The 71,135-nt window shown below is 33.1% G+C and overlaps 8 protein-coding genes across 23 annotated transcripts; 2 read left to right on the top strand and 6 right to left on the bottom strand.

Annotated features, from left to right (window-relative positions):
• The first annotated feature begins 13,713 nt into the window (after positions 1-13,713).
• On the top strand, positions 13,714-14,413 carry LOC126722666 (nuclear pore complex protein NUP85-like). Its single transcript, XM_050425819.1, has 3 exons — positions 13,714-14,046; positions 14,149-14,205; positions 14,333-14,413. The coding sequence occupies exons 1-3, from the start codon at positions 13,927-13,929 to the stop codon at positions 14,387-14,389; spliced, it is 234 nt and encodes a 77-aa protein (XP_050281776.1). The 5' UTR covers positions 13,714-13,926; the 3' UTR covers positions 14,390-14,413.
• Positions 14,414-16,105: 1,692 nt separating this feature from the next.
• LOC126722665 (protein SUPPRESSOR OF K(+) TRANSPORT GROWTH DEFECT 1-like) lies at positions 16,106-25,460 on the top strand. 15 transcript variants are annotated; one of them, XM_050425807.1, is made up of 8 exons: positions 16,106-16,294; positions 16,621-17,381; positions 18,512-18,617; positions 22,698-22,896; positions 23,947-24,015; positions 24,269-24,367; positions 24,456-24,611; positions 25,064-25,460. In XM_050425807.1, the coding sequence occupies exons 2-7, from the start codon at positions 16,910-16,912 to the stop codon at positions 24,567-24,569; spliced, it is 1,059 nt and encodes a 352-aa protein (XP_050281764.1). In that variant the 5' UTR covers positions 16,106-16,294; positions 16,621-16,909; the 3' UTR covers positions 24,570-24,611; positions 25,064-25,460. The 15 variants fall into 15 exon arrangements, 9 of the variants coding, with proteins under 9 accessions (XP_050281764.1, XP_050281769.1, XP_050281768.1 ...); XR_007654017.1 differs by lacking the exon at positions 25,064-25,460 and having other exon boundaries at positions 24,105-24,367; positions 24,456-24,505; XR_007654022.1 differs by lacking the exons at positions 24,456-24,611; positions 25,064-25,460 and adding an exon at positions 24,105-24,158 and having other exon boundaries at positions 22,831-22,896; positions 24,269-24,447.
• Positions 25,461-33,283: 7,823 nt separating this feature from the next.
• Positions 33,284-40,709, bottom strand: LOC126722659 (organelle RRM domain-containing protein 1, chloroplastic-like). Its single transcript, XM_050425802.1, has 9 exons — positions 40,222-40,709; positions 40,026-40,123; positions 39,638-39,878; positions 39,400-39,497; positions 39,251-39,316; positions 35,574-35,663; positions 35,163-35,231; positions 34,974-35,080; positions 33,284-33,786 (listed from the first exon to the last, which is right to left on the bottom strand). Exons 1-9 carry the CDS (start codon positions 40,560-40,562, stop codon positions 33,709-33,711), a joined length of 1,188 nt encoding a protein of 395 aa, XP_050281759.1. The 5' UTR covers positions 40,563-40,709; the 3' UTR covers positions 33,284-33,708.
• Positions 40,710-41,077: 368 nt separating this feature from the next.
• LOC126722090 (uncharacterized) lies at positions 41,078-41,644 on the bottom strand. Its single transcript, XM_050425240.1, has one exon. The coding sequence runs from the start codon at positions 41,642-41,644 to the stop codon at positions 41,078-41,080; it is 567 nt and encodes a 188-aa protein (XP_050281197.1).
• Positions 41,645-43,887: 2,243 nt separating this feature from the next.
• Positions 43,888-45,099, bottom strand: LOC126722089 (uncharacterized). Its single transcript, XM_050425239.1, has one exon. It carries the CDS (start codon positions 45,097-45,099, stop codon positions 43,888-43,890), a length of 1,212 nt encoding a protein of 403 aa, XP_050281196.1.
• A 623-nt stretch (positions 45,100-45,722) lies between these two features.
• LOC126722088 (uncharacterized) lies at positions 45,723-46,343 on the bottom strand. Its single transcript, XM_050425237.1, has one exon. The coding sequence runs from the start codon at positions 46,341-46,343 to the stop codon at positions 45,723-45,725; it is 621 nt and encodes a 206-aa protein (XP_050281194.1).
• Positions 46,344-47,399: 1,056 nt separating this feature from the next.
• On the bottom strand, positions 47,400-56,122 carry LOC126722657 (uncharacterized). Its single transcript, XM_050425800.1, has 14 exons — positions 55,623-56,122; positions 52,737-52,848; positions 51,722-51,834; positions 51,524-51,646; positions 51,252-51,424; positions 51,014-51,089; positions 50,036-50,122; positions 49,345-49,425; positions 49,228-49,260; positions 48,898-48,951; positions 48,748-48,789; positions 47,946-48,024; positions 47,791-47,861; positions 47,400-47,691 (listed from the first exon to the last, which is right to left on the bottom strand). The coding sequence occupies exons 1-14, from the start codon at positions 55,848-55,850 to the stop codon at positions 47,593-47,595; spliced, it is 1,371 nt and encodes a 456-aa protein (XP_050281757.1). The 5' UTR covers positions 55,851-56,122; the 3' UTR covers positions 47,400-47,592.
• A 3,703-nt stretch (positions 56,123-59,825) lies between these two features.
• LOC126722655 (uncharacterized) lies at positions 59,826-69,347 on the bottom strand. Of its 2 annotated transcripts, none has more exons than XM_050425797.1 (14): positions 69,060-69,347; positions 65,498-65,537; positions 64,544-64,656; positions 64,347-64,469; positions 64,077-64,249; positions 63,833-63,908; positions 62,796-62,882; positions 62,081-62,161; positions 61,962-61,994; positions 61,378-61,431; positions 61,228-61,269; positions 60,493-60,571; positions 60,336-60,406; positions 59,826-60,252 (listed from the first exon to the last, which is right to left on the bottom strand). In XM_050425797.1, the coding sequence occupies exons 1-14, from the start codon at positions 69,285-69,287 to the stop codon at positions 60,148-60,150; spliced, it is 1,305 nt and encodes a 434-aa protein (XP_050281754.1). In that variant the 5' UTR covers positions 69,288-69,347; the 3' UTR covers positions 59,826-60,147. The 2 variants fall into 2 exon arrangements, with proteins under 2 accessions (XP_050281754.1, XP_050281753.1); XM_050425796.1 differs by having other exon boundaries at positions 65,426-65,537; positions 69,060-69,340.
• Positions 69,348-71,135: the final 1,788 nt, after the last annotated feature.

The raw sequence follows: 71,135 nt of genomic DNA, 5'->3' as shown, positions 1-71,135 counted from the left end.
ATTTTAAAAATATAAATTCAAGGATAAGTTATTGATTGGCGTAACATTTTCTAGAGTTATATCAAGTGTAACTTGAACCAAACCCTATATTTCTTAATTCGATGTGAATTTTGACAAATCTACCGTTAGATTACATTATCATCATATATTATTTATGCTTACAAAATTTCAAGATGATCAAAGATTAATGGTCATGTCATTAATCAATTGTTTAAATTCAACTTTTTGTAATTTAAAATAACGCATAAAAGATGAGTTTAAAGATCAAATGGTAAATTACATCCGATTGACATGAAAATTGGCATGTATGTTAAGAACATATAGAAAATGTGATCCAAAGGTTGGATTTTCAAAATATGAATTCCAGAATAAGTTATTAGTCGGCGTAACATTTTTTAAAGTTACATTAAGTATAACTTGAACCCAATCCTATATTTCTTAATTTGATATGAATTTTGACAAATCTACCGTTAGATTACATTATTTTCATATAATTTTCATGCTTAAAAAATTTCAAGATGATCAAAGATTAATAGCCATGTCATCAATCAATTGTTTAAATTAAAGTTTTTGTAATTTAAAATAACGCATAAAAGATGAGTTTAAAGATCAAATGGTAAATTACATCTGATTAGCATGAAAATTGGCATGCATGTTAAGAACATATAGAAAATGTGATCCAACGGTTAGATTTTCAAAATATGAATTCAAGAATAAGTTATTAGTCAGCGTAACATTTTCTAGAGTTACATCAAGTGTAACTTGAACCCAACCCTATATTTCTTAATTCGATGTGAATTTTTACAAATCTACCACTAAATTACATTATCTACATAAAATTTTCACGCTTATAAAATTTCAAGATGATCAAAGATTAATAGCCATGCCATCAATCAATTGTTTAAATTCAAGTTTTTGTAATTTAGAATAACGCATAAAAGATGAGTTTCAAATCAAACGGTAAATTAAATTCGATTGGTATGAAAATTGGCATGCACGTTAAGAGAATATAAAAAAGATGATCCAACAGTTGGATTTTCAAAATATGAAATTAAGAAAAAGTTATTGATTGGCGTAACATTTTCTACAGTTACATCAAGTGTAACCTGAAACCAACCCTAAATTTCTTAATTCGATGTGAATTTTGACAAATCTACCGTTAGATTACATTATCTTCATATATTTTTCATACTTACAAAATTTCAAGGTGATCAAAGACTAATACTCATGTCATCAATCAATTGTTTAAATTCAAGTTTTTGTAGTTTAAAATAACGCATAAAAGATGAGTTTTAAGATCATATGGTAAATTAAATCTGATTGGCATGAAAATTGTCATACATGTTAAGAACATATAGAAAATGAGATCCAACAGTTAGATTTTCAAAATATGAACAGAAGAATAAGTTATTGGCTGGTCTAACATTTTTTAGAGTTACATCAAGTGTAACTTGAACCCAACCCTATATTTCTTAATTCGATGTGAATTTTGACAAATCTACCACTATATTACATTATCTTCATATAATTTTCACGTATATAAAATTTAAAGATGATCTAAGATTAATAGTCATGTCATCAATCAATTATTTAAATTCAAGTTTTTGTAATTTAAAATAGCGCATAAAAGATGAGTTTAAAGATCAAATGGTAAATTATATCCGATTGACATAAAAATTGGCATACATGATAAGAACATATAGAAAATGTGATCAAACGGTTAGATTTTCAAAATATGAATTCAAGAATAAGTTATTGGTTGGCGTAACATTTTCTAGAGTTACATCAAGTGTAACTTGAACCCAACCCTATATTTCTTAACTCGATGTGAAATTTGACAAATCTACCGTTAGATTACATTATCTTCATATATTTTTCATGCTTACAAAATTTCAAGATGATCAAAGATTAATAGCCATGTCATCAATCAATTGTTTAAATTCAAGTTTTTGTAATTTAGAATAACGCATAAAAGATGAGTTTAAAGATAAAATGGTAAATTACATCCGATTGACATGAAAATTGGCATACATGGTAAGAACATATAAAAAATGTGACCCAACGATTGGATTTTCAAAATATGAATTTAAGAATAAGTTATTGGTTGGCGTAATAGTTTCAAGAGTTACATCAAGTGTAACTTGAACCCAACCCTATATTTCTTAATTCGATGAAAATTTTGACAAATCTACCACTAGATTACATTATCTTCATATAATTTTCAACCTTGGAAATTTCAAGATGATCAAAGATTAATAGTCATGTCATCAATCAATTGTTTAAATTCAAATTTTTGTAGTTTAAAATAACGCATAAAAGATGAGTTTAAAGATCAAATGATAAATTACATCTGATTGGCATGAAAATTGGCATGCATGTTAAGAACATATAGAAAATGTGATCCGACGGTTAGATTTTCAAAAATATGAACTCAAGAATAAGTTATTGTTTGGTGTAACATTTTTTAGAGTTACATCGAGTGTAACTTGAACCCAACCCTATATTTCTTATTTCGATGTGAATTTTGACAAATGTACCATTAGATTACATTATCTACATCTATTTTTTATACATACAAAATTTCAAGGTGATCAAAGATTAATAGCCATGTCATCAATCAATTGTTTAAATTCAAGTTTTTGTATTCTAAAATAAATAAAAGATGAGTTTAAAGATGAAATAGATGAAATAGTAAACTATATCCGATTGGCATGAAAATTGGCATGCATGTTAATAACATATAAAAAATGTGATCCAACAGCTGGATTTTCAAAATATGAATTCAAGAATAAGTTATCGATTGGCGTAACATTTTCAAGAGTTACATCAAGTGTAACTTGAACCCAAACTTATATTTCTTAATTCGATGTGAATTTTGACAAATCTACCATCAGATTACATTATCTTCTAATATTTTTTATACTTACAAAATTTCAAGATGATCAAAGATTAATGGCCATGTGATTAATCAATTGTTTAAATTAAAGTTTTTGTAATTTAAAATGACGCATAAAAGATGAGTTTAAAGATCAAATGGTAAATTACATCTGATTAGCATGAAAATTGGCATGCATGTTAAGAACATATAGAAAATGTGATCCAACGGTTAGATTTTCAAAATATGAATTCAAGAAATAGTTATTAGTTAGCGTAACATTTTCTAGAGTTACATCAAGTGTAACTTGAACCCAACCCTGTATTTCTTAATTCGATGTGAATTTTGACAAATCTACCACTAGATTACATTATCTACATAAACTTTTCACGCTTATAAAATTTCAAGATGATCAAAGATTAATAGTCATGCCATCAATCAATTGTTTAAATTCAATTTTTTGTAATTTAGAATAACGCATAAAAGATGAGTTTCAAATGGAATGGTAAATTAAATTCGATTGGCATGAAAATTGGCATGCATGTTAAGAGAATATAAAAAATGTGATCCAACAGTTGGATTTTCAAAATATGAAATTAAGAAAAAGTTATTGATTGGCGTAACATTTTCTACAGTTACATCAAGTGTGACTTGAAACCAACCCTAAATTTCTTAATTCGAAGTGAATTTTGACAAATCTACCGTTAGATTACATTATCTTCATATATTTTTCATACTTACAAAATTTCAAGGTGATCAAAGACTAATACTCATGTCATCAATCAATTGATTAAATTCAAGTTTTTGTAGTTTAAAATAACGCATAAAAAATGAGTTTAAAGATCATATGGTAAATTAAATCTAATTGACATGAAAATTGTCATACATGTTAAGAACATATAGAAAATGAGATCCAACAGTTAGATTTTCAAAATATGAACAGAAGAATAAGTTGTTGGCTGGTCTAACATTTTTTAGAGTTACATCAAGTGTAACTTGAACCCAACCCTATATTTCTTAATTCGATGTGAATTTTGACAAATCTACCACTATATTACGTTATCTTCATATAATTTTCACGCTTATAAAATTTAAGGATGATCGAAAATTAATAGCCATGTCATTAATCAATTATTTAAATTCAAGTTTTTGTAATTTAAAATAACGCATAAAAGATGAGTTTAAAGATCAAATGGTAACTTATATCCGATTGACATAAAAATTGGCATACATGGTAAGAACATATAGAAAATGTGATCAAACGGTTAGATTTTCAGAATATGAATTCAAGAATAAGTTATTGGTTGGCGAAATATTTTATAGAGTTACATCAAGTGTAACTTGAACCCAACCCTATATTTCTTAACTCGATGTGAAATTTGACAAATCTACCGTTAGATTACATTATTTTCATATATTTTTCATGCTTACAAAATTTCAAGATGATCAAAGATTAATAATCATGTCATCAATCAATTGTTTAAATTCAAGTTTTTGTAATTTAGAATAACGCATAAAAGATGAGTCTAAAGATAAAATGGTAAATTACATCCAATTGACATGAAAATTGGCATGCATGGTAAGAACATATAGAAAATGTGATCCAACGGTTGGATTTTCAAAATATGAATTTAAGAATAAGTTATTGGTTGGCGTAACAGTTTCTAGAGTTACATCAAGTGTAACTTGAACCCAACCCTATATTTCTTAATTCAATGAAAATTTTGACAAATCTACCACTAGATTACATTATCTTCATATAATTTTCAACCTTAGAAATTTCAAGATGATCAAAGATTAATAGTCATGTCATCAATCAATTGTTTAAATTCAATTTTTTGTAGTTTAAAATAACGCGTAAAAGTTGAGTTTAAAGATCAAATGATAAATTACATTTGATTGGCATGAAAATCGGCATGTATGTTAAGAACATATAGAAAATGTGATCCAATGGTTAGATTTTCAAAATATGAACTCCAGAATAAATTATTGTTTGGTGTAACATTTTTTAGAGTTACATCGAGTGTAACTTGAACCCAACCCTATATTTAATACTTTGATGTGAATTTTGATAAATGTACCATTAGATTACATTATCTACATCTATTTTTTATACATACAAAATTTCAAGGTGATTAAAGATTAATAGCCATGTCATCAATCAATTGTTTAAATTCAAGTTTTTGTATTCTAAAATAACGCATAAAAGATGAGTTTAAAGATGAAATAGTAAACTATATCCGATTGGCATGAAAATTGGCATGCATGTTAAGAACATATAGAAAATGTGATCAAATGGTTAGATTTTCAAAATATGAATTCAAGAATAAGTTATTGGTTGGCGAAACATTTTCTCGAGTTACATCAAGTGTAACTTGAACCCAATCCTATATTTCTTAACTCGATGTGAAATTTGACAAATCTACCGTTAGATTACATTATTTTCATATAATTTTCATGCTTACAAAATTTCAAGATGATCAAAGATTAATAGCCATGTCATCAATGAATTGTTAAAATTCAAGTTTTTGTAATTTAGAATAACGCATAAAAGATGAGTTTAAAGATAAAACGGTAAATTACATCCGATTGACATGAAAATTGGCATGCATGGTAAGAACATATAGAAAATGTGATTCAACGGTTCGATTTTCAAAATATGAATTTAAGAATAAGTTATTGGTTTGCGTAACATTTTCTAGAGTTACATCAAGTGTAACTTGAACCCAACCCTATATTTTTTAATTCGATGTGAATTTTGACAAATCTACCACTAGATTACATTATCTCTATATAATTTTCACGCGTATAAAATTTCAAGATGATCAAAGATTAATAGTCATGGCATCAATCAATTGTTTAAATTCAAGTTTTTGTAATTTAGAATAACGCATAAAAGATGAGTTTAAAGATCAAATGGTAAATTACATCCGATTGGTATGAAAATTGGCATGCATGTTAAGAAAATATAAAAAATGTGATGCAACGGTTGGAATTTCAAAATATGACATCAAGGATAAGTTATTCATTGGAGTAACATTTTCTACATTTACATCAAGTGTAACTTGAAACCAACCCTAAATTTCTTACTTCGACGTGAATTTTGACAAATCTACCTTTAGATTACATTATCTTCATATATTTTTCATGCTTACAGAATTTCAAGGTCATCAAAGATTAATAGTCATGTCATCAATCAATTGTTTAAATTCAGGTTTTTGTAGTTTAAAATAACGCATAAAAGATCAGTTTAAAGATAATATGGTAAATTACATCTGATTGGCATTAAAACAGGCATACATGTTAAGAACATATAGAAAATGTGAGCCAACAGTTAGATTTTCAAAATATGAACTCAAGAAAAAGTTATTGGTTGGTGTAACATTTTTTAGAGTTACACCAAGGGTAACTTGAATCCATCCTTATATTTCTCAATTCGATGTCAATTTTGACAAATTTACCGTTAGATTACATTATTTTCATCTATTTTTTATACTTACAAAAGTTCAAAGTGATCAAAGATTAATAGCCATGTCATCAATCAATTGTTCAAATTCAAGTTTTTGTAAGTTAAAATAACGCATAAAAGATGGGTTTAAAGATCAAATGGTAAATTACATCTGATTGGCATGAAAATTGGCATGCATGTTAAGAAAATATATAAAATGTGATCCAACAGTCAGATTTTCAAAACATGAAGTCAAGAATAAGTTATTGATTGGAGTAACATTTTCTACAGTTACATCAAGTGTAACTTGAAACCAACCCTAAATTTCTTAATTCGATGTGAATTTTGACAAATGTACCGTTCGATTACATTATCTTCATATATTTATCTTGCTTACAAAATTTCAAGGTGATCAAAGACTAATAGTCACGTCATCAATCAATTGTTTAAATTCAAATTTTTGTAATTTAAAATAACGCATAAAAGATGAGTTTAAAGATCAAATGGTAAATCACCTCTCATTGGCATGAAAATTGACATACATGTTAAGAACATATAGAAAATGTGATCCAACAGTTAGATTTTTAAAATACGTATTCAAGAATAAGTTATTGGTTGGTGTAACATTTTTTGGAGTTACATTAGGTGTAACTTGAACCCAACCCTATATTTCTTAATTCGCCGTGAATTTTTACAAATCTACCATTAGATTACATTATTTTCATTCATTTTTTATACTTACAAAATTTCAAGGTGATCAAAGTTTAATAGCCATGTCATCAATCAAATGTTTAAATTCAAGTTTTTATAATTTAAAATAACGCATAAAAAATGAGTTTAAAGATCATATAGTAAATTATATCTGATTGGCATGAAAATTGGCATGCATGTTAAAAACGTATAGAAAATGTGATCCAACGGTTGCATTTTCAAAATATAAATTCAAGAATAAGTTATTGGCTAGCGTAACATTTTCTAGAGTTACATCAAGTGTGACTTGAACCCAACACTATATTTCTTAATTCGATATGAATTTTGACAAATCTACCACTATATTACATTATCTTTATATAATTTTCACGCTTATAAAATTTCAAGACGATCAAAGATTAATAGCCATGTCATCAATCAATTGTTTAAATTGAAGTTTTTGAAATTTAAAATAACGCATAATAGATGAGTTTAAAGATCAAATGGTAAATTATATCCAATTGGCATGTATGGTAAGAACGTATAGAAAATTTGATCCAATGGTTGGATTTTCAAAATATGAATTCAAGAATAATTTATTGGTTGATGTAACATTTTCTAGAGTTACATCAAGTTTAATTTGAACCCAACCCCATATTTCTTAATTCGATGTGAAATTTGGCAAATCTACCGTTAAATTACGTTATCTTCATATATTTTTCATGCTTATGAAATTTCAAAATAATCAAAAATTAATAGCCATGTGATCAATCAATTGTTTAAATTCAAGTTTTTTGTAATTTGGAATAACGCATAAAAGATGAGTTTAAGATCAAATGGTAAATTACATCCAATTGGCATGAAAATTGGCATACATGGTAAGAACATATAGAAAATGTGATCCAACGGTTGGATTTTCAAAATATGAATTTAAGAATAAGTTTTGGTTGGCGTAACAGTTTCTAGAGTTACATGATGTGTAACTTGAACCCGATCCTATATCTCTTAATTCGATGTGAATTTTGACAAATCTACCACTAGATTACATTATCTTCATATAATTTTCACGCTTAAAAAATTTCAAAATTATCAAAGATTAATAGTCATGTCATCAATTAATTTTTTGAATTCAAGTTTTTGTAATTTAAAATAACGCATAAAAGATGAATTTAAAGATCAAATGGTAAATTATTTCTGATTGGCATGAAAATCGGCATATATGTTAAGAACATATAGAAATGTGATCCAACGGTTAGATTGTCAGAATATGAACTTAAGAATAAGTTATTTGTTGGTGTAACATTTTTTAGAGTTATATCAAGTGTAACTTGAACTCAACCCTATATTTCTTAATTCGATGTGAATATTGACAAATCTACCGTTAGATTACATTTTTCCATATATTTTTCATGCTTACAAAATTTCAAGATGATCAAAAATTAATGGTCATGTCATTAATCAATTGTTTAAATTCAAGCTTTTGTAATTTAAAATAACGCATAAAAGATGAGTTTGAAGATCAAAATGTAAATTACATCCGATTGCCATGAAAATTGGCATGCATGTTAAGAACAAATAGAAAATGTGTCCAACGGTTGGATTTTCAAAATATGAATTCAAGAATAAGTTATTGTTTAGTGTAACATTTTCTAGAGTTACATCAATTATAACTGGAACCCAATCCCATATTTCTTAATTCGATGTGAATTTTGACAAATCTACCACTAGATTACATTATCTTCATATAATTTTCACGCTTATAAAATTTCAAGATGATCAAAGATTAATAGCCATGTCATCAATCAATTGTTTAAATTCAAGTTTTTGTATTTTAAAATAACGTATAAAAGATGAGTTTAAAGATGAAATAGTAAATTATATTCGATTGGCATGCATGTTAAGAAAATATAGAAAATGTGATCCAACGGTTGGATTTTCAAAATATGGATTCAAGAATAAGTTATTGGTTGGCGTATCATTTTCTAGAGTTACATCAAGTGTAACTTGAACCCAACCCTAAATTTCTTAATTCGATGTGAATTTTGACAAATCTATCGTTTGATTACATTATCTTTATATAGTTTTCATGCTTACAAAATTTCAAGATGATCAAAGATTATTGGTCATGTCGTTAATCAATTGTTTAAATTCAAGTTTTTGTAATTTAAAATAACGCATAAAAGATGAGTTTAAAGATCAAAAGGTAAATTACATCCGATTGGCTTGAAAATTGGCATGCATGTTAAGAATATATAGAAAATGTGATCCAACAATTGGATTTTGAAAATATGAATTCAAGAATAAGTTATTGGTTGGCGTATCATTTTCTAGAGTTACATCAATTGTAACTGGAACCCAACCCTATATTTCTTAATTCGATGTGAATTTTGACAAATCTACCACTAGATTACATTATCTTCATATAATTTTCACGCTTATAAAGTTTCAAGATGATTAAAGATTAATAACCATGTCATCAATCAATTATTTAAATTAAAGTTTTTGTAATTTAAAATTACGCATAAAAGATGAGTTTAAATATCAAATGGTAAATTATATCTGATTGTCATGAAAATTGGTATGCATGTTAAAAACATATAGAAAATGTGATCTAATGGTTAGATTTTCAAAATATGAATTCAAGAATAAGTTATTGGTTGGCGTAACATTTTCTAGAGTTACATCAAGTGTAACTAGAACGCAACCCTATATTTCTTAATTTGATGTGAATTTTGACAAATCTACCACTAGATTACATTATCTTTATATAATTTTCACGCTTATAAAATTTCAAGATGATCAAAGATTAATAACAATGTCATCAATCAATTGTTTAAATTCAAGTTTTTGTAATTTAGAATAACGCATAAAAGATGAGTTTTAAGATCAAATGATAAATTATATCCGATTGGGATGAAAATTGGCAGGCATGATAAGAACATATAGAAAATGTGATCCAACTATTGGATTTTCAAAATAAGAATTCAATAATAAGTTATTGGTTGGCGTAACATTTTCTAGAGTTACATCAAGTGTAATTTGAACCTAACCCTATATTTCTTAATTCGATGTGAAATTTGATAAATCTACCGTTAGCTTACAAAATTTCAAGATGATCAAAGATTTATAACCATGTCATCAATCAATTGTTTAAATTCAAGTTTTTGTAATTTAGAATAAAGCATAAATGATGAGTTTAAAGATCAAATGGTAAATTACATCCGATTGGCATGAAAATTAGCATGCATGGTAAAAACATATAGAAAATGTGATCCAGTGGTTATATTTTCAAAATATGAATTCAAGAATAAGTTATTGGTTGGCGTAACATTTTCTAGAGTTACATCAAGTGTAACTTGAACTCAACTCTATATTTCTTAATTCGATGTGAATTTTGACAAATTTACCTCTAGATTACATTATCTTCATATAATTTTCACGCTTATAAAATTTCAAGATGATCAAATATTAATAGTCATGTCATCAATCAATTTTTGAAATTGAAATTTTTGTAATTTAGAATAACGCATAAAAGATGAGTTTAAAGATGAAATGGTAAATTATATCCGATTGGCATGAAAATTGACATTCATGTTAAGAAAATAAAAAAAAACGTGATCCAACGGTTGGATTTTCAAAATATGAAATCAAGAATAAGTTATTGATTGGCGTATCATTTTCTGCAGTTACATCAAGTGTAACTTGAAATCAACCCTAAATTTCTTAATTCGATGTGAATTTTGACAAATCTATCGTTAGATTACATTATCTTCATATATTTTTTCTTGCTTACAAAATTTTAAGGTGATCAAAGATTAATAGTCATGTTATCAATCAATTGTTTAAATTCAAATTTTTGTAATTTAAAATAATGCATAAAAGATGAGTTTAAATATCAAATGGTAAATTAGATCTGATTGGCATTTAAATTTTCATACATGTTAAGAACATATAGAAAATGTGATCCAAATGTTAGATTTTCAAAATATGAACTCAAGAATAATTTATTGGTTGGTGTAACATTTTTTAGAGTTACATCAATTGTAACTTGAACCCAATCTTATATCTCTTAATTCATTTTGAATTTTGACAAATCTACCGTTAGATTACATTATCTTCATTTATTTTTTATACTTACAAAATTTCATGGTGATAAAAGATTAATAGCCATGTCATCAATCAATTGTTTAAATTCAAGTTTTTGTATTTTAAAATAACGCATAAAAGATGGGTTTAAAGATGAAATGGTAAATTATATCCGATTGGCGTAAAAATTGGCATGCATGTTAAGAAAATATATAAAATGTGATCCAACGGTTGGATTTTCAAAATATAAATTCAAGAATAAATTATTGGTTGGCGTAACATTTTCTAGAGTTACATCAAATGTAACTTGAACCCAACCCTATATTTCTTAATTCGATGTGAATTTTGACAAATCTACCGTTAGATTACATTATCTTCATATATTTTTTCTGCTTAAAAAATTTCAAGATGATCAATGATTAATGGCCATGTCATTAATCAATTGTTTAAATTCAAGTTTTTGTAATTTAAAATAACGCATGAAAGATGAGTTTAAAGATCAAATGGTAAATTACATCTGATTGACATGAAAATTGGCATGCATGTTAAAAACATATAGAAAATGTGATCCAATGGTTGGATTTTCAAAATATGAATTCGAGAATAAGTTATTGGTTGGCGTAACATTTTCTAGAGTTACATCAAGTGTAACTTGAACCCAACCCTGTATTTCTTAATTCGATGTGAATTTTGTCAAATCTACTACTAAATTACATTATCTTCATATAATTTTCACGCTTATAAAATTTCAAGATGATCAAAGATTAATAGTCATGTCATCAATCAATTATTTAAATTCAAATTTCTGTAATTTAGAATAACGCATTAAAGATGAGTTGAAATATCAAATGGTAAATTACATCCGATTGACATGAAAATTGGCATGCATGTTAAGAAAATATAAAAAATGTGATCTAACGGTTGGATTTTCAAAATATGAAATCAGTAATAAGTTATTGATTGGCGAAATATTTTCTACAGTTACATCAAGTGTAACTTGAATCTAACTCTAAATTGCTTAATTCGATGTGAATTTTGACAAATCTACCGTTAGATTACATTATCTTCATATATTTTTCATGCTTAAAAAATTTCAAGATGATCAAAGCTTAATGGCCATGTTATCAATCAATTGTTTAAATTCAAGTTTTTGTAATTTAAAATAACGCAGAAAAGATGAGTTTAAAGATGAAATGGTAAATTACATCCGATTGTCATGAAAATTGGCATGCATGTTAAGAACATATAGAAAATGTGATCGAATGGTTGGATTTTCAAAATATGAATTCAGGAATAAGTTATTGGTTGGCGTAAGATTTTCTGGAGTTACATCAAATGTAACTTGAACCCAACTCTATATTTCTGAATTCAAGAATAAATTGCTTATTTTCCGCTATTTGGTTGCAACTCTAAGAAATACTAAATGCAGTTAATATAAATTTTGTAACATTTTCGGATTTTTTTGATAGTCTCCAATGAAAAGGAAATATTTTTTCAATTTTTGTTATAGCTAAATTTGTATTGGCAATTATATAATTATGTATAATCAAAAAAATTATTAAGAGTCTTTTTCTTTTCTACTAGAGATTGGTAATACTTTGGAAACATTTTCCGGCATTTTCTTCATATGGAAAATCAACTTAAAAACTATTTTTAAGAAGAGATACATACATAAGGCATAACCAAGGAATTTGTAGATCTCAATATATCTTGGTTACTTAAGAAAGAAAAATAATCAAGAAACGTATAGCAAAATAAAAATATTAAGAGACACCTAAAGAAAAAATGACAGAGATATCTGGGAAAAAATGTGAGGCGGCTTAGAGAGGGGGGTTAGGCAAAATTGGAGATTGAGGGGTGGGAAGGAGTACACAAGACCATCTTTGAGGGACTTTTTTCCCCCCTCCTCGGATGACTTATCTTGACTCTTTGATTGCTTTTCCGTGGTCAACCAAAATGTTTTCAAGGTGACTAATACTGTTAAGCACACCAAACGCATGAAAGTGGAACATTTTGTGCAAAAAGTTTATGCTGAAACAAACAGGGCCTGTAAGTGGAGGGTTCCTGAGGCTGACTTGGGATTAAGATTTGTGAATAGTGTTATCATGCTTCATCCATTGCCAAGAGCAAATGCATCTGAATACGTGCTTAGTATCTACAATTTATTAATTATTTTTTGATTCAGTTGCTCAAAGTGATGGAACTGAATGCTACTAAATGGCACACACTAGATATTTAAATCTCTGTTCTATATATCCCCATGGACTTCAACCGCATTATTGCTTAATTTGCCTATTGAATTGCATCATAACATAATTTGTAACCATCATTGCCTTTGTGCTACCCAGTGTTCAGTAGTTTCAATAAATTTTTAGTGCCATCTCTAAGGGTCACTTTCTTATTCTAGACTGTGCCTTGTAAAATATGAAGTTCTTTTTCTTTTTGTGTGCATATGAACTGTTGGAAGTTGACTTGTGCCTAGCTATTAATCAACAGGTCTATCAGTATCTCTACTTAGGCACTTTTTGATATTTGAACCAATGTGTTTTTCTCATCTCAAGTAATGCTCATAAAGTTTCATGCTCCTATATGCTTATGTCAAGTAATCCTCACTAACATATTCTAGATTGCACCTTGTAAAATATCATATCATTTTAGTTTTTGCACGCATGTGTGTGTATCAACTGTAAAAGTTGACTTGTGGTTGGCTATTAATCAACATGTCTATCAGTATCTCTTCTTAGGTGCTTTTTTTTGTTTTTTATTTTTTTATTTTTTTATTTGAACTAGTGTATGTGCTCATCTCAAGTAATCCTCATATAGTTTGATGCTCCTATGTCTTCAGATAGCTCCAATTTATTTGGCATCATGCATAAAGCAGGGAATGGGTTTGCTAGAGATTTTATTGAGCAAGCAACCTGTTCAAAATAATCAAGTACTACTTAAGGTAATTGATTCACCTTTCAATGTAAGGTTTTTTGGATTTTAGTGTCCTATAATTTGATGGAGATATTTGTGAGTGATTCAATTCACTTATATTTTTATGCAGATTATAGAGATATGCCGTCTGTATGAACTTGACAGTGTTAGTTCAAACATTATGAAGGTACATATTTTTGGTGTAGCATGCTTGTACATATACATGTGTGTGAGTGTGTTTCAGTGTTTGTTATTGAATTGAGAGGTTTATGGAAATGAAGTTGAAAATTTGAGTTCCTAAACTGTAATTACAGGTTTCGATTACAATGAATAGTGCTTCAAAGGAGAAAACACAAGTAAGGATCTCTTAGTTATATCCATAAATTTGATTGCTAAGCTGGTTTTATGTTACAAAATTGTAGCTTTGTGAATAACGTTGCAAACTTGGTTATAAATGTAATACTTATTTGTGCTTTGCAATTCACTGATTTGTAAAAATCTTACATAAATAGGCTCACATTAGGAGTCAACTGGTGGTGGAGTAAATTGATTTTTCACAGAAGTTATTTTACTCTTTTTTAGTTAGTTTTGAGTTTTGACCATAAACGGTTGGGTGAAATGTGGCCAAACAATTTTCATGTATTATACTTGGATACCACAATTTTTTTAGCCTTCACAATGAATTTTTCTAGTTTAACAACACATAAAATGACCATATATCCCAAACATATTTGTCAAATTTGCAAACGTCTATCCTAAAACTTGGTCCAAAATACAATTCTCCAATCAATACCAACAATAATAATATAAAGAAAAAAAAACCTCTTAAAAAGGAAAAACATGAACACGATGATAATAATAAGCCACAATAATCTTTGATTTGCAACAAAACACAAACATAAAACAATTAATAATTGGTTGAGAACACAAACAAATAGAGAAAATTTTGATCTCCCACAAAAGTCACTCTTTTCCTCTCTTAGATTGAGAGAGAGATTGCAGGAGCAAATTTCGTAAGCAAGCAAAATAATGGAAAAGAAACAAAAGGACTGACTTGAGCACTAAAATATTTTAAGAATAAAAATCACATAAGCAAAGCTTAAAACTAAAATATTTTGAAAATAAAATAATTTTTTTTACAAATTTTTTTTATTAGAAAAAAAATTTCACTCTTGAAATATGGTACAAGTTTTATTTTTATTTCCTAATACACACATATATTATGTTCTATTTTCATACTTGAAAAATGCCACTTTTCGTCAATGTTTCTAAAGAAATACATATTAAAAGACTACTTCAATTATAAAATAATAAAGATATAAAAGAAATTAAAATACTACTCTAATTTTTTTTTTCCCGTTTGGCAACCTATTTTGAGCAATCTTTTAAACATTTCAAACACACTTATACACTTTTTCATACACTTTTCCACCCACACATATATCAAAAAACACTCCAACTCTTCTACCAAACACCTTAAAACTTAAAAGTGGAGGTAATGTGCAAAACAGCAATGCAAAAGAATTGTATATAGTTAGTTAGGCAACGTTTGAAACAATAAAGGAAAGTAGCATCTCGAGTTTTAGAAACTCGAGATCCATATTAGAAAAAGGTCACATAGATCTCGAGTCTTTAAGACTCGAGTTTCATGTGAAAAAAATTTCACCTATAGTGGTGTTTTTAAGCCTTTCAGTGACGTTTTAAATCCCTATAGCGGCGTTTTCCTGGAAATTTTTTTTTCTTAAGTACAGATTTATGGAGTCCTATAGTGGCATTTTCAAGCCCTATAGTGACATTTTATAGACCTATAGCGGTGTTTTTATTCAATTTATGGAAATCGAGTCTTTAAAACTCGATTTTCAGCTTAATTTTTTCCCACTTTAAACTAATCCACTTACAAATCGAGATTTAAAAACTCGATTTTTATCTTGGAACTCGAGTTTTAGACACTCGAGATGCTAGTTTTCAACATTGTTTTGAAACGTGACAATTAACTAAATTTTTTAATATTTATTGTTATTTAGAAAAAAAATTCCTTAAAAGTGTCTAAAATTTAATCTTTTCCAATCATTTGTAATTAAAACATGAAAAGACTTGAGAGCCGACGTAATTATGATCTAAGTTGTGCAATTTCTATGATTAAAGGCTCTGTCTCTTCATGTGAAGAAGACCGGACTTGAATTGCACCTATTGGTTGGTTCTCTCTTTGTTTCCAAAGTTTCATTTTCATTATCAAAACGCAAAGCACCAGAGAGAAAATAAAGCTTGAATTTCAGGTTTGTAACCGAAATTTTCTGTTCAGAGTCTTCTATTCGGACCTGTGAAGCTTACCTGTTATGGCTTCTTGAACAACATCACTATCATCATAGAAACAAATTCTGAGAATTGGGTTTTTCATTTCTGTACTTTTTGAACTAGATTTCAGGGTTTGATTGCAAATTCACTTTTTTTTTTTTTTTTAATATATATATATAAAAAATCTTGAATTGTAAATGGCTTATCATAAATATATGATGCAATGAAATTTGAGTACTGGGCAGTTTTATTTTCTTTTCTTTTTGATTGATTTCAAGTTGAATGGTTTATTTCATTTTACTTTCAGGTTTGGTTATATTTTGAAGCATCAGAAATATTAGTAGAAAATCTGAGGTGTTACTGAGTATTGGGTTTTTGGTTGCAAGTTCTAAGGGTGTGGATAAGTTGCTTATCTGAGAATTCAAGTTTTAGAATTGTGATAAGAGTGTGTATAATATCATTACCAAAAAGAAATCATTGGAGAGTCGAACTCAGTATTGGATTTTGGGTTCTAGGGGGAAGGAGTGGTGGTTTGAAACTAGTTTGAGTGTCATTTTTTGTGGCTTTGATTTCTATGCATTTATTGTAAGTAAAAGATGTATAGCAATTTTAAGGAGCACGCAATAGAGTATGTGAAGCAGGCAGTTCAGGAGGATGATGTTGGAAACTATAGCAAAGCATTTCCGCTCTATATGAATGCGTTAGAGTACTTTAGGACTCATTTGAAGTATGAGAAGAATCCAAAGATTAAGGAAGCGATTACTCAAAAATGTATGGAATATTTGAAGAGGGCAGACGAGATAAGGGCCATTCTCGATAATGGGGGGAGTGGGCCTTCCCCTAGTGGTGATGCAACAGTTGCTAGCCAACCAAAGACAAAGTTGAAGGGAGGAGTGGGGAAAGATGCGGAGGATCTAGAGCAAGCAAAGCTTAGGGCTGGCCTTGATTCTATGATAATCAGGGAGAAACCAAACGTGAAGTGGAGTGACGTGGCCGGGCTTGAGAGTGCCAAACAGGCATTGCAAGAGGCTGTAATACTGCCTGTGAAGTTTCCCCACTTTTTTACTGGTTAGTTCCTCAATCATTATTTTTAAGTTTTGGGGGTTATTTGCTTTTAGTTTTCTTGTTGAATCTTGGCATGCTTTTAATGTGAATAACCTTGATTTGGTTTATGGTGACACTTGATAGCTTATGAATATTCAAAAATATGCCACTGGTACCATAAATTCAAGTTAATCAGTTGCCGAGATCATATGCTCCAATTGTATTACTCAGAATTTCTGACTTTCAAGCTCTGCTTTTGCAATGGAAATTGTACAAATAAATCCCACCGGAAACAACTGAAAATATGTATGGAGAAGACATGTTGTAGTAAAGTTGTACAATAAACAGCTCATGTCAAACAACAAAGCAAAATTCTTATCGTTAATTGAGCTTCTGTTCTGTCAATTGAATTCAAAAAGGCTCAAATATTGGTCTTTGATGGCCCAGAGTATCAGCCTAATTCTGAACATGAAAGAATCAGCTGAGTTTAGAGAAGGTAGAAAGGATAATTTAAGAGTTATTGTTGCCATTACTTCACTGATTTTTTAGATTTTGGATGGTGTATCTTCCAATTGATCTTCCAATTGTAAAGATACATATCAAGTAATAATATCAACTATAATAAGTTCTAAGACCCATTTGAAAACCTTTTTCATATCAAGTTTCATTCTAAAGTTTGAGGGGTTTACATTGCTTCAATATGTGAGGCACCCTACTTAGCCATGAGCTCAGACTCAGACCATCCCTTGCACCTGGCTGTGAATTAAAAAATGATTATATCTGTCTGCTTGACAGTAGAATTTATGGCAATGGAAGATAAACATTCTATTTGGTATTAATAAAAAGCAAAATACTATTTGGCACATTTGCTATTTGTCATATGTGCCAATGTATGGATGCTGAAGACTTTCTAAACATAATTTGCATCAAGAACTTAATTTTCCATTCCTAATAAATGGTGGGATTTGAACTGTCTACATTAAGAAGAGTCATAGAGACATTATCATTTAATGCTTAAATCTAAAAGATTCATGAACTGGCCATATACTTCCAGGACATTTTCTGCAGTATTTCCTTCTGGAGCCACTAATATAAATATCTTGTCACATATGGTACATCTTGATAATAAAAGAATCATTTGATCTCTTTTTCAGGGAAGAGAAAACCATGGAGGGCTTTTCTATTATATGGTCCACCTGGAACGGGGAAGTCCTATCTAGCAAAGGCAGTGGCAACAGAAGCAGATTCAACTTTCTTTAGGTAAAAATTTGACCAATGTATAGCAAGTAACTAGACTACAATAACAGATAAAGCAACTATAGATGGCAAGTTATTGGACTGCAATAGCAAACTTTAGAACTAAGTCTATATTTGTTGCCAATGACACGTAATTGTGAGTTGTATATTTGAAATCTATGTGATCATCTATCTTAGTTCTTCTTCTCCTTCTTTGATTTTTGCCACATAACTTTTATATATATATATATATATATATATCTAAGAACCATTTGATCTCTTATGCTTATTTTTTATTAATATTTTACAATATCAGTTTCATAGTTTAAATTGTGCAATGCACTGAGATGTAAGCGATGAATGTTTGGAAGTAGAATAACTGAAAAGGATCTTGGTTTTATGGCCCTTGACAGGCAAATATTCATGATGACTTTACAAGAGAGTTGCAAGATCCGCACTAGTTAATTGGAAGCCTTAGATTTCCAAGAAAATGATATCCTTCCATTATGTTAGATTACATTTGGATACACGAATCAATTCCTTTAAATGGTGTAGTCATTAGTTTATTTTACAATAATAAATGAGTTCGCCTTAATTACTATGAAATATTTTAGGAAAACTCCAATGTGCTCATTCAAATGCTATGAAGGACACAATATCTTTTTTGTTTACCAAACTATAGGCCTGGATAAATTTTGATGGTATTGAAAGGATGCTGGATATATAGGATTCTTATTGATGAAAGATTACCATAATACACTACTAGTCTACTACACTTTTTATTTATTTATTTTTTTTATAAGTAACGAAAATTTTATTAAAGTAAGAAAACAACTAACCCAAGTACATTGGGAATGTACTATGAGGGCACAAATCAAGAACCAAAATAACAACGATCAAGTAAAACAGTAAGGGAAGAACAAGAAAGATGACAAAAAACCACACTCCAATCAAGGAGAGAGTGCAAAAAAAAAAGACTTAACCTCTAGTGTAGAATGTTCACATCTCTCAAAGCTTCTAGCATTTTTTTCACGCCAAATACACCATATCAAGCAATGATGCACAAGTCTCCAAAAATGTATGTTACGATGTTGTCCAAACATACCCTGCCAAGACAAACAACTCAATAACCTTGTGAGGCATAACCCAGTGGATTCCAAACAAACAGAACACCAACGACCACAACTCACAAGCTATGGGGCAATGAAGTAGAAGATGATCCACTGACTCCCCACTAGCTTACCTACGTATTTCCTTTCTCTTCTCCCTATTCCAGTTAAGGTGGCTAAGAGGATGGAGAAATTACAAAGAGATTTTCTTTGGACTGGTATTGGGGATGATCATAAAATTCATTTGGTAAATTGGTCTAAGGTTTGTAGGCCAGTGAAGAATGGAGGGTTAGGCATTCGGTGCTTGAGAAGGTTTAATTATGCCTTATTAGCCAAATGGTTGTGGCGTTATGGTTGGGAGAATGATGCCCTTTGGAGAAGGGTCATTGGGGCGAAGTATGGGAATGAATGGGGTGGTTGGTGTACAAAATCTGTGTTGGGGGCTTATGCTGTTTGTTTGTGGAAGTGCATTAGAAGTGGCTGGTTGAATTTTTCCAAGTGCCTTCGATATGATGTGGGTGATGGTACTCGTGTGAAGTTTTGGGATGATGTGTGGTGTAGGGATTGTCCTCTTAAGGAGGAATTTCCAGATTTGTATAATATTAGTAGGACAAGGGAGGCTTTGGTCTTTGAGGTTATGTGCTACGCAAATGGGAGAGTTTCTTGGGACATTCAATTTCATCGCTTAGTGAACGATCAAGAGTCAATTTCTTTGGATTCATTTTTGGTCTTGATCTATTCCACAAAGGTCCAAGGTTTTGGTGCTGACAAACTTTGTTGGAAGCTTGCCTGCAGTCGAGGTTTCAGGGTGAGTGGGTATTATCATTCTCTTTCCCCATCTATTGTCATTCCCTTCCCTTAGAAAATGGCGTGGCAATTGAAGGTTCCTCCTTGGGTTGCTTTTTTCTCTTGGACTGTGGCTTTAGGCAAGATTTTAACTATAGATAATCTTCGGAAGAGGCACTTTGTTTTTCTTGAGTGGTGTTTTATGTGCAAAGGGTGTGGGGAATCTGTAGATCATCTCCTCCTTCACTATCCTATTGCATTTGAGATGTGGAGTATGATCTTCTGCTTGTTTGGTATTTGTTGGGTGATGCCGCAAAGGGTAACGGATTTGTTGGATTGCTGGTCTTGCAATTTTAGGCAACATCGTAATATAATTATTTGGAGGATTGTGCCACACTGTTTGATGTGGTGTATCTGGCGGGAACGGAATTTGAGAGGCTTTGAAGATCGCGAACGGTCCATTCTTGACTTTAAGTCTTTTTTCTTTTCTACTCTTCTCGAATGGTGTTTGGTTTTACCTTCTTTTTCTTGTATTTCCCTTTCTGGGTTGCTTGATCATTGTACTTTGATTTCTTGATGTTTTTGCCTCTTTAGTACATTTCCTATGTACGGGGCTGTGTTCTTTCAATAAACTTTTAAGTTACTTATCAAAAAAAAAAAAAAAAACTCTTGCACATATAGCACCAATCAACAACTAGCACACAACAATCCAGGATAATCTAAAATGTGGTACACCTTTGTTCTAACATGCAAATTTTCACAAACCAAAAGTTTCCTCCTTTTTTTTCTCCCTTTTCTTTTTGAAAGAGGATATTTTAAGTAAAACGAAAATCTTATATGCTTTATAGAGTTTCTGGAGAGAACCAGGCTAAAAATAATAAGGGTTTAACTTGAGGACAGCTTTGTTGTATTGTAACTTCTAATGAAACAACATGTGCGTTGAGTATAAGTGTAACCTCATCATTCCATGTTCTAGGGTAGGTCATGTAATGTGTTCCCATACATCTTCTGTGTTCTAGTATGATCAATTTTCTAGGTGACTTAGTCTAAATGTTTAGATTATATGAGAGATTGCTATATTACTTACTTAGAAATATGACCATGCAAGTATTGTAATACTGTTGCTTCCTAGGAGGATATCAACCTTTTCCCCCAAGCAGCTGATCAACCATTTTATTGTTGAATTTCTACACTAGTTCCCATTTTTCCATTTGGTCTTCTATGAGGGGGGAAAAAACATTGAAGGAAATGTATTAAGCTTGGAGATTTCGTTTCTCTTGCAAAGAAATTTAACAAGTAATGTTATTTATGAATAAATAAATAAAATGCAAGAAGCCTACAAACTTGGTTAGGTTTCATTTGTGCATGGTCAACATGTCATTCTTATTCTCATCCATTTTCTGTTGATAAGTTTCGTTTGTGCACTAATGCCCATATCTTAGTGATGATCTTTGCTTTCTATGCTTTCATTAGTGTGTCATAGTTAAACAGGGGCTTGGTTAGACTTATTTGTAAAGCAGGAAATTTGAACTTCTGTTCCAAATGAGCATATTAGAATGGATGATTTTGAAGAACTTTGTTAGGGGACCATGATGCGATCTCCACTGAAATTTGCAAGATGCACACAAACCAAGAATGTGTAATGTATACCTTGGAGAGTGAATGTAAGCATATGAGGATGCTCTCTTCATATCTTGTTCCTTTTTCTCAGTCTTTTAATGACTTGGTAGAAAGGCAGCAAAGAAGTTTGCAATCAATGCCAATTACCTCAATGTGCTGTTAGCCATGACTTCTCCTGTTTGTCAAATAGTCTCATAAGAACATTGTTAAAAGGCAACAAGTCAGAATACTGATGTCCACTAAGTGAGATGACAGGAAAAAAAAATTATGAAATGTGGATTTAATGGATCAAAAATTCTTTCTTATACCTAACTTAAGATATTTGATTTTCAGTATGCTTACAGTTCTTAATAATTTTTTTATATAGTTTTTTTCGTATACTTCATATATGGCTGGAGTTGACTGCTTCTCATGATTTTTATTGTAATTGTCACATCATTCGAGTGAATTTGAATTTCCAAATGCATGTATGATTTACACTTCCAGTTGTATGCCCATGGATGTAGGGTTTTTTTTTTTTTTTTTTTGGTCTTTATATTAATGGAATGTTGCGAACACATGATGAGTGCTAGATGCTGTCAATACATAGTGTTTCGTCATTAGACCTTTTTTCAAAATGGATGGGTGAAAGCGAAAAGCTAGTCTCAAATCTTTTCCAAATGGCTCGTGATAATGCTCCTTCCATTATTTTCATTGACGAAATTGATTCCTTATGTGGCCAGCGAGGTGAAGGCAATGAGAGTGAAGCATCTCGACATATCAAAACAGAACTTCTTGTACAGATGCAGGTATTTTGTGTTCACTGGAAGTGGATAAGAGCTTTGTTCCAAGCTTATCTTATACTAATACAACTGACATCCTTATACTTTAGTAGGTGATATGCAATATTAATAGCTTCCCAATCATCAACTTTTTTTTTGTCCCTGCATTTTCTTTTTCTCTTTTACTTTCCATAAGTGGTCCAGTTATTGTTTCAGTTGCTAAGCTATCTGTCTGTTACTTTAGGGAAAGATTATAGAAGTCATATAATTTATATATGTATATGCATTCTACTTCCTGCCAATACCAGTATGTATAGCGTTTAGACTTGATTTTTGGAGCTTAAAATTCTTAGGCCTTTCCTTTTGTCCATGAACAAAATTTTTGTTAGAATAATGGTTAAATGATTAAATTCACAATTTTCTAATAGTTTTAGCTTTTGTGACAAAAAGTGGTCTTGAGTTCAAGCCTTATCTCCAATCTACCTCCCAAAAAAAGGTTACAATCATATGTGTTAAATTTGTTACAAGGACAGAATACTGGTTCTTCTACTTTAGAGATTGGTGTATGGGCCTTATTGGAATGTAGTTAATTTTGTTACAAAGGCAGGCTGTACCTATGTCAGTTGACTATCAAGCATTTTCCTAGTTATTGCTGAGTCTCTTAGGCCATGGCCCATATGAAAAGTAGGTTCCATTTCACATTCTCCTCATGCTCACTCAAATTCTAGCCATAGGATCTCTTCCCTGTTCTCACACTAATCCATCTTATGGCAGTGAAATATGCAAATTATTGCAATGGCTAGTGATCAAACTCCTACCACCAGATAATTCTCCAATTTGAACTCTCAATAGCCAAGTCGGGAGTGTATAGTCTGACCTGGATCGAAGACATAGATCCCTTCCTACTCTCTTCTTGCATTCTTGGTGCATCATCTTTAGCCCACATCTCTTTCGTCTTATTCCCTACTACAATTATCTTTGACCTGCATTAGTTCTTAACTTCATTAAACAGTGGTTGTTGCCTTTGGTTTTTCTACTGTTAATCTTCAAATGGAAATTTTCTTTACCACATTTCAGGGTGTAGGCAGCGATGATCAGAAAGTTCTGGTTCTTGTTGCCACGAATACTCCATATGCTCTGGATCAGGTAAGAAAACTCTGATCCATTGGACCTAAGTTATAGAGTTTTATGACCTTCATTGCTTTGGGGTTGTGACTAAGGAAAATTAAATACAGGCCATCCGTAGGCGTTTCGATAAGTGAATTTACATCCCTCTCCCAGATTTGAAGGCAAGGCAGCACATGTTTAAGGCACTGTGGTTTTGGTAGAGCCATAGCAATTGATTCTTTTGGAGATTATGATTTGCTTAATATCCTCAATAGGTTTTTAATTTAATCAGGTCCATCTTGGAGACACTCCTCATAACTTAACTGAAAGTGATTTTGAGCATTTAGCTCACAAAACAGAAGGATTTTCAGGTTCAGACATAGCTGTTTGTGTAAGTGTCCAGTTTACATTAGTTTTTGGTGTCCCTTTTGAGATATTATATGGCTGAAAGCTGTTAGCTACCTCCTCTCTTTCGATAGGTTAAAGACGTTCTATTTGAACCTGTTCGTCAAACCCGTGATGCAAAATTCTTCAAAAAGAACTCTAGCGACATGTGGGTCCCTTGCGAACCTACTGAACGAGGAGTTGTTTAGGTTACCTTGCAGGAACTTGATGCACAAGGCCTAGCTTCAAAGGTAAGTATTGGGTAGGAAACTGTTTTACTTATTATTATTATTATTAATGGGCACTACATAAAGCTCTAGACCAGAAATCATTGCCAAAATTAGCACTATAATCATATTTAGAGCTAGGTATCAATAACTTAAATAGAACTATTAAAGACTTATTCAATGTTGTGACTTATGTAGTTAGTCAATTTCAGAAAAGTAGGAATGTAGAAAAAAGTGGAAAAGAGAAGGGGGGATGGGGGTGGGGGAGAGATTTAACAAGAGCATGCCTCTATCTTATGTGCCTCATTCAATTTCATTAATGCACATTCAATGATGATTTTCTCTTCCATCAAAATTACACAATTCTTTGGAGGAAGGTCAATTTGTGGTATTTCTTTTCTAGCCTCATTCATCCACTTCTTTTAATTTATATAATGACTTGAATGTAACTGGCTCTGGGAATGTATGACTTGCAGATCCAGCCACCACCAATCACAAGAGCAGATTTTGATAAAGTACTTGCAAGACAGAAGCCAACTGTAAGTAAAGCCGATCTTGAGGTGCATGAGAGATTCACGGAGGAGTTTGGGGAAGAAGGCTGATTGCTTGAGTTTGAACACAAGGGCTGATTAACTATTAGAAACAGGTAAAACTACTAGTATAGGTAAATGAAAAATGTATATATAGTCGTCAATATTGCTTGTAATAGAAAGTTCAGCGTCTTTTTAAGAGAACACCATGCCATATTGTTTCAATCTCTGTCTGTCTCACCAGAAGAGGAAGAGGTGGAAAGCTCTTAATTGATGTTTAGTGTTACTGGTCATAGTCTCCATATTCAATAATGATTGATAATCTTACCAATTTTTTCCCATCTGGGTATGATCTCCTACCGGTTTGCCACTAGATGCTCATTGGAAACAATATCCTAGCTGCTGCTGGAACCAAATTTGTAATTAACCAATGATGAACATCTAAAATAGACTTAGAAAACAAGTTTCTATATGATTGATATCGTTAATGAAAATTAGCAAATGATGACAACTAAAAAATTTAGCATTACGAGAGAACTACTGTTATCTTATTGAGTATGCCCTAGAGCGCCATCATTAAAAGTAAGGTAACCTAAGGATGAAACTCTTATGTTTGGAATGGAGGGAGAGAAGGAAAAGGTGTTCTGGAGTCATGGAGTTCACCTCATGTATAATAAAAATAGTATCAATAATTAATCCATGTGAAAAAATAAAATAAAATAACATAAAATTTGTCAAATAACACATTGTAACCTTAACATGTGGAAGATATCTCATAGATAGCACTCCTAGCATAGTCTAGAAAGGTAAAGTTAAAAAAAAAAAACCTGTAAAGCTTAACATATGGATACTAATTGTGTGCGTCAATAAAAAACACTCATGAAGGTTGGTGCTAAGTAGATACCTTACACAAATAATTTATAAGAACTAAAGGGTCAAAATTCCACAATAGGAGATCTAAATAACTGATTTCAAAGCAGCAAGTAACAAAATGGTTGTTTGTTGATATGGAAACTGTTTTTCCGAGGTACAATAGGTTGGATTGAAAGCTATAAAACTCAGTCTTATTCTACTTCTCTCTCTCTATTTTTCTGAACCCCTTTTCCTATTGCACATCCTCCCTTTTTTAGGCAGCTTTCCCTTCCTTATCTCTCCAACTAGTTTGCCTCTAGCTAGATTCAGGGATGCTTGTCCCATCACCCCTCTGCTATGCCATTGTTTCATCATGTAACAGGAATTTTGAGGGTGCCTTTGCTATTCAGGCTTGTCTATAAGCATTTAATGTGGAAGAGGTTAGGTAGAGAACATCTCATTAATGCGGAAGTGACTGGCTCTATGGTCCTTATCTCTTTGTGGAGTTTCCCAAGGCAATTTTGATGACGTGTGCTGATTATTGGAAATCTAAAGAATTAGCACACATTATCTCTCCACCTTCCAATCAATTTTAGCCTCCGAAGCAATGACAAGGTACTAAAATCATCTATCTTCAAATCAACTCTAGAAGTTCCAGAAACACAAGCCTTGAAGAAAAGAGTTTCAAATGGCAGCCAAACTTTAGCTTTGTCCACGAAGACCTGAATTTGTGCTTCCTTTTTTTCGTCATCTTCTTCTTGTGTGTGTGTGTGTGCGCACGCACGGTTCAACCACAGTTTGAGCAATTCCATGCTTTTTTCTCATATAGAGGTTCTTAGGGTTAAAAGAATTGCAATCGTGAGAGATTCACGGTTAACCAGGTCTGATCATACGGTCCGGTCCGGGTATGAGAACCATGGTAGAAAATGGAAGTAACTAGTTAGATGATAGAACCAATCTCCGAAGAATCCACGGGATCAATAGTAACAAGTGACACAATCATATTCCGTAGATACGACTCTCATTATTTAATGATTTCAACTAACTAAAGTACATAATTGTTTTTTTTTTTAAATACTTTTTTAATGAAATTTTTTAAGGGGTAATTAACTAATTATACTCCCCTCCCTTGAGGTTAGAAGAAAATAAAACTCTCCCCTTCTGTTCATATTAGTAAATATTTTAAATTTCTATGAAATTTTCTTTACCAAAGTTTAACCATTATTAGTAAAAACATAATGAAATTTGTTGATAATAATGAAAAATTTATCAAGCACCAAAATACTTGGAACGGCAAATCTCTCCACAACCCAATGACAAACTAAAAAAATAAAAAAGTCATACTTATTTTAAAATACTCTTTAATGAAAATTTTAAATCAATGGATTTTAATTTTGAAATAGAGGAAAATTTTGGAAACCTCCCCTTAAGCAAATGATATGTTAGTACACAACATTGTTAATTTAATAGAGTTTGATTAAATGAATGTCAACAGGGGAAAATGTTTTTCCCTTCAAGTTTAAGGTGAAATGTCATTTGACTCATTTCCCAACACCTTAAAAGAGGGGAGTGTAATTACCTCTAGTTTTTATTATACACATATTCCCCCCCCCCCCCCCCCCCTTTCACCCCTTCCACACTTAAATTCTTGACTCCGTCACTAATGTGGATATCAAAAAAATGTGGACATTGTGCATGAAATTATGGATATTATGTGTATCGAGTATATATTAATAAGCATGATGGAAGAAGAGTTGTACTTTTACCATTTTTTTAAAAAGCAAAACAAAGCCATGAAAATGAGCTACTCTAAATGAATCTTATATTATATGTCACTTTGTTTGCTGTCAAAATTATAGATGAAGATGACACATTAATTTCAAGGCAATAAAAATCAAGAGATGTTATTCGCCATATGCCTTTTCTCTTGCCAATGGCCAACCTATGATTGGCACTCCCTGGCTTAGGCTATCAATCACTAAATTCCACCAACAATGGCTAAGAAATGCTCCAGTCGCTTTGTGTGGTAGAATTTCCAACTAGGGTGCCTAGTTATTTACTAGCAAGCTCCGTTTGTTTTTTCTTATCGATTTTCAAATCCTTCTGATAACCAGTATGCTCTAAATTCATCATTTATGTCAAAACCAATAGGTGGCCTAATGACCCAAATAAATGGCATTCCACTCTCTTCCAAAGCAATAGCAAGTTCCATCATTTGGGAAAGCACCAATTGTATTTTCAAAACCGAAACCTCCTGGTGCTAGTTCAGCCATTCTATGCATTGCTCTACCGAGGACCCAGCTTGTTTTCTGATTCTTTGGCCGATAACACGTGTATCAAAGATTTAGAGGAAGATGAAATCATGGCTTGAAGGAGTACAAGACCAATAGCCCAAACTGCCAGGTTTATATATTTTCTTAAAACTTCCAATCCTAGAGGTTCAAGTTCTTCTATTGTATTACAAAATCACCCATAAGAACCAAAAGAAAGTGATAAGTGATAACTGTGATTGAACAAACCTTAGTGGAAATTAATTTAGCCAAGGCTAATTGGCTAAAAGGATAACTACAAGATTAACCATAATTGTCTTTAGTGCCCATAGGCTTGATTGTAATTCCATTTCTAAATTAAATTATAGATTTTAGTGGAAAATATTAAAATGATTATATAATTAATAAATTAATTTGTAAAAATCCTAATAAGGTCTAATAGATTTTTTTTTTTTTAATTTTATATCTTTTCTAAGGTTTGTATTTGTAAAAGTAAAAATATGTTTATGAGTATAATAATAATTTTTTTTGTTTATGTTTATGTTTATGTTTATACTTTGGTAGTGCCGGCTCTATGGTATAAGCAATTGATGTGGTCACCTAAGGCCCCAAGTAAAAAAAAAAGCCCCAAAATTTTAACTAATAGAGTTATTTATTTCATTGTAATAGTATTAAACCCAAATATAAGTCAATAAATAAAATAATATTTTTTATCAAATGAAAAACAAACAAAATAAAAAAGAGAAATGCTACATCTACAACATTTGTCATAACACTTTTATAACAAATTATAAGTAGTAGGTTGTTACAGGCTATTATTAATAGCAAAAAAAAAAAAATAAAATAAAATTTAGTAGTGGGTTTAAATTAGAACCACTAACAACTTAACACTTAATATTTGTTGTGAAAAAATTGTGAATGTAACACTTCTAAAAAAAAAGATCAATACACAAAAAAATTCATAACATTTTTCACAATAGTTCAGTTAGCAAACTTTTACTAGTTCTCATATAAGTTCACCACTAACATTACTCTTTTACTTACCATTATCAATCTGACACATCAACAGGTGTGAAAAGTTTTGTCCAATTTTTTGTCTATAAACATTCTAAAAAAATAAATATATGTGGTTCACATTAATTAATAGTAATTTTGCATCTAAAACAAGATAATCAATTTTTTCCTTAGAACCCTAAATGCATCAAGTTACCCCCATACTATGGGAATTCAATCTATGATGTTGAGCATCTTCTTAGTTTGTTCTATATGAACATATACCCTTTACTCTGGGGAATGGAACATAATTCATAATCCAAATAACTCAATGTGTGCCATACTGTCATGTATGTTATTTATCTCTTTTAGATTTTACAATGTGTCGATTTTTTTATTGTTAGATTGTCATTGTATCATAAATTTCACACTACTAAGGTCTAATGCTAATTGTGACCCATTTCATTATCTTGTTTTTTTTCTCCTAAGTTGGGTTATCTTCAGTTGGGGAACGTAAGAAAGGACACATTTAATGCTTGTGATTCGGTTATTTTTAATAGGGCAATATAATAATTTTCCTTCTAATAGTTTAGACTTTGGAAGAATATTGTGTGTTTTTATGTATTTGGAATTTGCATTCTTCTTACCCTTATTTTATTTTTTTTAAGGATTAATTTCCATTCAAATCATTTTGGAAAGCTCTCATATCAATCTATCAACTAAGGAAGATCTTTAGTGCAGGAGTACTAATGTCTTATATTTTATAGGCATTAGGAGTTTTGTACATTTCCTATCAGAACCAAGTACAATTTTTTTTTTCTTGTTAGTGTAAATTTCACTTTTAAACCCTATAGTTTTGGGGCAGTCCAAATAAAAACCCTATAATGTCAAACATACCAAGTTAAAACTTAAATTTTTAAACATAAAAATTTCACTTTTAAATCCTATAGTCAATGGTCCCAATAACATTTTAAGATTATTTTTAATTATCTATGGAAAGAGTAGTTGTTGAAGTTGAAACCAAAACAAAGGAGAACATAAATTGAATCAAGTCAAACGGACTTTACTTAGCTCCTAATGGCTCCAAAAGTGGCTTTGGAAGCATCTTGTATGTATATGTGTGTGTATATATATTCAATAAATTAATTTGTAAAAAGCCTAATAAATTTACATATAGATGGAATTATAATTATTTTATTTATTTATTTTCTAGGGTATGTATTTGTAGAAAGAAAAATATGTTTACGAGGAAACAATATTTTTTTTGTTTATGTTTATGTTATTGCTGGTTTTATTTAATGTTATCTTTAGGAAAAAGTTCTAGATGTTATACGAGTCCACATCTTCTGTCTCACTTTCTCTGCTCCACTCTATGCTCCACAAATCAAAACTTTTCATGTGTCCCCCAATTTAATTAGATTTTAACTTTATGTTATTTATTTATTTATATACCCAAAAAAATAAAAATAAAAACCCAAAACGTCCCCTACTACCACCAATCCTCCACCACCACCAACAACCTTCGCTGGCATCAACTACACCGCTAATCACCGCCATCCACCACCACCAAACCCACACAAACCACACCACCTAATTCAACAAACCCAAACATTTCTCTTAACTCTCCGTTAACTCCTCTCTTCTATGACTCATTGTTTCCTCCAAATTTGCATATTTATGAACCATACCAAGCCAAAAATAATTCACTGATTTGGATTAAAAGTCAGAAACCATGCGTGCTGTGGTAATTTAAAATATAAGAATGAAAAAAGAAAAATAGTCAGTGCCATAAAGATTGAAGAGGAAGCAAAAGAAACGTAAAAATTGAAGAGAACTTTTTGATTTGAGCCTTTGGTCTCCTCTGCCATGGGTGGCCGTTGATGTCGTTGACGATCCATTCATAGTGGTACAGGCGAAGGTTGCTGGCAGTGGCTGGCGAGGGTGGAGGTGGAGGACCGGTGGTGGTGGTTGGGATTGTTTGAGGTTTTTTTTTTTTTTTTTTTTTTTTTAAATTTATTTTAGGAAACTAAGTAAGAAAAGGCTGAAAATTATATTTGAATTTAATAGGTGTGTATGTGGCAAATTTTTATTGATGGAGTAGAGGGTGGAGTAAGAAAAATAGGACAGTAGATTTGGACTCATGTTATACACCTATAATATTTTTAGTTTTTTTTTTGAATTATACAAAGAAAGAACAGTAGTTGTTGAATTTAAAACCGAAACAAGGGAAAACATAATTTTTTGAATCATATAAGGAAAGAACATAAGTTGTTAAATTTAAAACCAAAACAATGAAAAATATAATTTAATTAACTCAAATGGACTTCAGCCTCTAATGGATCTAAAGCTCGCTGCAGAGGTTGGCCAGCTACAAAGTGAAATATTAGAACTAAACCAACTGAAGGGTGGGCCAAGAACTAAATATAAAATACTAAAATTAAACAAACTTTAGAACATAACGCCTTAAAAGGAAAAAAGAGGGAATCTGTGATGTGCATAGTATTATTAATACAACTATTCAGCTGCTTCTTAATCCATTTTAATAATGCATTTAAAATATCCCAAAAATCCCCTAAAAGTTAATCCTATATGTATGTATGTATATAAAGTCCAATAAATTTAAATATTGATAGAATTATTTTTGGAGTAATTACACTTGTAAGGACCCAAAGAATAGCTCAAGCCCACTTAGAATAGTGGCACCCAGTACTATAAGCTCAATATAATAAATTTGTAAGAGAGCGGGAATTTCCAAGTCAATTGCAATGCTAAGTAAATCACAAAGTTGAGGATAAAAGGACAAAAGTAATTAATATGAACGAATGAAGCAGTGATTTAGTGTAAAGTCTTCCTTGGGTAGGTCTGAGGATGGATTGTTCATTAATAGTCAAAATTGAGTTCTTATAGTAAGATCTTAAGTTCTCTTTCTCTCAATTCATAAAATGTCCATCCCTTCTTCTAGGGGTTCCTTTCCTTATATAGTCTTTTTTGTTGCATCTCAACCCTCCACCTGTATGTCTAAGGGGAATCATTGGGATGCTTGTCCCATCAAGACCCTTTTGGAGGAGGTAAAGAGAGCTGTGAGCTGTGAAATCACTGTTCAGGTGTCTTTTCCTCATAAATGCGGCCAGCTTAGTTGGTGCAAAGCATTGAATGTGGAAGTAATGGCTACCTTCCCAGATATTTCCCTTTTTCGTTGCTTGCATGACTCTAGTGCCCTCCATCGTGCTTTACTTTCTGGAGTAGGAAACTGAGTAAGGTACTCCCAAGGTGCATTTGCTTCTCGGGTTCCTCGGACGATGGTCTTGCTTGCCTCCTTTCCTCAGACCTCTTATTCTAAGTTTAATCTGAACCTGAGTGGTCTTAACGTCTTCCCTCTTCGGTCTTAACCCACATGTCAAACTTGGGTTGACGCATGAATGGACCTTTCATCATCCTCAAGCAAGGCCCATGGGCCTTAGAATGTCCTTAGATTACTTGCTCCCACAACACTCTCTTCCCTTCAAGTTTGAAGAAATTAACACTCAATTTTATTTATATTAGTAACAAAATATTTTAAATTTTCATAAGAATTTTTTTACAAAAGTTTAAGCATGGTTAGTAAAAAATATAATTGGTAAATTTAAAATAAAAATGCAATATTTATCAAGTATCAAAACACCTGCAATGACAAATCTCTCCATAATCCATTAAAAAAAGAAAAGAAAAAGCAGAAGTCATACTTGAAATTTTATAAACTTTAAAACAAAGAATTTTAGTTTTTAAATGGAGGATAATTTTGGAGACATGGCCTTAAGCAAAGGATGAGTTAGTACACAACATTTTTAATATTAATTTAACAAAATTTGATCAAACGGATGTGAAAAGGGGAAGTGTTTTTTCTTTTCAAGTTTGGGGTGGAGTGTCATCTCCCCAAACTCAAGGAAATGGAGTAAAATTACCCCTATTTTTAATTATGTATGTTTTTAAATATTTTTCCCTTCAATTTTGGGATGGAATGTCATTTCTCCAAACTTCAATGTTGCAAGGATTAAAAAAATATTTACTTCAATGCTTTAGTAAAAATCAAACTAAATTATATATTGAATAATTGAATAGGCTACATGTAAGTAATGTCTTCAAAATTATAGTATTTAATGTACCAAAGAAAAAGATAACAAATGCATCATATAATGCTGACATGAAACTTTTGAGTATAGAGCATTTCATTTCCCCCTTCAAAGAGCATGCAACATAATAGACGTTCACAGACTACAGAGACGCACATAATATATTAATGACTAAAAACTCAATGTGAACGACTAGTGCTTCAGTTGAAGATCTGGAGCTGATAAAGGCTCTTGCCTCTTGCAGGTACTAATCGAACAAAATTTAGGTGGCAGTATGAGAATAGTCCGACACCTTGAGAGCAGTAGCCTGAATATCTTGCTTGACCTTGAAGACAGTGGATCAGTAATTGTTCTCTTGTCAAAATTCCTATCTAGGGCGACCCCTGCTGTATCTTGGTGGATTAGTCTTGGCAACATCAACAACTATCATCCAGCCATTAATAATCTGCAAGAACCAAGAACAAAATGGAGAGATTACCCTTTCTCTTACTCAAAGAGTTATATTTGTTTTATCTACAATTATGAACCAAAGCTTAAGGAAAACAAAACTGCATTTGAACATTAAGCACAATGTTAGGACATATGTGATTCACTTGTTATGAGCATATGTCAGTATTTTATGTAATTGACTAATCCTTTGACAAAACGCAATTTACTTGTATTTGGGTAGATTTAGGATGTGTTTAATATTTCAAAAAACATGTTGTTCAAGTCTAGTATTAAAACCATGAAAATTGGACTAAAAAACAAGTGAAGAAAGTTGTTCATTAAAGCTGGACAAAAAGCTCGATACCTACGGACAAATAGCTCGACAGCTTCTCGACAAATAGCTATCTATCGAGGTTTAATAAGGCTCGACAGATACTATCTATCAAGGTTACAGGAATTCAGAATTTCAAATCTGATTTTCGGCCTATGCTGACATGTATATGTAGGGTTTCTTTTCTCACAACCCTAGACATATATAAGGCTTATTTTAGAAGCCGTCACATAAGAAAATATAAGGAGAACATATGTAAAAGGTGATCGATGTCTTATTCTCTCTAAAAAAAGCTACTACGTCTTTGCACCTTAGGGTTTTGTAACTAAGTGCTTCTTAATTTTCATTGTTAATGAAGTGAAGAACTTTGCAGCCAACATTTTTCTTCCTCAAGTTGGTGAGTGAGTCACGTACTGGGATTTGTGTAAAGGAGTTAGTCACATATTGGAATCCGTGCAACAAAAAGGTTGGTGTTCATATATTGAAGAGTTCAGAGGTTCTAAAGCGGTAGAAGGTTTTTGCTGTGGGTTCATCTACGGAGATTGTAGAGTTTAGGGACAAAGGTTTTGTACTAGATCTGAAACTTCTTTTTACTATAGTGAATTTCTTTTCGGGAAGGTTTCCTCCTAGGTTTTTTTACTGTGAAACTAGTTTGTTTCATTGGTTTTCCTGGGTTATCATATATTGCCTTATTTATTTTTTCCGCTACATGATTTTGACATGATATTGATGTTTGTTTGTTTTAATAAGCTTATTCACATAAATCTAATTAACAACTTGGGTTTAAAACTTATTAATTCTATTGACTAGGATCTAAATTTCCCAACACACAAGAAAAATACAAGGAAGATTCGTAATGGAAGAAAACTTACCTTGCCATTCATCTCTTTGAGTGCTGCACTAGCAGCCTCCTCCGTAGTGTACTCTATAAATGCATAACCTTTGGACCTTTTGGAAATTTTGTCCATTATAATTTTAACTGTTGAGGAAGCAGTGCATCAGCACGGGTATAACCTTACTAATGAAACACGTCATTTATGAGCATGGAAATGCAAACATACCTTCAACAAGCTCACCAAAGCCTTCAAATGCAGCACGTAAGGTTTTCTCAGATGTGTAAAATGACAGCCCTGTTTTTAAATCAAGATTGTAAATCACTGTCATTTGTGAATAAAAAAAGAGGGAGTAATAAAGTTGCTGGACCAGAAAACTTTTGGATTTCAGAATGGAAAGTACAAGTAATACATTATGATCTCATAAGAGGACACCATGGCAAGGTCCAGGGAATCTCCAAAGACTAAATAGAACCAAATGTTAATCAGGTAAAACTCAAAAAAGCATAATTAGACAACCATTATAGTAGAACAAGCATGCACATTTCATAAATAAGAATCTTGAATTATTTCTTAAAAGTGGTCTTCGAAAATATGAAATTTACAAGCAAAGAATTCAAACTCAGTCTTGCAACATACCTGTAACGAATAGTTTCTTTGTTTTTATAGGGGTTGTTTGACTTGCTTCTGAAGGATCTGGCAGATCTGTGGAACTCTGTAGATTATTACCTGAAAATACAGCTTGTTTACTCTACAATGGAAAGAATTGTTGCAATGGTAAACTAAAGATATAATCTGAAAGACATTGAAATGATTCATTGGGAATTGGCCTCTTATTAAAAACAAATCAAGATTAATAATTTCAGTAGTTTATTCTAACCCCATATAACAACAATAGTAATCCAGTTATTAAATCATCATTTGCATATTTTCCACTGAGAAAACATTGAAGAGTAAGCCTTATCCAAAAAAAAATTGAACAGTAAGACTTATAAAAAAAAAAAAACTTGAAGAGTAATGACATATTCCACTTCACATTAGAAGATTTTCTCTCCATAATAATAAAACATGCTTAAGCTAACTAACAGAAGCATGATAAAAACATAAATAAACAAGTACTCTAGCACTTGGTAAACATGGCATCAATCAATCGCTCTATTGAGGAAGGTTTCAGAATTTTACTCTAATAGTTAACAGAAAATGTCTATTCTGCAAGCAGTCAAGTTCTATCAAATACTCGACCAATCCTCTAACCAGCTGTTTACACTAGGTGATAAAATGTCATTAAAATCCTAAACTGAAAAATTTAATGGTTTCTATAGGACTAGTTCCTTAACAAAAAATATAACCTAATGTGCTTGGTATGTTCACCTCACTGGTGAATGTATCAGAACAGGTGAAAACACTGATTTTAGCCAGGCAGCAAGTAATGTCACAAGGTTGGCTGCAAGTTTTGCATGTTTGATACCGAAATAGATTAGATAGATTAAATTTATTTTACCAAATTTTGCCGTGGTTTTATCAAATAATAATGAAGAATAGTTCCTTGGACTCGGGAGACAACGTAGAAAATAGATTGGTTATCATTCCTATTAGTCTTTTCAATGAGTTAGGAGAGGTGTTGGCTATTTATGTAGGTTTTGTATTCGATAAAGGAATCTCAGAATAATTCTGACTCAAATGTCTCCCCACCCCCTCACTCTTATTTTAGGAGGCTGGCCAGCCTCAAAGTAGATTGTTTCGCCTACTGTTCATATAGCACTTGATAGAACCGGAGTCCATCACACTGTATGAGGTTTTTTTTAGAAATTCCAAAATATTCAAAATTTGTATAAATGAAAACAAAAAAAAATGATGTTTGACGGGTTATACTATAAAATTTCTTAATCATGTAATGAAAAATATTATATTAAATGGGACTGCTTCGAGTGTGATATCACCTAAATACCTACCCTCAAGCATTGTCCACCGATAAAGATCAGTATATTATCACAAAGCACAAAATACAGGCTTTCAATAAATTATATATTTTTGCTTTTGTTGGGGTGGCTGATATCAGTCACTCCTTCATACAGACCTTAACTAGCACCAAATATACCTCGCATTAACCATTGAAGATTTCTGTCTCACACAACCAAATCATCTTGACAGTCTCACTTACATCATCTGATCATCATTAACCAAGTTGGACTAGCCAGTAACCCATCTTGGCTAAGGCATGTTTCAGAGCAATTGGATTAAGAATTAAAAAATCTATTGTTAGTTCTTATGCTATTTAAAGAGAGTGTTGGAATTATGGTTAAGTGATTAAATTCACCATTTCCTAATAGTTTAAGCTTTTGGGAGAATCGGTAATTTAACAGAGAGGTTGGGCCTTAGTACAATAGCAAGTGCGTTCCACCCAAAGTGACAAGTTGCAGATTTGAGTCTAGGAATCAGGCATTCCATAATAAAATTGGGTGTAAAGCACTAAGATTGCCTACCAATCACCTCTCCCAAATCCCACAAAAGAGGAGTTTTTGGCACTAGGTACAACAATTTTATTATGTTATTGTAATATCTTCACCAATTTCAGCATTGCATACCTCCTCCTCATTTGCTTGAGCAACCAGCAACAGAGTTTCTTAAAACTTCATGGCCGTACCCAGTGCACAAAACTCCCACTTTTACAGAGTCTAGGAGAGGCTGCACAAAGCTCCCACTGTTGCGTAGTCTAGGAGAGGTCATGGTAGGTAGGCAGCCTTACCCCCCCCCTTTTCTTAAAACTTCATGCATGTTGTAAAATATATTCCAAAACCACCTTTTATACATGAACTTCAATTTAAAGATGAGCCTTAATCAATACACAAGAACCAGACCTGAAGCCATTTTCTGACATAAACTAGTTGTTATCAAATTTAATAGCAAGTATTTGAGAAATGCACCACCATACATGTCACTATAACGTTAAACATCACTTTTTGGGGTCTATGGAATATAATTTATTTTTCCCATGGCTTTCCAAAATAATTTTCCAAGAACAGAGAGTAAGCAATTTACTTTCCTCAGCAGCATTTGAATCTTCTACCCATTTAAAGTTATCACCTGCACCTAAACTCCAACCAGTTGGATGAATTCCACTTAAGAATATAATAAGTTGGACCCTACCTTTTTCAGTCTCACCCCTCACATAGATACATTGGGAATCTCTCTTTCTCAATGCATCTGATTCATTTCTCCTCGCTCAAGACTTCCAGCAACTTTGCACAACAGATTTTGTGACGAGATTGGCTATACTTACCTCTTTCTTACCCCAGCATCAGATACCTTCCTAATCTGCTCATTTTGTTAAACCTTCTGTAAGCCATATGGTTAAAGTTTCATGGGTATACTTCTCATGGCTATAGTTAATACTTCATATATTGTACAATTCTACTAACTACTACATGACTCAGTATAATTGACATAATATTTCCCTTTGAATGTCCAATTCCATCAGCAACATTCTCATTGAGCTTGACAATAAAATATGATCAGGAATTACTTCCTTGAGCTTTCCCTTGTGCTAAAGCTCACTTAGCAACTTTCACAGTCAGTATCAAACGCTGTCCACTTTTATAAGTCATTAATTGACATTGTGTGCTTTCTGTTGCAAAGGCATGCTCTGCCACAAACTCTAGAATCACAACTGCTATACAGTACAAAGTGTTCCCAAGCCCAATGCATGATTCTAACCAAGGAAAAGACTCATCTCTGCCACAAAGAACTGCAGCCACTATAAAGCCTATTTTTCTACTCAATACAAAGTCTTCCACTTTCGAGGAAAAGACACATGGCTGCTACTGGACTATAGAACTTTCCTTTAGCTGCTTCAAAGACTGGCCATCTACAATGACATAGAATTTACCCCTCCACTAAAATCCAGCTCAAATTAATAAAACGTCTAAAGTTAATTGCTTTATTTACATAACTAAATTACTTGAGAGATCATCTCATACAGTGAAATCACATAAACATATTGGTTGATTAAGTATTAGAATCTCTAAAACATGTATTTGTTATGACACCGACACAAATATACTAGCATAAGTTACATGGTGCTGCTGCTATATACTTTTTTGACACACAGGCCTTTCAAATAGAAATTATTAAAAGAAGAAAAGAAAGAAAGAAACAGTCAAAGTTAATAATTTGCAATATATCTCTGAGATCAAGATATTACTGAATACGATGCTTGAAGAGAAGCGAAGTTGCAAGGTAGAAAAGATGTGGAGCATGTTTTATCTGATCAAACATTAAAAAAACACACAAAGATATTATTTGAAAAACGTACAAACCTCCATAATCCTTATTCTCTGACTCAAAATTCTTATCTAGCTGAACAGATAATACACCTGGTACACCTACACCATATGGAAGCATTTGTCTTCAAGCTGCAAAATACATATCACAACCGTGCAAAGAGAAACCCAATGCAAATACTAACCAGCTAGTTCCCGTGCACATTCATCATCAAGTTCACAACAGAATCCAAAGTTGGACTGCCAAGAAACATGATAAATACACATTTGTGCGTCTTTCTCACTACAAAAAGTATTATTCCACTTTCAGGGTGAAGAGAAATAAAGCAATCAAAGGAAGAATATTGCATTGATGCACTGTTAGAGACGTTACAATAAAATGGAACAGAAACATAATAACAAGCTCAAATGTTATTTACTTACTTCCCCAAAACCTTGGTCAGTATTTGAGCATAATAATCAACCATTTGAGCCTTTGTAACAACTCCAATCCCTGGTTTGTCCATTCGAGCAAGCCCGTGTTTGGTACTCCCCATGGGAAACAACAGATTACTTCCAATTTGTGAGCTTGACAGATAACTGGATTGAATACTTGAAAAACTATAATCCTTTTTCACAGAACTATAATCTGGGTCAGGCCTAACTGATAAAACGCCGGGTAATCCTAAAACATATTCATTACACATCAATATTAATGAAACTACGAAAGTAACTCTCACAATTTTAGTTTCTCCACAAACATGAAAGCAAAGTATGGTACAGAATTGAAGTACATCAGATGACTCAGACTTTTTCTGCTATAGAAACTTACCGGCAAGTTCACGGGAGGTTTCTTCATCAATGTCACAGCAAAAGCCGAAGTGGGTATCCCAAGAAGCATCATATATACACATCTGAGCATCCTTCTCACTGTTATTCAAAAAATCACAACCAAAGCAGGATTTCAGACCAAAAGCTAAGAAACATTTGCAACATGACAAAAAAAGAATATTTTGAAATATACCCACCTGCCTAAAACTCTTTCCAATGTCTTAACATAGAATTCAATAACTTGTGGTTTGGAATTGACCCCTTGTGGAGGAGCCTCCATGAGCACCATCCAATGGTGGTTGTCACTACTGGGAGTGGAAGTTAATGCTGGTGGTGTTGTCGTTGAAGTGGCACTTGCTTTATTAGAGAAACATAGACAAGAAGAAGAAAAAGAAGAAAGATGAAGGTGGTTGTTTTTCTTTGGAGAAATGGAGAATTTGAGGTTTATTGTTGGAGTTTGGAGATGGGTTTTGAGAGGTTTGAGTGGAAATATTTGTGTTGTAGAGATTATGGTTGAGGAAGAGAGAGCTTGTTCCATGGCTGCTTTTTTAAGGTTTCATGGCAAACTATAAGCTCTCTCAAAGTCTCAAATATGCCAATCTGCTATCAGTTTATCTCATCTGTTTGTGTTGTGTTTCTGATATTTTTTGGGCGCTTAGAAATTAGAATAGTGTCCGTGAAAGACTGAAAGGGCAAACAGGTTACGGGCGGGTTGGTGTTTGGGTCGATTCAATTTCGGGTTCAAACAATTTTTTTTTTTTTTTTTTTGGGTTTTTGATTTTCTAAATTTGTAAAAAATTTTAAACGTGAATCAGAATCAAACTAATTTTAACTTAATTGAGATTTGAGCATATTAAACCATAATATTTGAATGTTAAATTTGAAAACCATAGCCATTCCATGACATTATAACCCAAATTTCTACTTACATCATTTTTTTTTTTTTGGTTAATAATTTTGATAGTTGGTAGAGAGATGCTTTAAACTTTTGATGTCTTTTTTTTTTTTTTTTTTTTTTTTTTTTATAAGAAATACTGAACTTGTATTCAAGTGTTAAGAAATAGTTGCTACATCAATATCCTGAGCACAGGCCCGCTCAATATGGCTCGGGCAGGATTCTACCCAAGCAACATAACTAACTAGTGACTTAGAATATTGTGCTAACATGTGGGCAGGGACATTTCCCTGCCTTTTTGTATGGGAGAAACAACATGACCTGAACCAACGTGATTGCTGGAGGATGCTATCCACGATGAACAGGATCGAAGAGCTTGGTGTTGCTAAACCTTGGACAGCATTGAAGACAGCCAGCGCATCACACTCAACCACCACATCTCGGATGTCTAAGTCAAGTGCGAAGCGCATGCCAACCTCCATTGCTTTGGCTTCCGTCTCAAGGGCGCCAAAGTGAGCCACCATGGGGCTGCTTAGAGCAACAATCACATTCCCATTGCTATCACGGATCATCACGCCCAACCCCACCTTCCTCTGGTTCGCAAACACAGCCCCATCAGAGTTTACCTTGTACTGTCCCAGTGGTGGAGGCGCCCAGTGAACTAGTTCGGGGTTCACTACAGCTGGCTTCCATGGACCCTCATTGGCCATCTGGAACTCGTCCATTAAGCCAAGGGAGGTTTTCAAATTGACCCTACCAGGTTTACCCTTTCCATCGGTACGGATGACATTTCTCTCTTTCCAGATACCCTAGCACACTGAGATAAACCGTTCAGCCAGGCCGGGATGCACTTCCTCATCTTGTAGAAGCTTTTCCATAATATCCAAAAAACACTAGTTGGGTTCAATATCAAAAGGAAGAGAGAGCTTACTCGTGTTCCACACATCCTTGGCATGAGCACAAAACCAGAGAATATGGAGAACGTTTTTCATCAGGTTCCCGCATAGAGCACAGCCACCTTCCACTTCAATGTGCCTCTACTGTAGCACCTCTTTGGAAGCCAGTATGTTTTTAGTTGCCTTCCAAGCAAAATGCTTGACTTTTTGAGGAAGGTTCATTCTCCACAGCCCCTTCCATACGTTCTTCCTCGCCGAGGGGTTCGAGCAATCTGCTTTGCCGCCACCCCTGTTCACCTCATATGCTAGCCTATATGCGCTTTTCGCCGTAAATTTTCCACTTGGTGATTCTGCCCATATCAATTTGTACTTGGGCCGATGCAAACTTAGAGGGATGCTTAAAATAGCATCTACATCCTCCTTTGTGAAACAGCCTCGGATCTGCTCAGCTTTCCACTCCATGGATGCTCTGTTTATGAGGTCGCAAACTAGAGCAACATTTGGGCAAGCATCTTCACATGTGACCACACTGTAGGAAGACGGCTTAGGAATCCATTTGTCACACCACACCCGTACACTCTCCCCCGAGCCTATTTGCCACCTCGTTCCCCTTTTCACCACCCCTTGGGCCGCCATAATGCTTCGCCAAGCATAGGAGGGGTGGCGGCCTAAATCTGCCTCCAAGAAGAAACAGTGGGAAAAATACTTCGCCTTAAACACTCGGGCAAACAAGGAAGTAGAGTTGGTTTGTAACCTCCATCCTTGCTTTGCCAAAAGCGCCAAATTGAACATCCTCAAGTCCCTGAACCCCATGCCGCCCATTTCCTGTGGCATGCACAGCTTATCCCAGCTAGCTTTTTCTCATCTTTAACCTGACCCCACCATAACTGCCGAACCAAGGAAGTGAGTTCATCACATAATTTCTTCGGCAAGAGAAAACATGACATGGAGTAAGATGGTACTGCTTGTGCAATCGCTTTGATCAGAATTTCCTTACCAGCAGTTGTCAAGAGTTTTTCCTTCCAACCCGACACTTTGTTTGCGACCCTTTGTTTTAAATTGGTAAAAGTATTGCTCTTTGACCGGCCCACCAAGGATGGCAACCCGAGGTAGGATTCATGAGGCCGAATCTCAATTGCACCGAACATTGCCTTGATTGACTCCTTTAACTCATCAGCTGTGTTAGGACTGAAAAATAAGGAGGTTTTCGACTAATTTAACTTTTGTCCTGATGACTGTTCGTAGACCTGAAGCATCCTCTATATTTCAGCACATTCCTCCAACGAGGCCCTCCCAAAAATGAGACTATCATCTGCGAAGAAGAGGTGAGACATGCTAGGTCCCCCACCCAAAGCAGCCACTCCTCTTAGCCTCTGCCGTTGAACTGAACTGTGGATTAGAGCAGATAGACCTTCTGCACAGATGATAAAGAGATATGGAGAGAGTGGGTCGCCTTGTCGAAGTCCACGCGACGGACGTATTTCTCTGCAAGGCTTGCCATTAATTTTCACTGCATAAGAGACTGACGACATCCACCTCATGACTATTTGCACCCAATGCCCATGAAAGCCTAGTTTTAACATTATTTGCTTTAAGCACTCCCATTCTACCCGGTCGTAGGCTTTACTCATGTCTAATTTCAACGCCATTTCCCCACTTTTGGCTTTTCTTCGTTTGCCAATATGATTCATCACTTCATGTGCCACTAAAATATTATCAGTGATTAACCTCTCTGTCACAAACGCACTTTGGTTTTCACATACAACTTCCTGCAGCACTACCTTCATTCTATTTGCCATCACTTTTGAAGCAAATTTATAAGCCACGTTGCACAAGCTTATTGGTCGGTAATCCGTGACCCTTACCGGAACTTTCGTTTTTGGGATAAGCACAATATGTGTCTTATGGAACTTGGGCGGGGCCATGCCATGGTTAAGAAAGTTTAAGGTATTACATATAACAGTCTCTCTAACAGTAGGCCAGAAGTGTTGATAAAATAAAGGGGGCATACCATCCAGGTCCGGGGCCGTCGTGGGGTGTATCTGCTTTAAGGCTTTCTCAACTTCCATTGTCTAGAATTCCCTGATCAGTGAGGCATTCATCCTATCCAATACCTTTGGCTGAATTGCATCAATAAGCTCCCCCTCAATCCGAGGGTTGGAGGAGGTAAAGAGGCCAGCAAAATACTGTACAAATTCATGACCAATCTGCTCCTCATCTTCTATCCACACATTATTGGAGTCCAGCACCCTAGCTATAGTGTTACGCTGCATGCGGTTGGATGCTTTGGTGTGGAAAAAAGTCGTATTCTTGTCCCCTGCTTTCAACCAACTATTCCTTGACCTCTGAAGCCACATATCTTCCTCAATGGCAAGAGCTTTGTTTAACTCTAATCTAACCTCATGAATGTCATTCAAAGCCGCACCTCCCATGTTCAAATTCTCCAGAATTTGGAGCTTCTGTTGCAGAGCAGTGACTCTTCTACCTACGTGGCCAAAAATATTTTTGTTCCACGACATTAGAGCGGATTGGCATTCTTCCAGGCAGCTAGCAATTGGCCATTGAGAGCCCCTGTTTTCACCTCTTGCCCTCACTTCTTGAACCACCTCACTACACGCCTCATCTTTGAACCACATGGCTTTGAACCGAAATAGTTTTGATCTCCTGGATTTCTGTCGAAGGGGGTTGGCTGCCTTTAGGAGTAGAATACTATGGTCAGATGTAGAGGAAGCAATATGAAGTAATTTGGAACGTGGGAACATCCTAACCCAATTGGTGAAGACCAGTGCATGGTCTAGTCTTTCTTGTATCCACCCGTGGTTGCCTAACCTCCGCCGCCAAGTGAAAGCCGAGCCCTTGTACCCCAAGTCCCTGAGGTTGCATCTATTTATTGCATCTTCGAATTGTTTCATCTGACCCTCAGGTCTAGTATTACCACCCTCCTTTTCACTTGCGAACATGAGTTCATTATAATCCCCCATACACACCCAAGGTAAGTCACTGCGACTACTGAGTCTTGAAAGCAAAGTCCAAGATTCATTGCACCTACTAGTTTTGGGGTGCTCATAAAAACCGGTAAACCTCCATTTCCTTGCACCCTGATTCTCCGAAATGATAACATCTATATGGTTGGGAGAGTAAGTTTGCACCTCCACAGTTGTAGAACACCTCCATAGGAGAGCAAGCCCACCCCCTTGATGAATACAAGGCACCACAAGCCCCTGTTTTCTGTCCAACTTCCTTTGTACCCATTTCATCTCAGTAACATCATACTTAGTCTCCATTAAGAAGACTAAAGTGGGATCTTCCTCCTTCACTACTTTGTGTAGTGCTTTAACTGTGAGGGGGTTCCCATGACATCCCCTTCTACCTTTTTCCTCTTCACATTCTCCACCAAACCTGAAATATCTTTCAAGGGAGAGCGAGTTCTACGCTTACCACTCTTTACATTTTGTTCTACCTCCATCATGGTACCCGTCCCCAAGTCATCACTTTTCACCCTCACTATCCCTCTACGTAAAACATTTTCTTTTCTTTGCATGGCTGGTCCTACTCGGCCTTTCCTTAAGTTTATTTGGCTAGACTTTTTCAGTTTAGGCTTTGTAGGGCTAGCCAGTGAGGTTGGGCCCATAATAAAAGGAGGGAGAGTTGTAAAGTTTACCTGGGCTTTATTGGCTGGCCCATTATGTGGCTGTGACCCAGGTGTTGACATCATATTGCTTTTTGACATTTCCTGGGGCCCATCATGCCTAGCATCATCTTCCACCTTCATCTGCGTATGGGTTGCCTGAACATTTGTTTGAATCACCTCGGTCATACCCGTGCTTTGCACTGCTTTATGGTGATTTGTTGTGTCAGGCATATCCCCAAAAATCGCTGCGTCAATCTCCTTTAGTTGCTCCTCGAACTAACTACCTCGCTGCTCATGAGGGATTTGCGAGATTTTCACCTCGGTAGTTGCGACCACAACCCCCACGTTAGCTTTACCTTTTTCATTGTCCTTTACCGCCATCGTTTGGGGATCGGTTCCCTTCATAGGACTTTGCGAATGCCGGTCTGATCCCGTGACAGCCTGAATATGGAGGTCTGGGTTCTTTTGTACCTCCTTATCGCTGTCTCGAGATGGTGCCAAGACCAGTTGAGGTTTTTGAAGTCTTTCTTGCGTTGCTCTCAGCCATGGCCCATATGGCTTGTCCTCTGCATTCATCCGTTCAGTACGTCGAAGCCCCACCAAGCAATCATTTTCATTGTGGGTCACCATACCACAAAGGTAGAAAAATATTGGCATTCGCTCATACTTGAAATCAACCCAAAACTGACTTGATTCTCCCAATCGAACCTTCCGGCCTCTACACAGCGGATTTGAAATGTCTATCATTACCCTTATGCGCATGAAACTTCCAAGGCAGAAGCCTGTTTCATTTGTGTCTACACTTTCCACCGCCCCAATGGTGGACCCTATGTTGTACCCCACCTCCTTGGTTTGGAATGTGGTTGGGATGCCGTGGATTTGGATCCATAGTGCCATCCTGTCAAACTTGATCTTGCTAACTGCCTCTCTTGTTTTCAGCTTGTGCAGAGCAAGGAGGTATTTATCAAAGGACCAAAGACCTTGAAGTCAGACTTTATCTGCATCATCCTCATTTTGGAAAAGAAAGAGAGCCTTATTATCTCCTAAGTCACTAACCTCGAAGCTTTGGTTTGTTTCCAGATTGATCTTTAGAACTCACGCCACCGACTCCAGGTTCACATGCCATTTCGTGAAGAACTTCCCGGCCAACACTCTGTTACTTTCTGTCATTGGAGCATCTATAATAACCTCTGCTCCCTCCCGATAGCTATAAACTCGCATATCTATTCAAGATATCACCCATGACTTTCTTACCATGGAATGTAAACCAAACGTTTCTACTGTGTTGATGAGAGAACTGTTCATATAGAAGCGAAAAAGTTTCACCTCTGGGACTCCTGGGAGAACCTAGAGAGAAAAAAACACTTGAAGACGTCAATTGAAATACAACTACAAGATTTTTGGAAAATTTCTTCATACGTAAGTGATAAGTCTTGATCTTGGGAGTATTTAAGATCATACAAACATTTTCTTGCAACAATTTAAACTCTAAACTATATATTTTTCCCTTATAATTTGGAGTTAGTTTTGAATCAATATGATTTTTCTAAATCTTTTCATATCAATTAATCTCTAACAAGTTACTGCTAATTAAAAGTAACAAATTCACAAAAACTGTAATTAAAACTTACTTGACATCAAAATCCTTTGATAATTTCATGTGAATTGCATATTGTATTCTCATAAAAATACTTTAGAACGACATTAAAATTCTAATAGACGATACAATTTAATAGAAGTGCTATTATTTTGTGAACTAGATTGTACTAACATTCCACTTGATATTTACATGACAGTTTCTGAATGGACAAATTTGTATAAATTTTAAAATTTAAGTTTTTAATTGAAACTTTTTAAAATCTAGAATTTAATTCATAAATATTTGTATCTAGGAATGTGTTTTTAGGGATGCCAAATATAACATCACCACCTATAAAAGCTATTACAAAACACTTGGGAAAAACAACAACGAACTATATCACTTGGAGGTAAAGCTTCAATGTCATCCTCAGCAGCTCAAGGGTGTATAAAGTTTAAGAGAAGTTTCTGAAAGACAAACACATTGGAAGCTTGTTTGCTCTAATACAATTACAACATTACTATATGCAAGGGACCCCAAATATTTATATCAGCTCGAGACAAACAGTCAACTCTCACTTAGCAATGGTGATTCAATGTCATCCTCTGAATTATTGCTTGAAGGTGCCCCAGGTTCAAGCAGGAAAGCAAAACATAAAGAAATCATCTGAGGAGATTAAGATTCAGAGTTAGTTAAGAGAGAGAGAGAGAGAGAGAGAGAGAGAGAGAGAGAGAGAGAGAGAGAGAAGGGGGGGTATGTGCTTACCATGCATATAGATGCGCATATAATACTGAAACCTTTGCAGTTGAAAGGAGCACTACTAGATAAGAACCATGCTGAAACAACAATTTAACTTGTTAGCAATACATATGAATTGATTCTAACACTCAACTAAATAAAAGATGAGTTAGTCCACTCACAAGTCAATGGACTCATTACAAGTGGTGATAACAAACTTGATAATGATTCCACACCAGCCACAAATCCTTGTGCTTTTCCCTGCACAAACAATTGAGCATGCATGTCAATGGAGTGACCACAATTCAAGTTCTTTGTAATTTATTTAGCTCAAGAAGTAACTCAACACAGAGCAAGTTGTTTTGATAAGGGAGAACCCCATATCTACTTTCTTTTTTTTTTTTTTTTTTTTTTTTTTTTTTTTTTTTTTTTTTTTTTTTTTTTTTTTTTTTTTCGTTTAGCGTACTCCTGAAATTCTCTATCAGTCAAGTGAATGCAGCAATTTCATTTGATATCCATAGATAAACAATCGAAAGAGAAAAATAATTGGACCAATTTGCCAAGAAAGCCGCCACTTTAAACTCAAAACTCACTACTATGTCATGCTGATCTGATTTGTACTAAACACATGATGATGAATCTACCTGATTTTTCCCAACTGAGTTCAAAGTTCAATCTAAAGAAGTAGAAAACATCCAGGTCTAGATGAGTAGTGTGACATATGAGATGATAGCATTAGCTTTCCTCAAACAACGTTATCTAATTTAGCAGCCTCACTCTACATATGACAATACCGAGAATATAGAAACTAGGTCTTTCTTTATATTGGTAGTAAGAGCAGAAGATTTTTTTTTTTTTTTTTTTTTTTTTTTTTTTTTTTTTTTTTTTTTTTTTTTTACGTGGAAATCATAATTTTCTAGAAAGAATATCAAGAACTATGGAATGCAGAACTGTAGGTAATGGGATCATAGGTATTTTTCAAACCTGATCGTTTGAGCTCGATGCTCTTGAAATAATGGCATAAGTCTGCATGTAATTTGACGGGAAAAATTGAAAGACCATTAGAATTAAAGGTGAACTGAATAACCACATTGAATATTATTTTATGAAAGAATTGATGATTCCAATACTTACAGCAGGTCTTACAAGGACAACTACCACTTTAAATGTGGCAGCCATGAATGGTACCTGCATTGTGGCAATGTTACATTGTTACTGACTGAGAAATGTATCCACAGTTGAAAAAAATAAAAAGAACTAGGAAAATTTTAGTTTTTACTTTCACAAAGTCTTGATTAGCACATGATTGATTTTATAACTCCTAAAGGAGGAATAGAAACTATAAAATTCAAAATAGCCTAAAGAAAAATCAAATAAATAAAAGATTCTGCTCAAGTGTTTCTGTGTCAGAAAATTTTCCTTTAGAATAGAGTTAAATAAAACATTCATCAAGTGTGTACATACCCATGGCGCCCATGCAAGGCCATTGAATAATGCCTGCACAGCAAAAAGAACCATTAGTTTTTCTTTTCTTTTGTAATTTGTGCTGGGGGTATTAAAAGTAAAAAACAAGCGACTTACATAAGCTATTGATGCAAGTATTCCTATGCACAATATCACCTTCTCTCCAACCAATGGATTTATTAGTGGAAGCACCAACATCTGGAAGCAAACCACAAACCGAACATATTATAGGAAGAGAATTTCTTAAGGATTTTAAATTTTTCATAAAGGAAAACAACATCCTTAACATGAACATCATACGGATTATTTTGGACAAGAGAGAATTCATGTATGCCAGTAGTATGACAGTGCTCTTATCTTATTATAAGCTATTAGGAATCAAGTATTAAAAGGCACAGTACTCTCAATTCCAGAACTCATTAAATAAACTTCTTAATTATAAAAATTTTCAAATATGAAAAATATTGTGCTCATTAAGAGGGGAAACAATAAAACCGCAAAACAACCCTAAGAATTGTTTCATTTTTATAACCACGATGCCTTAGCATTGTTTTCTATCTAGAAGACAAATTAACAACCATTACAACACCAACTGGAAGAATTCTTATTTTGATAACTTTAAAGCAACCAAGCAGAGGATTTAGAGAAAAACTGTGGCATATGCCTAGCAAATAACAAAATAACATGCTAGCTGATATTGATATGCTACCTTGACTGATGGCTAAAGAATAATTCACATCTTCAGTATAAGGGAATATCAATCTCTTAAGTAAATAAAAGGAAACTTTTGCTCTATAATACACTTCACCTGTGAAATAATTGAACCAAATCCCACGAGCATCAGAATTTCTGAGAACTCATTTTTGTCAAAACCAAAAACTGCCTTCAGATAGTACTGCACAGGTAGTAGCATAACCATCAAGTCATTGAATCAAAAAGAAAACATTGTTTCATGAACTATCATTACTCAACATCATGGATTGGTTAAATTGCAATTATCTTATGAGCAGATAAATCTAGCACTATCTTATCCTAATCTATTGATTAATAAGAAAGCCATTGGCTTTGTAGTCCCTAGCAAGGCTGAAGCATAAAACCTTTTCTTTTTCTGCACGGGTTTCAGCGCAAAAGTTCTCACATTACTCTGGTGGGTTCAGGACATATGCTTGTGACAACTGTTAAGCAACCAAGTCACGACTCCTCTGATTCAAACTCCCCTGAATAAAGCTCTCTAGTGTCTCCTGCTTCATGTCTTAAGTCTCTACCAATTTCTCTTTCTCCTAGTCCTTCCACATTCTATTTCTATAAGTTCTATGATATATTTCCTTTAAAACTGGACATCTTTAGCTCTATATTATAATCAAAATGATTTTTATCTATTTTTGGAGTCAGCACATTGCAAAAAAATCCTACTCCTACAAGTTACATTTACAGGGCATTTTCCCTTTCTCCCTTTTCTTTGATTTTTCAACCCCAAATCACACAAGGTGCCAATTACTGATTTATAATGACAATCGGGTTTTGGCCAAATTTAGATTGGTGGCAACAATAAGCCTCACAAAAGCTTTTTGTTGCATACAAGTTTTTTTTTTCAAAATAATTGCTTTAAAGATTCTGACCGAAACTACACTGGAATGGCTGAATGAATATGTCATTCGTCAAAAAAAAAAAAAAAAAATTATATATAGTTTTGAAATATCTGATGTTGTATGATGGTACTAAGAGGAAATTGCAGCATGCAACCATCTATTTGCTTGTTAAAATGACAAACTAATAGGAAACATACCATTAAGACAAAGTTGATGCCAGACTTTCCCAACTCAAAGAAGAAAGAAACCAGAGATATGCCCCTTAATGTAGGACTGCAAAAGAAAAACGAAGCGCTTCTAGCCAGACGGAAAATTTATAATGTTTTGCAGCTAAAAAGGTTTGGTTGAAAAGACTGCCTAAGAGATTTTAGATATGGTATTTACGTAATGCAAGATGAGAATATTTTAAGCTGTCTCGATCATAGACAAAATTACCTGCTCATAACTATTGTAGCAGCATCTTTCATTGATTTGTATCGTTTCTGGATAATTTTGATTGGCGTAGTCAAGCAAGCTGAATCTTGGTCCCTCTTTGGAGCCAGCTTAACCGTCTCAACCAGAAAGAGTTGCATATAAACTGGACAAAAGATCAAGAGAGCTATTGAAACCTGAAACAAAAGGCTGAAATGGTAAAATGAATTGACAAGAGGAAAATTTGACAGAATTAAGGCTGTGTGGCTAATGCTGAATTTAAAGCAGCAACATACAGGAAAAATGTACTTTTCTGGGAGAAAAAGTGCCAGAAGATTTCCCAAGACATGCGAAGCAGCACAAAGGCCTGTTATCCAACTAAAAGCTGCTGCCCTCTTATTCTCTTCAACAACATCCGCCTGCAAAAGATGGGAAAATGAGACCCCTCAATATTCCCTATTTATGATTATCAATCACTGAGGAATAACTCTTACCGTATAAGCAATAGCAATGCAGAAAATACTCCCTTGACTTAGAATAAAAGATATTATACGAAGCACATAGTAAGCACATACAAATCCTGTAGACTGATTCCAGGCAAGTATAGCTGAAAAAAGAATACAGAAAAATAAAATTTGTAAATTCACTTGATGATCTTGACAATATCATTAATGTACTGCTAATAGCATCGTACAGAGAAAGCATTAATGTCATTCACAATTTTGAAAGGTAATCATGTATAGTTTTTTTTTTTTTTTTTTTTTTTTTTTTTTTTTTTTTTTTTTTTTTTTTTTTTTTTTTTTTTTTTTGAGAATAGGTAATTGAAATTTCCCTTTTTTTTTTCTTTTATATTTATTCTTTCGTCGAACTATAATTACATTTAACTCTTCTATGTCTCTCATCTTTCATACATCATGTAGGGTGCTTATCTTACTCTAGATCAGTTTCAGATGAATGACGTTGTCAGTACCCATTCATTCAATTAGAATCAACAGGAATTCAAATTTTTTCATGTGTTTGTCAGATATATAATCCACCAAAAACAAAAAAGATCACATTACCCTTCAATAATAAAAAAGTTCTTGGCCAGACTATCTGTCAGATTTGTTTAGCTTGAAGCCAAATTCATGCCTTAGAAATGGTTTCTTGGTTTGAATGCTTTAATCATCAATCTTTTGACATGCACATGATCTATGGTTTCCCATCCACTGTCTTCAATAGCATTTGTGACTTCTTTTTTTTTTTAGAGGAAAAGCATTTGTAACTTCAATAGTACTGAATCACATTAAATTTTAAAAAGAATTATAATTGAATTAAAAATAAATAAAAAATAAAAAAACAAACAAACAAACAAAATAACGAAACAGGAGGGACAAACACATAATATTAATGCCACACATATTAGGGGTTTCATATCCATATATAATTCTCATAGTTCAGAAGGAAATATATAGCAGCATTGTACATGTAACTTCACAGAATCATGAAAGTTGCTCAAACGAAATATACCAAATGGGAAAATGGAAGTGGATATAGTAAGAAGGAGCAGTGGTTTACGCCCATGTTCATCTGCAAGCTGACCTAAAAGTGGAAGCACCACCATCTTGAAAATTCCAACCAACTGCATGCATTTATAATATATATGTCACAACTTAATTTAAAGACAATTTCACCGGTTGTTTTTCCCAATCTTTTTCTACATCTCATGTTAACAAGAAATTGCTTTTTGAATCGCTCAATGCAATCATATGATTAAAATTAAATTGAGGAGCATAAGGTAAGACAAGTATCTTTTGAACAATGTTAGATACAAAATATTTTTCACAAAATTTCAGAATTGTTGAGTTATTAAGGTTTTTTTTTTTTGAAACCACTACTAGTACGACTTTATTATCTATTTTTGGAAAAATGACTCTTAAAGTGATGGTATAACAGCATGCGTCCTATAAGGTTAAGTTGAGCCGAGAACATTTTAAAGGACCATAAGTTGGTCATCTCAAGTGTCTTGATAAGTTTGCCGCTTGTCTATATATCAAAAGCCAAATTATAAAGACACATACTAATGTCAGATTGAGAGGGAAAGAGGAAAGCTAGAAGGTGAGCTCTAGCAAGTCTAGAGTGTATTTCTCCCCTAATGTCTCTGTTAATCTCAGATCCTCTCTCTGTGATGTCCTTGGCTTCCAATCTACCCCCAACTGTTAGGCAAATATCTTGGCTTCCCTCTGAAACATGTGGGTTCCTCTTCCCAGGACTATAGCTCTATTATTGAGAGAGTTCATGCTAAGTTGGCTGGCTGGAAAGCAAACTTGTTATCTTTTGCTGGCAGAGTTGTTCTTTCTCAAGCCACCATTTCTGCCATTCCTTCTTATATTAGTTCTTTTAGCCAAGCTGAGATGGAGACTTTTCCATGAAAAAGAGTCCCTTGAACCTTGCTCTGATAGATGGTCCGCAATAAAATAAAATAAAAAAGGGCAATACTATCTTTTCTAAATGCACCAGATGGCAAATTGGAAGTAACTCTTTCAGCTGAAATTATGGTATGACAAGTTGTGTCCTCTTGGTATTGTGAAAAACCTCATTGAAGGTCTTCTGACATTGATGAGGAAAAACTCATGGTTAAAGATGTACTCTCTAATGGGGTTTTGGAACCTCCGCTGCATCTCTCCTTTGTTATCTCTTCCTAGAACTTATCAACTCGTCAAGGCCATTCCCATCAGGTCTGTCTCTACTACTGATGATTCCATCATTTGGGAATCTTCTCCTTCTGGGGACTTTGATCCCAAAAATGCTTATCACTTGCCTCTGGTATTATTGCTGAACTCTGGGCCTTAAAAGAGATGGCGTTTTTATCTCTTTTGTTCACCCTCCTGCCTTTAATTGCATGGGATCTATGTATTTAGCTCCTATTTGGGATTTGTTTATTTTATTGAAATTGAAAATTTTTTGTTTAGTGTATTATAAATAAAGGTAAAAGTTAATTGAAATAGTATCGTCGTATTTATAAATAATAGAAAAAAAATGAATAGTAATATAAGTTGGCTTTTTAATTTGGAGCCAAATGCACTAAGGATCCTTTTGGAATCCATTTATTTTGTTGAAATTGAAAATTTTTTTCTAAAAATATTATAAATAAAGCTAAAAGTTAGTTAAAATAGTACAGTAAGGTTCATAAATAGTACCAAAACGTGTAGTAAAACTCATAAATAATAGCAAAAATAAACTAAATAGTAAAATAAATTGACAAAAATAATTCCACTTAATTACTTTGTAATTTCTTTTAGCTAATATATTATAAATAAATAAAGGTGGGGGACCCTGGTTACTTCTCTTTTTATATTTTGGTACAAAACTTGGTCACATTTATTAAGGTACTACCACAACTATAACTTTCTGTCTTGTATTTCATGAGTCACGACTCTACTAAATTAAAGATGAAGCAAACAACAATAATTACTCCCACTTTTGAGTTTTTTTTTTTTTTTTTTTTTTTTTTTTTTTTTTTTTTTACAAAAGATGAATATTCTAAAATACATTAAAATTCAAGAGGCCAATAACAAACCAAAAAAAAAAAAAATCATATCATGAATATGACATCTCTATGACCGGGGACCCACACCTTTAATTAAAAGATGTGAACATTGCATACAAGGAACAATTTAGTTACTGCTCTCAAAATCCACTCGGCCAATACATAATTTGCAATTTCGTTGCTCAAAATTAAAGATATTTCCAAATCCAAAATCATAAAAGTATTATTTTGCCAAAAGACTAGATGCTCTATTATTATTCCAAATAATAGAGCATCTAGTCTTATCATACCCTACATCCCCTCATAATTTTGGGAGTGCAGGTGATGAGAGGAGAGATCTCAATTACGTAACCTATAATTAATGAATGCTACTTACCCTTGTAAATATTTATTTAAAAAAAAAAAAATCTCTCTCTCATCAACATTTGTTTTCTCTTTCTACCATTTTGTAAATTTATTCTGCCCCTGAAGAAATTTTTTGACTCAACTACTACTGGCTGTAAGATATATAATACTATTATATTATTAATTAATTTACTTTAAGAAGCTTCTACTTTCTATATGTTGTGGAAATTGACAAATTGATATTTTTATTTTAGATCAACCTAATCCATTCATAAACGGATAATTGAATTTTTTATACAGAGTACGACATGTGGAATCATTTTGCATGTCTATATCAACGTATCCTACCAATACTCGTATATGTACATGTATCTGTGTCGGTGCTTCTTAATTGGTAAGAGACTTTACCAACTAAAATGGCTCATATTTACTCTATATTTTTCAGGAGCTAAATTCAACAAAGTCCAGTCGTCCACTCAAAAACATAAAAAACAAAGAAGAAGACAGAATTTGTTACCTACCGTCTGTTTAAAGCCATTAAGATAAATAGCTTGAGTACAAGTTGACTCTCCAGGACATAGAGCGTTGGTAATAACATCAACAAGAACAGAAACAGTCATTTCTTCAGCGATCCAATGGACACAGAGTGGTAGTAGCAAGTGAAACATCAGCTTCATTCCCTCCATGCCGCCACTACTACTACTGCTACTACTGTCTTGTCGTTTTGCTAGTAATTTGTCGAACAACATGGTCTAGTTGAAAATTTATTATAAGGAAGAAGTTATTTCGATGTGGGACTTGAATTGAGAGAGTGAAACTGAGATTTGACTGGTTGGTGTGGTGGCAATAATGTTGGGAAGTATTTATAAGGTGAAAAAACGGGAGATCTTGTGGTGATCGGAGGCTCTGCAGGAGAATGCACATGCTGGTTTGGGTTCTGCTTGTGGCATTGCCTTGTTTGCTTGTGGATGTTTGGTGATTATGATCTTGGCTTAGCCAAGCTGTCTCTCTACTTTGCTGACGCGACAACTTGTACGGGTTCTTGTCTAAATTAACTACAGAAATAATTTTTTATCAATGGGTGTCAAATAGTTGTCTATAAACTTTTTTTAATAATGATAAGATAATCTTCATGATATTTTAATAAAAGGAAGTAGAATCCTAACATTTTACCGGACTATTCCACCCTCAAATAATATTCAAATTTTAGAAATATAAATTTCGGTACAATGGATTAAATTTCATACCATCAGTTTTGAACTTAAGAAGTTTAGATAGATTTAAGTGTATTATTAAACAAAAAATTCATTTGATTAGTTGAATTTTACTTGCCAAGCGCCTTTTCTGAATTGGCATTTTTTCATGTATAAAATGCTTAGAGGTATAAAAAGGAAATGATTCAAACTGTCAAATTAGCAGCATATTATAATTATTTCCAAAATAAAATAAAAATTACTTGCGCTACGGTCCTCTTGTCCATTTTGCAAATCCTCCTAGAGTAGAGACTACCCCTCCACTTGCTTGCACGCCACCCCCGTTTCACATCTTGTGGCCTTTGGGTTAGCAAACGACATGTTGTGTCGTATCCTAATGGCCCATTGTATGTTTTTGTGTGAGAGAACCGTGTATAGGTAGACTCTTAGATATATATGTCCAAAAAAATGGATTGTCCTATTCAGTTTTTAACTTTCATTCTTAGAAGCAACGCATGGTTTTGAAACCCGGACCGTTTATTGAACTGCAAAAGGAAGAGGTTCAAGATTTTTGAGGTTGAACCAAGGTTGAACCGTGATGACATCATAATTAATTTAATAATTAATTAAAGCATAAATATAGATATTAAATTTATAAAACTAGCAAAATTGATTAATATATCTATATATGTGAGGGAAATTTAATGATTTTCAAGAATATATTTAATAATTAAATAAGAAAGTCAATAAAATAAAATAATAACCATGAAAACATTAAAATTTATGATTAATTTTTAAAGTAAGGTTGAATATCTTTGAAGGATTTTAATTATAATTTTTTTTTTTTTTTTTTTATATTCCTTGTAAGAGATAGATAATTTGATTAAGTAGAATAGAATTGTGTTAAGTTGTTTTTATAAAAGAAAATGAACCGGGGTTGATCGCACGGTTCATGCCATCGGTTCTACATGAACCGTGTGGTCCAACCTCGGTTTAAGGGGTTCATGGAATTAACAATAATTCCAGTTCTCTATACTCAAAAAATCGGTTTTCATCCCGGTTTCAGGTTTTCCTGGTCAGACCTCTCGGTCCAGTCCGGGTTTCAAAACAGTGAAGCGACATAGTTGAAAAGAAAAGTAATTGTAGACATCCTATTTTGTTTAGGCATATACCCGAGGATCTCAGTCTTGATAATGAAGTCTTCCTAATCACTACTGAACTGATCAACATCGTATATTAAATACAACAACTCAAGCCACAAAGACTCGAACCCATTTTTCAAACCCAAATCCGTCTCAAAGTGAAGTGAGTCACTACTAATTAAAAGTAACAAATTCACATAAACTGTATTTAAAACTTCATGTCAAATCCATGTGAATTGCATATGGTAATTTCACACTAAGTATGCGTTTGGATACCGCTTGTTTTGCTGAAAACTGAAAACTAAAAATTGAAAACAATAAAAAATAATTTTTTGGTTACTGTTCACTTTTAAAATTACTGTTCACATGCCTATTTGCACTGTTTATGACTCATGAACAGTGCAATAGGCGCTGGTTAAAAAATAAAAAAATGAAAAAAAAAAAGCCTGAAACGCGGACGCAAACCAAATTGTTGGGAAATTTAGACCCCGGTTGATAGAATTAACAAATTTTAAACCCAAGTTGTTAATTAGATTTATTATGAATAAAACTTGTTAAAATAAACAAACATCAATATCATGTAGCGGAAAAGTAAATAAGACAATATATGATAACCCAAGAAAACCAATGAAACAAACTAGTTTCACAGTAAAAAACCTGGGGGGAAATCTTCCCGAAAAGCAATCCACTATAGTAAAGAGAAGTTTCAAATCTAGTACAAAACCTTTATCCCTAGACTCTACAATCCCCGTAGATGAATTTACAGTAGAAACCTTCTACCGCTTTAGAATCTTTGAACTCTTCAATATATGAACGCCACCATTTTTGCATGAATCCCAATACGTAACTAATCAAAGATGTACGGCTCCTAATACGTGATTAACACACCAACTTGAAGAATATGTTGGTTGCAAAGTTTTTCATTTCATCAACAATAAAGATCACGAAGCACTTGGTTACAAAATCCTAAGGCACAAAGACGCAGTAGCTTCTTTCGGAGAGAATAAGGCATCGATCACTTTTTGCATGTGTTCTCCTTGTATTCTCTTATGTGACGGCCTCTAAAATAAGTCTTATATATGTCTAGGGTTATGAGAAAAGAAACCCTACACAAATACATAAGTATAGGCCTAAAATCAGATCCATAAATATGAATTTCGTAATTTTCGATAGATACCTCAATAGATAGCTATCTATCGAGCCTGTTGCTTGATTGATCGAGAGGTGTCAAGGAGGTGTCAAGGAGGTGTCAAGCCTATCTGTTGTGAGCTATCGAGGAGCTATCGAAGGGAAAAAAAGTTGCTCGATCGATCGACCTAGCTATCGAGAGGTATCGGGATTGCGATAAAAAGAAGCTATAGAGCTCGATAGATAGCCTAGCTGTTGAGAGGTGTCAAGCAGCTATCCAGCTTTAAAAAATCAGCACATCTTTACTTGTTTCTTTGACAGATTTGCATGGCTTCAATACTAGACTTGAACTCTTGTTCCTTGAAGTATTAAATATATCATAGATCTACCCAATTACAAGTAAAGTGCGTTTTGTCAAAGGATTAGCCAATTACATAAAATAGTGACATATGTTCCTAACATTAAATCACATATGTCCTAACAATACAAACACTAAAACTACTTTAAAACAACAAAAAAATTCTAATAGAAAAATACAATTTAATAAGAGTTCTATTATTTTGTGGATTAGTTTGTACTAACATTCCACTTGATATTTACATGAAGTCTTTGAATGGGCAAATTTATATAAATTTAAAATTTGAGTTTTTAATTGAAACTTTTTTAAAATCTAGGACTATATTTTATTATATTTTAGAGAGAGAGAGAGAGAGAGGATTGGGTAAGTTACATCTAGTGTAACTCTAAGTAATGTTATACCATCTAATAACTTGTTATTGAATTCATATTTTGAAAATCCTTCTAATATATTACATATTTTATATTTTTTTTAATATGCATGTAAATTTAATGCTAATTGGATATTATTTATTGTTTGATCAAAAACTCATTTTTTATGCATTATTTTAAATGACAAAAATTTGAATTTAAACAACTGATTGATATGTGACTATTGATCTTTGATTATCTTAAAATTTTGCAAACATGGAGAATGTATGAAAATAATATAATTTAACAATGCATTTGTCAAAATTTGGATCCAATTAAAAAATATTAAGTGGTGTAACATTATTTAAAGTTACACCAAATATAATCCCCTCCACCCCAGGTAAACAACTCCTGTTGTATTTGAGTCATGTACACATTGTTGTTTGTTATCTTTTAGGCTAGTATTCAGCAGTGCTGCTTGTTCAGTTATAGTGTTTGAATTAAAGTTTACATATTCATTTACACACGCAAATGTTGAAGAGAAGAGAACAACTTTTTGAGGTAAAATGCATGGTCAAAATTTATATGTATCAATATAATTACATTCTTACTCTACCAAAGGGATGCATATATACATCACTGCCTATAAAAGCTATTACAAAGTGCTTGGGAAATACAACAATGAACTATAACACTTGGAGGTGAAGCTTCAATGTTATCCTCTGCAGCACATAAAGTTTAAGAGAACATTCTGAGGGATAAACACATTGGAAGCTTGTTTGCACTAATACAATTACATTGCCCTATGCAAGGGATCCCAAATATTTACATCAGCCAGCATAGAAAAAATATTTTAAATTACTCGGGACAAACAATCAACTCTCACTTAGCAATGGTGCTTCAATGTCATCCTCTGAATCACTGCTTGAAGTTGAAGGTACCCCAGGTTTAAGCAGGCAAGCATAACATAATGAAATCATCTGAGGAGAATAAGATGCAGAGTTGGTTAAGAGAGAGAGAGAGAGAGAGAGAGAGAGAGAGAGAATGGGGAGTATGTGCTTACCATGCATACAGATGCACATACAATACTGAAACCTTTGCAGTTGAAAGGTGCACTGCTAGATATGAACCATGCTGAGATAAAAATTTAGCTTGTTAGCAATACATATGAATTGATTCTAACATTCAACTAAAAAAAAATGATGGGTTAGTCTACTCACAAGTCAATGGACTCATTACGAGCGGTGATAACAAACTTGCTATTGATTCCACACCAGCCACAAATCCTTGTGCTTTTCCCTGCACAAACAATCGAACATACATGTCAATGGAATGACCACGGTCATGTGCTTTGTACTGTATTTAGCTCAAGAACTAACTCAACACAAAACAAGTTATTGTGATGCGGGAGAACCCTATGTCTACATTTATTTCTTTTTTGTTTGGCATACTCCTGAAATTCTCCATCAGTTAAGTGAATGCAGCAATTTCAGGTGTAAAAGTAGCAATTTTCGTGGCATAAAGCATCTGATAACCATAGATAACTGAACAAAAGATAAAAATAATTGGACCAATTTTCATAGAAAGCCACCATTTTAAACTGAAAACTCACTACTGGACACATGCTGATCTGATTCATTCTGAACACATGTTGATGAACCTGCCTCATTTTTTTTAATTGAGTTCAAAGTTTAATCTAAAGAAGTAGAAAACAGCCAGTTCTAGATGAGTAGTGTAACTTATGAGATGCATTAGCTTTACTCAAACAACTTTATCAAATTCAACAGCCTCTCCCAATGTATAATAATACCGAAAGGTGAAAATAGAGAAACCAGGACTTTCCTTGTATTGACAGTAAGAGTAGAAGATTATTATTATTTTTGGTTGCTAGAAAGAATATTAAGAACTATGGAATGCAGAACTGTAGGTAATGGGATCACATGTATTTTCCAAACCTGATTTTTTGAGCTCGATGCTCTTGAAATAATTGCATAAGTCTGGATATAATTTGACAGGAAAAATTGAAACACCATTAGAATTAAAAGTGAACTGAATAACCACATTGAATATTATTTTATGAAAAAATTTATGATTCCAATACTTACAGCAGGGCTTACAAAGACGACTACAACTTTAAATGTGGCACTCATATATGGTACCTGCATTGTGGCAATGTTGCATTGTTACTGACTGAGAAATGTATCCACAGTTGAAAAGTAATAAACAGAACTAGGAAACTTTAGTTTTACTTTCACAAAGCCATGATTAACACATGATCGAATTTATAACTCCATATGAGGAATGGAAATTAAAAAATTCAAAATAGCCTAAATAAAAAAGAAAAGAAAGAAAAGTTTCTGATCAATGTCACTAGTGCTTTTTGAACCACAGATTCTTTCATAAAAGAAGCACTCAAGTTCCCTACGTGCACATGAAACTCTTAGAGCATAAAGTATTTTTATATTCCTCATGTAATACGTTTTACAAATTTGTTTCCAAAATTTAAAATTTTCAAACTACAAATTACGTATCTAAACATGATTCATGTAAGAAAATAGAAATAACATCGATATGTCCAAAAATCATTTAAGGCTAAATATTTGCTTGCAAGCCAACTCAAGTGTTTATGTGTCAGAAAATTTTCCTTTAGCATAGAATTTAATAACGCATTCATAAAGTATGTACATACCCATGCCGCCCATGCAAGGCCATTGAATAATGCCTACACAGCAAAAAGAATCATTAGTTTTTATTTTATTTTGTAATTTGTGCTGGAAGGATTAAAAGAAATGGTTATAAGAGACTTACATAAGCTATTGATGCAAGTAAACCTATGCACAATATCACTTTCTCTCCAACCAATGGATTTATTAATGGAAGCACCAACATCTGGAACCACAAACCAACATGTTATAGGAAGAGCATTTCTGAAGGAATTTAAAATTTTCATAAAAGAAAACAAGAAGCTCAACACAATCATCATATGGAATATTTTTGACAAAAGAGGTTTCGTTCATGCTGATAGTATGAGCACTGAACAGTACTCTCAACTCCGAAGACTTTGAAAGGATTATAAGCAATTAGGAATCGAGTACTAAAAGGTACAGTACTCTCAATTCCAGAACTCATAAAATAAACTTTTTAATTGTCAAAATTTTCATACGACAAACAATGTGCTCATTAAGGGAAGACAATTAAACAGAATATGACCCTAAGAATAGTTTCATTTCTATAATCACAATGCCTTTGCATTGTTTTCTAGTTGAGAAGACAGATTATCAACCATTACAACACCAACTGGAAGAATTATTCTTTCGATAACTTCTGAGCAACAAAGCAGAGGATTTATAAGGAAAACTCTGGCATATACCAAGCAGATAAAGTTAATAACATACTAGTAAGTATTGATATGCTGCCTTGATTGATGGCAAAAGATGAGAACAATTCACAATCTTCAGTATAAAGGTATATCAAACTCTTATAAGTAAATACAAGGAAACTTTAGATCCATAATATACTTCACCTGTGTAACAATTGAACCTACTCCCACGAGCAACAGAATTTCTGATAACTGATTTTTGTTGAAACCAAAAGCGGCCTTCAGATAGTACTGCACAGGTAGTAGCATAACCATCAATTCATTGAATCAAAACAAAAACATTGTTTCATAAATTTTCATTACTCAACTTCACGGATTGGTTTAGTTGCAATTATCTTATGAGATGATAAATCTAGCACTATCTTATCCTAAACTGTTGATTAAGAAAGCCTTTGGCTTTGTAGTCTCTAGGAAGTCTGAAGCTCTCACACCTTTTCTTTTTCTGCACGAGTTTCTGTGCAAAATTTCTCCCATTACTTTGGTGGGTTCAGGACATGTGCTTGATCTGTTTGCCAATGACAACTGCTAACCAACTAATTCATGACTCCTCTGATTCATACTCCCCTGAATAAAGCTTTATAGGGTCCCCTGCTTCATGTCTAAGTCTCTACCAATTTCTCTTTCTCCAAGTCCTTCCACATTCTATTTGTATAAGGTCTTTAAAATATTTCCTTCAAGACTGGACATCTTTGGCTGTATATAATAAGCAAAATTATTTTTATATATTTTCCGGGTGAGCACATTGCATACAAATCCTACCCCAATAAGGTACGTTTACTGGGCATTTCCCCTACTCCCTTTTCTTTATTTTCTCCTCCTCTTTTTCAACCCCAAATCACACAATGTGCCAATTACTGATTTATAATGACAGTTGGATTTTGGCCAAACTAAGATTGGTAGCAACAATAAGCATCACAAAAGCTTTCAGTTCTATTCAAGATTTTCTTTCAAAATATTTGCTTTAAAGATTCTGACTGAAACTATTCTGAAAAGGCTGAAAGAATATGTCGTTTGTCAAAAAGAAAAAAATGATTATGGAAAAACGGAAAGAAAATTATATAAATATATATATATATATATATATTTAAAATATCTGATGCTGTATGATGGTACCAAGAGGAAATTGCCAGCATGCAACCGTCTATTTGCTTGTGAAAATGATAAATTAATAGGAAACATACCATCAAGACGTAGGTGATGCCAGACATTCCCAATTCATAGAAGAAAGAAACCAGAGAAATGCCCCTTAAAGTCGGACTGTAAAATAAAAACAAAGCACTTTTAGCCAGACAAAGACAATTTATGTATAATGTTTTGCAGGTATAAAGGTTTGGATGCTCAGACTGCCTAAGAGATTCCAGATATGGTTTTTACGTAATGCAGGATGGGGATATTTTAAGCTGTCTTGATTATAGACAAAATTACCTGCTCATAACTAATCTAGCAGCATCTTTCATTGATTTGTATCGTTTCTGGATAATTTTAATTGTCTTAGCTAAGCAAGCTGAATCTTGGTCCCTCTTTGGAGCCAGCTTAACTGTCTCAACCAGAAAGATTTGAATATAAATCGGAGATAAGATCAAGAGAGCTATTGAAACCTGAAACAAAAGGCTGAATTGGTAAAAATGATTTTACAGAAAAAGATGACAGAATTGAGGCTGTATGGCTAATGCTGAATTTAGAGCAGCAACATACCGGAAAAATGTACTTTTCCGGGAGAAAAAGTGCCAGAAGATTTCCCAAGACATGCGAAGCTGAATAAAGGCCTGTTATCCAACTAAAAGCTGCTGCCCTCTTATTCTCTTCAATAACATCCGCCTACAAAGGAAGGGAATATGTGACCCCCAATATTCCCTATTCATGATCATTAATCATCGAGGAACAAGTCTTACCGCATAAGCAACGGAAATGCAGAAAATACTCCCTTGACTTAGAATATAAGATATGGTACGAAGAACATAGTAAGCATATACAAATCCTTTAGACTGATTCCAGGCAAGTACAGCTGAAAATAGAATACAGAAAAATCAAATTTGTAAATTCACTTGATGATCTTGACAGTATCATTGATGTAATGCTAGTAGCATCATACAAAGAAATTATTAATGTCATTCAAAATTTTAGAAGGTAATCATGTATAGTTGTAATGGAATTTCCTTTTTTTTTTCCTAATAAATTTATTCTTTCAAAATGTATAGTTGAACTATAATTACATTTAACTTTTCTTTGTCTCTCATCTTTCATACATCATTTAGTGTGCTTATCTTACTTTAGATCAGTTTCAGATGAATAGCGGCATCTGTAGCCATTCAATCAGAATCAGCTGGAATTCAAAATTTTGTGTTTTTCAGATATATATCCACCATAAACAAAAAATATCACCTTTTACCCTTTTTTTGTTTTTTTTTTAAAAAAGGTTCTCGTCCAGAGTCTGTCAAATTCGTTTAGCCTGAAGCCAAATTCGTGCCTTAGAAATGATTTATAGGCTTGAATGCTAAACCATTAATCTTTTGAAATGCACATGGTCTATAGTATCTCATCCACTGTCTTCAAAAGCATTTGTAAATTTCTTAGACTGAATCACATTTCACATTAAATTTTTTCTAAAATGTTAATTAAAAAAAACCATAATTGTGAAACAGCTAATGCACACACATAGTGCGATACATATTTGGGGTTTCATATCCTTAATTCTCAAAGTTCAGAAGTAAATATCTAACAGTGTTGTACATATTACTTCACATAATCAAGTAGGTTATTTAAATGAAACATACCAAAAGGGAATATAGATGTGGATATAATAAGAAGGAGCATTGGTTTACGCCCATGCTCATCTGAAAGCTGACCTAACAGTGGAAGCACCACCATTTTGAAAATTCCAACCACCTGCATTCATTTAAAATATATATGTCAAACCTTAATTTAAAGAAAGTTCTCCATGTTGTCTTTCCCAGTCTTCTTCTGCATCTCATTTTAACAAGAAACTGATTTCTGACTCATGCTCAATGCAATCAAATAATTGAAATTTAATTGAAGAGCATAAAGTAAAACAAGTATGGAAAATGTTAACGGATGCCCTAATGGCTAAGGGCATTTGTTGGTGAATCATTTTAAGAAAAAATTTATGGAAAAAAAAAAAAATATATATATATATATATTTTTTGACAGTTTTTTCTATTTCTCATAAAAGTTATATCAAAACTTTCATAAAATAGTTTGTTAACAATTGCCCTAAAGGCACAATTAACAGGAACTGACAAGTATTATACACAATATTTCATAATAAATTTCAGAACTATTGAATTGTTAAGTTGTAATTGATTCTTCTTTGAACCCATTATTAACTATCCTTGAAAAATTTTGTGACTCCATGGTTATTGAAGGAAACTACATGTCGTAAAGCCACACGATGATGAGAAAGGGTATCACATGAAGGCCTATAGTATAATAGCATGCGACCTTTCAAGTTAAAGTTGAGCTGAGAACAGTTTGAAGGACCATAAGTTGTCCCTCTTAAGTGTTCTTGATAAGTGTGCCGCTTGTCTATATTTCAAAAACCAAATTATAAAAATAAAAATACTAATGTGAGACTGAGAGGGTAAGAGTAAAGCTAGCCTAGAAGGAGGGGGACCCTGGTTACTTGTCTTCTTCTTCTTCTTCTTCTTTTTTTATTTTTATTTTTTTTATTCTATATTATATTTTTTATGATGGTTACTTGTCTTTTTATATATTGGTACACAACATGGTCACATTAATTGATGAAGGTACTTACAAGTCTACAACCACAACAATAATTACTCCCACTTTTTAAGGTTATTTTCTTTCTTCTTCTTTTATATATATATATATATATATATATATACACACAAAAGATGAATATTACAAAATAAATTAAAATTCAGGAGGCCAATAATAACAAATCATTTTTTTTAAAGCATATCATGAATATGGCATCCCTACGACCCACACCCGAAATTAAAAGATGTATACATTGCTTACAAGGAACAATTACAGTGCCATTACATAATTTACAATTACAGAGCTCAAAATTAAAGACATTTCCAAATCAAAATCATATAAGCATATTTCCTTTATTTTGCCAACTTACTTAATTACCTATCATATCCTACCTTCACTCTCACTTATAATTTTGGGAGTGTAGGTGATGATAGGAGAGATCAATTGCGTAACGTATAATTAATTAATGCCACTTACCCTTGTAAATATATATATATATATATATATATAGATATATTTTTAGAATCTCTATTTTTACTACTTTGTAAATTTATTACTTGAGTTTTGCTGATCCATCAACCTTGATGGTCTATTTATGAAAGGAGCCATAGGTATCATATATTGTTTGTATGAAAGATGATATTTTACTAACTTTGTATATACCATGCATAACCCATGACACTGGCGGAGCCAGCATGGGGCGAGGGGGGCAATTCCCCCCCCCCCCCCCCGACTTTGTAAAAAAATTCCCCAAACTACTAGTTTTGTAGGGGGGCATTACATTGTTTATTTAAGGTGCTTGACACTTTGACCCACCCTTTTGACATGAAAAAGAGAAAAAGCTGGTCCACTCCACCCTTAAAGAAGCAAACCGGAAAGTAAGGAAAAAAGTTTTCCTAAAAAAAAAAAAAAAAAAAAAAGATAAAAATATAAATAAGTGCTATATTTAAAATATTTTTATAACAAATTATATGTGTAAGATGTAATTGGTTTTAATTTGAACTTACCACTAAAATTAGCTTTTTTTTTTTTTTTTTTTTTTTTTTTTTTTTTTTTTTGTTGTATACATAGCATATCCCTTATTTTTTACCTATTACATTATTCATGGCATTTGTCTTTCTTGTTCATATCTCATAAATTACTTGTCCCATAAATAAACAGTGAAATGCCATTTATTATTATTTTTTTTTAACAATATGCAACATTTACTTTTTATTAAATTTGTTTACAATTGTTTATTTATTTTGTTACTATAATCGATTAATGTATTAATTTTTTTTAATACTATCTTTTAATCTTGCCCCCCCTAAACTAAAATTCTGACTCCGCCACTGACCCATGACCATGAGTTAGAGATTCTAATTGAATCGTAACCTTAATTAAAAGAAAAAGATAAGCGTATATAATAATAATACTATTATATTGTTAATTAATTTACTATAAGAAGCTTCTAATTTCTATACGTGGAAATTGACAAAGTAATCATTTTATTTAGACTGACTAATCTGCTTAGGAACATGTTATTTAGTTGAAATTAAAAACTTTTTGCCGAAAATAATGTAGATAAAAGTTAGTTGAAATAATACCGTGTGACTCATAAATAATAACAAAAAGTACAGTAAAACCCATAAATAGTATAAAAAATAAGCTGTATAGTAAAATAAATTGACAAAAATAATCAGTGCTAAACGCACTCTTAACCCATTAATAAGTGGATAATTGAATTTTTTTAATGTAGAGTACGACATGATTTTTGTGCAATTAGATTCTAAAAAAACTAAAAATAAAAAAGATTCCTGTAGCTCATAAATATCATCATTTTTATTTCTCGAAGGGAAAGTAGAATAAGAACCAATAATGAATAATAACCTAACAAGTTTTGTGGATCATTTTCATCCATTTGCAATTAATTGTTTACGTAGATTCCAAATCAAGTTATTAAAGTTCTCCAACCAGTATTTCATCTCTGAAAGCGGAAAAAGGAAAGTTGACATTGACAGTGTTTTTCTGAAAAAATCAATGTCTAAGTTTAACCATCTCAAAATCCTTGAAACTTTAAGGATAAAAAAGTATTACCATCAATGATAAATTCAAGGAATATGATGGACAACATGCGAGGCCCCTTTTTCTAAAATTCTTTTATTTCTTTTGGGACCATAATTAAGTTGGGGCTGTTTGGTGTCGATGAAAATTCTAACAAACAATGAGAGAACGGAGAATTATGAACTTGATTTGATTCTTTGAGCATAAAATACATAAAATAAAATTAAATGCAAGAAAAAATGGGCCATTTTAAACAGTACTCGTATGATCAACTCCAAATCATGTCCACCAAACCAAAAAAAAAAAAAAAAAAAAAATCAAGAACTAGGTCAGCAGATCATCATGCAGGCACCCCGTTTGGTTTCCGAGAAAATACAGAAAAGAAAATTTTCAACTCTTTTTTGAGTTTCAGTGTCTTGGTGTCTAAAAAAAAAAAAAAGCAAGACTCAAACATGTCACAAAGAACAAGAAAGCGCCAAATTCGACAACCATAATTTTTTAAACAGATATAACACAACTAAACATGGCTCATTTTTCCTCCATTTTTTTTTTTCTCAGGAGCTAGCTAAACCCAACAAAGTCCATCCAAGAACCAAAAAAACAAAAAAGACAGAATTTGTTACATACCGTTTGTTGAAGACCATTAAGATAAATAGCTTCTGTACAGGTTGAGTCTCCTGGACATAGAGCATTAGTAATAACATCAACAAGAACAGTAACAGTCATTTCCTCAGCGATCCAATGAACACAGAGTGGTGGTAGCAAGTGAAGCAGGAGCTTCATTCCTTCCATGTCACTACTGCTGCTACTACTACTAATGTCTTCTCGTTTTGCAAGAACCTTGTTTGACAACATGGTGTAGTAGAAAATTTATTTTATACATATATAGAAGGAGAAAAATTCGATGTGGGAATTTAGAGAGTTAGAGAAGGAAATTAAGAAGGGAAGGTGGGACTGGTTGGTGCAGTGAAATTGAGATTTTTGACTGGTTGGTGTGTTGGCAATGATGGGAAGTATTTATAAGGTGAAAAAGTGGATGATCTTGTGTCTCCTGTTTCAAACTCCTCTGATTCAAACTCCCCTGAATAGAGCTCTCTAGAGTCTAGTGTCACCTGCTTCATGTCTTAAGTCCCTACCAATTTCTCTTTCTCCTAGTCCTTCCACATTCTATTTCTATAAGTTCTATGAAATATTTCCTTTAAAATTGGACATCTTAGCATTATATTATAATCAAAATTATTTTTATCTATTTTTGGAGTAAGCACATTGCAAACAAATCCTACTCCTACAAGGTACATTTACAGGGCATTTCCCCTTTCTCCCTTTTCTTTGATTTCTCCTCCGCTTTTCAACCCCAAATCACACAATGTGCCAATTACTGATTTATAATGACAATCGGATTTTGGCCAAATTTAGATTGGTGGCAACAATAAGCCTCACAAAAGCTTTCTGTTGCATACAAGGTTTTTTTTTCAAATAATTGCTTTAAAGATTCTGACTGAAACTACTCTGGAATGGCTGAATGTCGTTTGTCAAAAAGTAAAAAAATAAATTTATATATATTTTTGAAATATCTGATGTTATATGATGGCACCAAGAGGAAATTGCAACATGCAACCATCTATTTGCTTGTTATAATGACAAACTAATAGGAAACATACCATTAAGACACAGTTGATGCCAGACTTTCCCAACTCAAAGAAGAAAGAAACCAGAGAAATGCCCCTTAATGTCGGACTGTAAAAGAAAAATGAAGCACTTTTAGCCAAACAAAGAAAATTTACATATAATGTTTTGCAGCAATAAAGGTTTGGTTGCAAAGACTGCCTAAGAGATTTCAGATATGGTATTTACGTAATGCAAGATGAGAATATTTTAAGCTGTCTTGATTATAGACAAAATTACCTGCTCATAACTATTGTAGCAGCATCTTTCATTGATTTGTATTGTTTCTGGATAATTTTAATTGGCGTAGTCAACCAAGCTGAATCTTGGTCCCTCTTTGGAGCCAGCTTAACCGTCTCAACCAGAAAGAGTTGCATATAAACTGGACAAAAGATCAAGAGAGCTATTGAAACCTGAAACAAAAGGCTGAATTGGTAAAATGATTTGACAAGAGGGAAATTTGACAGAATTAAAGCCGTGTGGCTAATGTTGAATTTAAAGCAGCAACATACAGGAAAATTGTACTTTTCTGGGAGAAGTGCCAGAAGATTTCCCAAGACATGCGAAGCAGCAGAAAGGGCTGTTATCCAACTAAAAGCTGCTGCCCTCTTATTCTCTTCAACAACATCCGCCTGCAAAAGATGGGAAAATGAGACCCCCATTATTCCCTATTCATGATTATCAATCATTGAGGAATAACTCTTACCGAATAAGCAATAGCAATGCAGAAAATACTTCCTTGACTTAGAATATAAGGTATTGTACGAAGCACATAGTAAGCATATACAAATCCTGTAGACTGATTCCAGGCAAGTATAGCTGAAAAAAAAATACAGAAAAATCAAATTTGTAAATTCACTTGATGATCTTGACAATATCATTAATGTACTGCTAATAGCATCGTACAGAGAAAGCATTAATGTCATTCACAATTTTCAAAGGTAATCATGTACAGTTGTAATTGAAATTTCCCTTTTTTTTCTTTTATATTTGTTCTTTCAACGTGTATGGTCGAACTATAATTACATTTAACTCTTC

Source organism: Quercus robur, chromosome 4 (assembly GCF_932294415.1).
Source record: "Quercus robur chromosome 4, dhQueRobu3.1, whole genome shotgun sequence".
Classification (NCBI taxonomy): Eukaryota; Viridiplantae; Streptophyta; class Magnoliopsida; order Fagales; family Fagaceae; genus Quercus; species Quercus robur.
This window is presented reverse-complemented; position numbering and strand designations above follow the sequence as displayed.

Bases quoted from the DNA above. Each gene is read 5' to 3' on its own strand.
- LOC126722088 (XM_050425237.1), bottom strand. From the start codon at position 46,343: ATGGCACTATGGATCCAAATCCACGGCATCCCAACCACATTCCAAACC.
- LOC126722659 (XM_050425802.1), bottom strand. From the start codon at position 40,562: ATGGAACAAGCTCTCTCTTCCTCAACCATAATCTCTACAACACAAATA. The intron at 40,124-40,221 runs GTGGGTATATTT...TTTGAATAACAG, and splicing joins TTGGAAAGAGTTTTAGGCAG to TGAGAAGGATGCTCAGATGT. The intron at 39,317-39,399 runs GTTAGTATTTGC...CATATGGTGTAG, and splicing joins ATGTGCACGGGAACTAGCTG to GTGTACCAGGTGTATTATCT.
- LOC126722665 (XM_050425807.1), top strand. From the start codon at position 16,910: ATGTATAGCAATTTTAAGGAGCACGCAATAGAGTATGTGAAGCAGGCA. The intron at 22,897-23,946 runs GTATTTTGTGTT...ACCACATTTCAG, and splicing joins AACTTCTTGTACAGATGCAG to GGTGTAGGCAGCGATGATCA. The intron at 24,016-24,268 runs GTAAGAAAACTC...TAATTTAATCAG, and splicing joins CTCCATATGCTCTGGATCAG to GTCCATCTTGGAGACACTCC.
- LOC126722089 (XM_050425239.1), bottom strand. From the start codon at position 45,099: ATGGAGACTAAGTATGATGTTACTGAGATGAAATGGGTACAAAGGAAG.
- LOC126722090 (XM_050425240.1), bottom strand. From the start codon at position 41,644: ATGGACGAGTTCCAGATGGCCAATGAGGGTCCATGGAAGCCAGCTGTA.
- LOC126722655 (XM_050425796.1), bottom strand. From the start codon at position 69,287: ATGTTGTCAAACAAGGTTCTTGCAAAACGAGAAGACATTAGTAGTAGT. The intron at 63,909-64,076 runs GTAATTTTGTCT...TTTATTTTACAG, and splicing joins GCTAGATTAGTTATGAGCAG to TCCGACTTTAAGGGGCATTT. The intron at 62,883-63,832 runs GTATGTTTCCTA...CTACCTGTGCAG, and splicing joins GCATCACCTACGTCTTGATG to TACTATCTGAAGGCCGCTTT.
- LOC126722666 (XM_050425819.1), top strand. From the start codon at position 13,927: ATGCTCCTATGTCTTCAGATAGCTCCAATTTATTTGGCATCATGCATA. The intron at 14,047-14,148 runs GTAATTGATTCA...ATTTTTATGCAG, and splicing joins ATAATCAAGTACTACTTAAG to ATTATAGAGATATGCCGTCT. The intron at 14,206-14,332 runs GTACATATTTTT...CTGTAATTACAG, and splicing joins TTAGTTCAAACATTATGAAG to GTTTCGATTACAATGAATAG.
- LOC126722657 (XM_050425800.1), bottom strand. From the start codon at position 55,850: ATGTTGTTCGACAAATTACTAGCAAAACGACAAGACAGTAGTAGCAGT. The intron at 51,425-51,523 runs GTATGTTGCTGC...CTTTTGTTTCAG, and splicing joins CAGAAAAGTACATTTTTCCT to GTTTCAATAGCTCTCTTGAT. The intron at 47,692-47,790 runs GTAAGCACATAC...TAATCTCCTCAG, and splicing joins TATGCGCATCTATATGCATG to ATGATTTCTTTATGTTTTGC.